The sequence below is a fragment of the Nicotiana tomentosiformis genome, chromosome 8 (genome assembly GCF_000390325.3).
Source record: "Nicotiana tomentosiformis chromosome 8, ASM39032v3, whole genome shotgun sequence".
In the NCBI taxonomy this organism is placed as follows: domain Eukaryota; kingdom Viridiplantae; phylum Streptophyta; class Magnoliopsida; order Solanales; family Solanaceae; genus Nicotiana; species Nicotiana tomentosiformis.
The window spans coordinates 128,361,347-128,433,435 of record NC_090819.1 but is presented as its reverse complement, the minus strand read 5'-3'; the positions used below and the strand labels follow the sequence as shown (position 1 = coordinate 128,433,435).

The 72,089-nt window shown below is 36.2% G+C and overlaps 5 protein-coding genes, 1 long non-coding RNA gene and 1 other non-coding gene across 9 annotated transcripts; 5 read left to right on the top strand and 2 right to left on the bottom strand.

Moving 5' to 3' along the window:
- Nucleotides 1–17,321: 17,321 nt before the first annotated feature.
- Nucleotides 17,322–20,767, top strand: LOC138896965 (uncharacterized). Its single transcript, XR_011410624.1, has 2 exons — nucleotides 17,322–17,644; nucleotides 20,183–20,767. It is a non-coding gene; the product is annotated as an uncharacterized lncRNA (long non-coding RNA).
- A 4,292-nt stretch (nucleotides 20,768–25,059) lies between these two features.
- On the top strand, nucleotides 25,060–28,286 carry LOC104117720 (remorin-like). The gene is made up of 5 exons (XM_009628806.4): nucleotides 25,060–25,353; nucleotides 25,745–25,795; nucleotides 26,172–26,259; nucleotides 26,867–26,948; nucleotides 27,832–28,286. The coding sequence occupies exons 1-5, from the start codon at nucleotides 25,176–25,178 to the stop codon at nucleotides 28,027–28,029; spliced, it is 597 nt and encodes a 198-aa protein (XP_009627101.1). The 5' UTR covers nucleotides 25,060–25,175; the 3' UTR covers nucleotides 28,030–28,286.
- A 412-nt stretch (nucleotides 28,287–28,698) lies between these two features.
- Nucleotides 28,699–49,388, top strand: LOC104117719 (LIM domain-containing protein WLIM2b-like). Its single transcript, XM_070182783.1, has 5 exons — nucleotides 28,699–28,962; nucleotides 29,461–29,563; nucleotides 29,660–29,679; nucleotides 29,928–30,017; nucleotides 48,996–49,388. Exons 1-5 carry the CDS (start codon nucleotides 28,828–28,830, stop codon nucleotides 49,263–49,265), a joined length of 618 nt encoding a protein of 205 aa, XP_070038884.1. The 5' UTR covers nucleotides 28,699–28,827; the 3' UTR covers nucleotides 49,266–49,388.
- A 2,579-nt stretch (nucleotides 49,389–51,967) lies between these two features.
- Nucleotides 51,968–58,147, top strand: LOC104085204 (tetraspanin-10). The gene is made up of 12 exons (XM_009589192.4): nucleotides 51,968–52,069; nucleotides 52,164–52,253; nucleotides 52,887–52,999; nucleotides 53,106–53,160; nucleotides 53,258–53,313; nucleotides 56,542–56,589; nucleotides 56,697–56,745; nucleotides 56,881–56,964; nucleotides 57,042–57,109; nucleotides 57,470–57,595; nucleotides 57,687–57,762; nucleotides 57,907–58,147. Exons 2-12 carry the CDS (start codon nucleotides 52,200–52,202, stop codon nucleotides 57,970–57,972), a joined length of 795 nt encoding a protein of 264 aa, XP_009587487.1. The 5' UTR covers nucleotides 51,968–52,069; nucleotides 52,164–52,199; the 3' UTR covers nucleotides 57,973–58,147.
- On the bottom strand, nucleotides 54,218–54,289 carry TRNAC-GCA (transfer RNA cysteine (anticodon GCA)). Its single transcript has one exon. It is a non-coding gene; the product is annotated as a tRNA-Cys (tRNA).
- A 614-nt stretch (nucleotides 58,148–58,761) lies between the features above and the next one.
- On the top strand, nucleotides 58,762–59,190 carry LOC104085205 (uncharacterized). The gene has a single exon (XM_009589193.4). It carries the CDS (start codon nucleotides 58,762–58,764, stop codon nucleotides 59,188–59,190), a length of 429 nt encoding a protein of 142 aa, XP_009587488.2.
- A 2,517-nt stretch (nucleotides 59,191–61,707) lies between these two features.
- LOC104085206 (DNA N(6)-methyladenine demethylase ALKBH1A) lies at nucleotides 61,708–64,608 on the bottom strand. Of its 3 annotated transcripts, none has more exons than XM_018767025.3 (4): nucleotides 64,484–64,608; nucleotides 64,342–64,405; nucleotides 63,139–63,317; nucleotides 61,708–63,014 (listed from the first exon to the last, which is right to left on the bottom strand). In XM_018767025.3, exons 3-4 carry the CDS (start codon nucleotides 63,231–63,233, stop codon nucleotides 62,036–62,038), a joined length of 1,074 nt encoding a protein of 357 aa, XP_018622541.1. In that variant the 5' UTR covers nucleotides 63,234–63,317; nucleotides 64,342–64,405; nucleotides 64,484–64,608; the 3' UTR covers nucleotides 61,708–62,035. The 3 variants fall into 3 exon arrangements, with proteins under 3 accessions (XP_018622541.1, XP_009587489.1, XP_070038883.1); XM_009589194.4 differs by having other exon boundaries at nucleotides 63,139–63,285; XM_070182782.1 differs by having other exon boundaries at nucleotides 63,139–63,257.
- Nucleotides 64,609–72,089: the final 7,481 nt, after the last annotated feature.

The window sequence follows — 72,089 nt, the reverse complement described above, 5'->3', positions numbered from 1 at the left end:
ACTCAATCATTCAAAGAGTTATATTTCAAGCTGAATTAATTCTGCACGATAAGGAAAGAAAGATGGGAAATTACCCTAAATGCCATGTAGCCTTTAAAGATAAGTATGGACGTCATCATACCGATCTGCAAGACTCTACAAGAAACTTGTTTATGACTTGTAGAACCTATGAACCTAGAGCTCTGATACCGCCTTGTCACGACCCAAAATCTAACTAGTCGTGATGTCACCTAACCCAACCCGCTAGGTAAGCCAACTTTTACTTATCCAATTCCAATAATAATTATTAAAGCAATTTAAGTAAATAAAGATCTTAATCTTATACATTCCCCAAGAACTGGTAGTACAAATCATGAGTTTATAAGAATAGAGTATACAACGCTGGTATGAAGTAAATACATCATCTGTTTGAAAATTACATAAACAGAGTTTTATGAATCTAAGGCTACCATGAACAAGAGGCATCTACAACCGGAACGCAGGTACATCTTTAGATCCAGCTCCCACGAATACAACAATATCAACAGCCAACATCTGCACGCAAGGTACAAAAATGTAGTATGAGTATAACCGACCCCATGTACTCAATAAGTAACAAACCTAACCTCAGGTTGAAAGTAGTGACGATCTTTTACCAAGGTCGAGTCCAAAACCAATAGTCCACAACAGTCCATAACAACGTAAAGCAATAATATAAGAGGTAACTCAGAGATAAAATGCTCAGCTAAATCATGATTTCAAAAAATAGTTTTTCCTTTCAAGTACATCCGTAAAAATCCAAATAGTTTATCGAAGTTGCCAAAAATATGAATAAGTTTAATAACAATAATTTTTCCAAAATCCTTTCAATAATGAATAAGGTGTTTCATTTTCTTTCCAGATAACCTATGTAAAAAAAATGCATCACTATGCCCATCTGTCAACATGTGTGAGAAATCATTAATGATGTGATACTATACAGCATGAGAAAAATACATATATATGCATGTATGTCATGTGTGCATGTTATTGCGATGCAACTCAATGATAAAATCATATGCATACTCTCATAGTATCATTTCACTCAGTCCTCCGAGTCACTCAGTCCTACGAGTCACTCAGTCCTCACAGTCACTCAATCCTCCCAATCGCTCGGCACTCGGCACTCGCACTCAGTAGGTACATGCGCTCACTGGGGGTGTGTACAGACTCCGAAGGTGATCCCTATGCCTGTATGTCATGTGTGCATGTCAATGCGATGCAACTCAATGATAAAATCATATGCATATTCTTAGAGTATCATTTCACTCAGTCCTCCCAGTCACTCAGTCCTCATAGTTACTCAGTCCTCACAGTCACTCAGTCCTCCCAATCGCTCGGCACTCAGCACTCGCACTCAGTAGGTACATGCGCTCACTGGGGGTGTGTACAGACTCCGGAGGGTCTCCTTCAGCCCAAGAGCTATAATCTGCATGGACAACTACGTGTTGCACAGACAACTCACGTGTTATAGTATCAATATTTGTATCTTCATGAACAACTCACATGCTATAATAAAGCCTATAAGGCCTGCTGCAGGCGGGCAACCCCGATCCACATAATAATAAAGTATATAAAGCCAATATGGCATGTTGTGTCATGTAGCCCAATCCCATAATTATCCTCACAATCAGGCCATCGGCCTCACTCGATCATCAATCTCTCTAGTCTATTGGGCTCAGAATGTCATGAAACTATCCCAAAATGATGATTTGATGAGTCAATAAATAGCAACAGAGATTGAGATATGATATGTAATGAAATAAATATGACTGAGTATAAATCTTCAATTTAAACAAATAATTCACAGCAATATGACCTATGTGGGTCCCAATAACAATGGCACATAGCCTCAACATGATTTTTAATATGATTCCCAGCTCAATTTCTTTTTCACATTAAATTGCATGGAAAATGCCAAGATTATTTGACTACAAAATTTTATGGAACAATTACGTCACAATTTCTATGGTGCACGCACACACGCCCGTCAACTAGCATGTGCGTCACCTCCCAATAATTCACATAATACATATATTCAGGTTCATACCCTCAGCTCCAAGATTAGAAGAGTTACTTACCTCGAACACGACGAATCCAAAGTCGAGCAAGCTAAACAATGCTCCAAAAATCCCATTTTGCGCGTATCAACTTCCGAACGGATCAAATCTAGCCATAATTAATTTGGTTCAGTCAACACAAATTATAGATATTAATTCCATATCAAAATACTAATTTTTCCACAAAATCCGAAATTAAATTCAAAAATCGCCTGTGGGGCCCACGTCTCGAAACCCGACAAAAGTTACAATATGAACGCACATTCAACCACGAGTCCAACCATACCAATTTTATCAAATTCCGACATCAACTCGACCCTCAAATCTTCAAATAAAACCAAGAGGGTTTTCACAATTATTTCAACTTCATTCACCAATTAAATGTTTAAAACAATTATGGATTCACGTAATTTAACCAATATTGAGTTAAGAATACTTACCCCATTGTTTTCCTTGGAAAACTCCCAAAAATCGCCTATTCCTGAGCTCCAATCCGTCAAAAATAGAAAATGGGACAAAGTCCCATTTTCAAAACTTAAACTCACTGCCCAGGCTTATCTTCTTTGCGAACGCGATCATTGCCTCGCGTTCGCGAAGCACAAAATTGTTCCCGTCCAAATTCCTCCTTCGCAAATGCGACATACCCCTCGCGTTTGCGAAGCACAAAGTACCTCTGCCTCAATTCCTTCTACGCGAACATGTTCAACCAATCGCGAATGTGATGTTTCGTTTCTCCCTCACTACGCGAATGTGACACCCCCTACGCGAATGTATAGACCAATTGCCTGGGGTCCTCAGTTGCTTCCTCTCTTCTTCGCGAACGCGTAACACCTCTCGCATTCTCGATGCACACCTTGTCCACCCTTCGCGAACGCGTCCTTCTCTTTGCGAACGCGAAGAGCAAATATTCCCAGCCTCTCGGTTCCTCTTCGCGAACGCGAGGCTCCACTCGTTAACCATACGAAACTTACTCGAGGCCCCTAGGACCTCAACCAAATACACCAACAGGTCCTAAAATATCATACGAACTTAGTCGAAGCCACAAATCACCTCAAACAACACTAAAATCATAAATCATACCCCAATTCAGGTCTAATGAAATTTGAACTTTCAAATTCCATATCTTGTGCAAAAACACAGCAAATCAAACCGGAATGACTTCAAATTTTGCACACAAGTCATAAATGACATAATGAAGCTATTCCCATTTCCAGAATGGTATTTCGACCCCGATATCAAAATGTCAACCCCCCGGTCAAACTTTCCAAAAATTCAACTTTCACCATTTCAAGCCTAATTCCACTACGGACCTCCGAATAATTCTTCGGACATGCTCCTAAGTCCAAAATTACTATACGGAGCTATTGGAATCATCAGAATTCAATTCCGGGGTTGTTTACACATAAGTGAATATCCGGTCAATTTTTTCAACTTAAGATTTTAATTATGAGACTAAGTGTCTCATTTCACTCTGAAATCCTTCCGGACCCAAACCAACTAATACGATAAGTCATAAATCAACTGTAAGGCATAAATTAAGTTGTAAATGGGAAAACGGAGATCTAATACTCAAAACGACCGCCCGGGTCGTTATAGGACGTGTGTCAAAGACAGGTGGAAGAGGAAGAGATAAATCTCCTTCCAAAATATCTAGCAAAAGAATTAAGACATCTTAGGAGGATGAGCTACAAAAATCAATTGTAGCTGAAGTGGAAGCCAAACCTCTTAAGATAGTAGAAGGAGGGAATGATGGAGAAGAAGAAAAAGAGAACAAAAATGATAAGGAAATTGAGAAAGAGAATAAAGAGGAAACATAGAATGTATTAGGAGGGAATGCTAGAGAAGAGGAAATAGAGAAAGAAAAAGAAGAGGAAACAAAAAAGGAAGAAGAAGAGGAAACAAGGAAAGTAAGAGAAGTAAAGACAAATGTTGATGAAGAAGAATCAAAAGAGGAGACAACAATTGATGATGGAGAAGAGGAGACATATATTGATGATGAAGAATCAGTAGCAAATACTGAAGAAGAAGCTTCAAGAGAAGAAGAATACGAAGAATAAAAAGAGGCAGTGGCAGAAAGAAGAAAAAAGAGAAAGAATGATAATGCACCTTCTCAATCATTTTAGGAAAGCTTAATATGTTTCAAACATACATCTCTCTGGATGTTTAAAGCTTATGTCTGGATGTTTGAAATATTTTCTAGGATGTTTCACTAAATATGACTGTAAAGAGATCTTTTTATTTATTAAATTAATTATTCTTGTGCCTTTGATTAATCAACACTTTTAAATCATGTACAAGATGGGATTCTTGAGGATGAGTTTGACAGTTGCGAGGTTGAAATTTTAAAGCTTCGATCGGAAATTCCACCCTTAAAGTACAAGACATTTTTAGATGATAATGAGACCTTCAACAAGAAGATCAATGTGAGAGCCTCATTAGGATTAGCAGGTATGGGTGAGTTTCGAAAGTTGTTGCAGGATGAGGGCCTCGAAAATAAGTTTAGGAGTAGTCCTTTCGGACACTTTTTGGATTTGCCTAAGAGGCCACTATTTCAAGCATCTATAGTGCACTGCCTTCTACTTTGTAGAGTATTGTGTGAGAAGACCCAAGAGTTATGGTTTGATTACAAAATATTACTAGTTCGCTTCGGCCTTTATGAGTTCGCCATAATGATTGGACTCAACTGTGGACATTCTTACATGAATTCGAAGCTTCAAAAGTACTTTCTTGATGGTGAAGAGTTGTGAAAACTTGTTTCTAAAGGAAAGAGGCATGTGGATGGTAAAATAGTATTTGAGTTGATCAAATCTGAATCCAAAAAAATAAAAAAATACAAGTATGAATTATGCTTGATTTGGTTTGTCCACTATATTTTATTGACAAAGGATTTGAACTGTGGTGTGTCCGAAACTACAGTCAGATTGGCCTCTACACAAGAGACTTTCTACAATTATCCATGGGGCCGAAATAGTTTCCGGTTGACTGGCTATTATCTTATGAAAGATATGAAAGAGCGTCAACAATCTAAGGGTGACTCGTATAACCTCTACGGATTTCTTTGGGCTTTTATGATAACTAAATAAATCTTGTTCATTCCTTCTATTTTAGTGTTATTTATATAATTTTCTATTTACTTTTTTATCACACAATGTAGGCTTGGGAATTTGAAGCCATACCTCAATTGCGTCCAAAAGACTATCCAAAAGAGAGGACATTGCAGAGGATGAAGAGGTGGCTATTTGAAAAAGTAGAAAAAGACAAGCTTGATCCATTTCAAAGCAAAGATCGTCCGGTAAGGCTCATTCTGATAGATGTTTAATGTAGATGTTTGAAACATCTCCACCGGATGTTTGAAACATCTTTCAAAAATCATTCACATGATAGTTGAAACATCCACATGATGGCTGAAACATCTTTCAAACAACATGTGGATGTTTTTTAAATATTCTACAGAAAGTATTTTAAACATCAAGCATGCCTTTAATATTTTTTGCTTATATTTTTTTTTTTGTTATCTTCCCAGGTGGTATACCCTTTTCTTTACCCTACAAAGGCTGAAAAGATGGAGCCTTACATCCACAATCTTGTTATCTTATCTGACAAAGAGGACATGATGAGAGATAACCTAAGTAAAGAGTTGGATGGAGTGACAATCTTAAGGCATTTGGGTGGTGCACTTAAGATAGAGAAGGGTAGTTTGCAAATCCCACAAGTTGGATATAGTCATGTGGTTGGAGGATATAATGATAGAAAAGAAAAATCTATTGGTGGAGATGGTAAAATAGGAGGAGAAGTTGTTGATGACGATGATGGTGATGGTGGAATGCACTTTAATGATGATAATGGCAAGGTGGAGGGTTCTAATTATGATGATGGCAGAAGAGCTATTTCTATGGAAAAAAGGGTGATGAAATAAAAGATCGTATTGTTACGGGTACATCTAGTATCCATTGTTCTTGCATATGCCCTGATTGTCAGGAAAAGGAGCAAAATAGTGGAGGGATGACATGCATCGTCAGTTTAACCTTATGAATGATCAGTTGAACTTTATGTAGAAGACAATGGATGACTTAGTTCAAAATCTATCAAAGAGACATGGGGTTCTTCCCCGAGCTATTCAGGATCCTTACAGTGAAGGAAAAAAGGAACAAAAAGAAGAAGAAAACTGGAAAGGAAGAAACCTCCATAGCAGTTAGTGAGGAGAGGCTGAAAGTTGATATTTATAACTGATTGACTGGGAGAAGAGAAATGCCATCATGACATTTATCAAAAATAGGGGGCCTCAGATACAATTCACATGGGGGATGTTCAATTATGAAGACTTTAAGAACATTCAAGATTCTCAATTTTGGTTGGAGGAAAAGGTACATATTCATAACCCTTTCATCTTGATTTGATTTTTACTTACCAGTTTGAAATATCCTTTAGGATTAATTGTGTATGGTTTGCTGAATTGATTGATCCACAATAAGATTAGTTTTTGCAAGTTCAATGTTCAAATTTTTTTGTATCTCTATTAGAAAGTTTTAGGCAGAAGTATTTCCTGTCTGTAGTATCATGAAACAAGAACCAGATATATTTCCCTTGAATTAAACTAATGTTTTATTATTTCACTTGCTCTAGTGCAAGATGTTCTATAAGATGTTTGAAACATCATGTAAGATGTTTGAAATATCCTAATGGATCTATGACTGATGTTTATGGATGTTTGATGTTTAATACTAGTTTGTGGATTACTAATTTAGTTATTTTGATTCTGTGACACATGGAGGATTTTTTTGGCTCGTATGTGTATTAGACACAGAAGGTACCCCAAGCACTATGATCAAGCAGATATCATCATAGATTGTAATTTTCTTTATATCTTAAAAGAACATTATAGTACTCTGTGTGATGGGGTGGACAAGGTGAATGTTGCTTCATCTCTTCCCATGATCTTGAATGAGTACCAATTTCATAAGAATGATCTAAAGTATGCTCGATGAGAGATAATTTTTTGTGGTGGCCGGCCTTGGAATGGTTCGAAAAGGATCTTCTATGTATACAACATTAAGAGGAACCATTATTTCATAGTTGTATTTCTTGTTGAAGAGTCAAAGATGCTTATGTACGACTGCAATACCTCTATGTACACTGATAAAAAGTTGGGTGAATTTTTTTATCCCATTGGCATAATGTTCTCAAGATACCTTCGATCATGTGGCCTTTTTATGCACTTGCCTAAGGAATCCTTGAACGATGATTGGACAGCTGAAAGAGTCTTTAATCTTCCACAAGATGACACATATAATAGTTGTGGAGCATGGTCCTTAATGTTCATTTAGCACCTCATCACGAACACTCCGATGGACAAGATGAATGGCAACATTTTTAGCGAGTTCAGGGAGAAAATGGTTGTGGATATCTTTCACAAGAACATGGAACCATGATATGATTTGTAATTGATGCATATTTTTATATTTTTTTGGATGGTATAAATGGATGATTTACCAATTTTATTGCTTAAGTATATTTTTACGGATATTATCTGATTTTTTTGGATGGTTTTAATAGATATTTGGGACATATCTTTATGGAAGTTTGGCCCTAACATTGAACATATCTCAAAATATGTTTTAAACATCTATCACGATGTTTTCTACCGATTACTGTTAAATTAATAAGTTATGTTTAATCGAGTGATACTATGGATAAATAAGCATCATAATTAAACATCAACCTATTGATTAATGTCATGACCCAGTCTATAGGTTGTGATTGCGCCCAACGTCACCGCTAGGCAAGCCAACGGTGAACTAGTCATGTATTTATTCTTTTAACATTTTAGAAATAGTTGATATTTAAATTTTTAAATAAGTAAGAGGTGAGAAATTTAATAAAATATAGTGTGAACAATTTTAAGAATAGGTGTGGTGAAATAAATACCCAAAATCATCTAGTGTCTACTAGCAAAACTTTAGGACCTGGTGTCATAAGTGTATGAACTACTAGTAGAATATACAAAATACTAACTACTGTCTGAAATAAAGTAGACAGAAAGTAAATACAAAAGAGAGACTTTGGGTGCTGCAGAACAGACTCGGAAGGCAGCTCACTGCTAAGTCTCGGAGTATCAAGAGTGTGCGCCGGGATGACTACCAGATGCACCTGCCTCAGATTCTGCACGGTTAGTGCAGAAGTGTAGCGTGAGTACATAAACAACATGTACCCAATAAGTATCTAGTCTAACCTCGAAGAAGTAGTGATGAGGGGTTAACTTCGACATTACTATGGGCTAACAATAAATGTAGAAATTCTAAATAAGCATGGGTTATGTAAATAATAATGAAACTCAATAACAAGCAGTGAATAAATAATTCTTTCACTAATAGTAAATCCCGAGTCAATTTCCATCATTAAATAATTGTAACCTCAAGCCATATAGCAAGTATAATTAGGCTTCGAGTATTATTACGCACGATTTATGCCGAGGTCGTACGACCCGGTCCAATATACATATATATATATATATATATATATATATATATATAAAACCTCTCAAGCCATAAAATAATAGCAAGTATAATTAGGCTCCGAGTATTATTATGCACGACTTATGTTGAGGTCGTACGATCCGATCCAAATATATATATAATAGATGCATCTATGGTTTGTGTCGTTCGACCCTCGGCAGCGCACACAGTATATATATACTGTGTGCGTTGCCGAGAGTCGAACGACACGAACCATAGATGCGTCTATTAACTTGCCGAGGAAAACGGCCCGTTTCCATGAGAGTAGAGAAGTTTAACTCGCTCGCGGAAGTACTTGCGACACGAGTGGACATTTATTTCTTAGAGTTATTATATATATTCCTCAATTCTTCCCAACTATAAGAAATCTAAATTGGAGAGTTTCAACCTTACAATCCCTAATCTCAGCTTTATTTTAGACAATTAATATGTATAATAAACATAACAGTGCAATCAAGTCATGATGTAAATCTAAGGCTATCCGGACATCCCATGGAATTTCGCTACGTACGAACTCGCAACAAATTACACCTAAAGGGATTAGTTCCCTCTTACAAGGTTAGGCAGGAGACTTACTCGTTCTCAAGATCATTCCCGATCCACAAATATACTTTAAATCCTCAACTCGGTGCCAAACAACCCGAAACTAGTCAAGTGTTATATAAATTAATCAATATGTGTTCAAAAGTTTAAAGTTTAACTATTAGAATAATTACCTAACCCAAATTAGAAGGTTCCTAAAATTCATCCCCTCGCCCACGTGCCTGGATTTAGGAAATTTTGAAGATAATTATTACCCATAACCTCACGAACTCAAATATATAATTTTCACCCAATTATATAATCATTTTCGTGGTTAAATCCTATTTTTATCAAAACCTAGATTTTTCATCTAAACCCAAAATCTTCACAATTTTTCATGCTAAAATCTACCCATAATCTATGTATTTTGCTTACACTGGATAGAAATTACTTACCTCCAATAGCTAGGTGAAAACCCTTCTCTAAAAAGCTCCAAATTCGCCCAACAAGTAACAGAAATGAGTCAAAAATGGCCTAAGTCCCGTATTAAATGAGCCTATCTGCCTCCAGCACTTTCGCTTTTACGGCTCATTGGCCACTTTTGCGGCTCTGCATCTGCGAAAAGATCATCGCAGATGCGGATCTCCCCATATTAGCCTACTTCTGCGACACACGTGCCACACCTGCAGCTTTGACCGCTTCTGCGAGCTCGCAGCTGCGGCTGGTCCTCTACAAGTGCGATTGCACCAGAAACTCTCATGCTTCATCTATTCTTTCCAAATCCAAATGAGTTTCGTGCCTCGTCCGAATGGCATCCGGGGCCCCAGGCCCTATCCAAACATACCAACAAGTTTGTAATCATGAGACAGACTTGCTCAAACCTTCAGAATGCGAAAAACAACGCCAAAACTAATAATCACACCCTTAACCGAATCATATCAACTTATGAACTTCAAGTTCTTCCAACTTGCTCCGAACTCGCTGAATCATACCTAAACTACTCGGAAGGGTACCAAATTTTATGTGCAAGTCTTAAATCACCATACGAAACTATTTTCGGGCTCGGAATCCCAAATAGACCTCGATAACACCAAAATCTACTCCCGACCAAATTTAAAGAACTTTAAAACTTTCAATGTGCCAACTTTCAACTTTTTGTGCCGAAACGCTCCCGGGTCATCCAAAACCCGATCCGGACACACGTCCAAGTCCAAAATCATCATACAAACCTATTAGAATTGTAAAATCCTGATTCCGAGGTCGTTTGCAAGAAATATTGCCCCAACTCAAACTTAACCCCTTTAAAGCCAATATTGAGGAACTAAGTATTTCGATTTCAACCCGAACCCTTCAAATCCCGAACTAACCATTTCCGTAAGTCATAAAATAGTAAAAGCACATACGAGGAGTCTTATTTAGGAGAACAGAGATCTAAAAAGCAAAACAATTGGTCGGGTCTTTACAATTAACCTAAGAATACTTCAACATAATGATCTTGTAGATTTAACGACAATCGATATCAAACATCCTGATAGATGTTTGAAACATCTGCGTTAGATGTTTCAAACATCTATCAGGATGTTTGAAGAAATTAGATGGTAGCCGAAGGTGGAAAAAAATACAAGGACATAATAAAATCAACATCAACATCAAACTACCATTAAACATCAACCTACTTAATACTTTAAATAATTGATCGTCAACCTAATGATCTTATGAATAATTAAATACTCAAAGGATTGATTGTCACTAAATTGATCTTGTGGATAATTATACGTTAGCCTATTGAATACTTCAAATAATTTATCGTCAACCTATTGACCTTATGAATAATTAAACATAAAATAATTGAATACTTCAAATAATTGATCGTCAACATATTGACCTTACGAAATTATACATCAACCTATTTAATACTTCGAATAATTGATCGTCAACTTATTGATCTTGTGGATAATTAAACATGAATAATTGAATACGTCAAATAATTTATTGTGAACCTATTGACCTTGCGAACATCAACCTATTTAATACTTTAAATAATTGATCGTGCACTTATTGATCTTGTGGATAATTATACATCGACCTATTAAATTGATATAGTAAATAGGTCTAATAATTAATAACCAACATATTGACCTTATGAAAAAGTAAATATCAACCTATTGAATACTTCAAATGATTGATCGTCAACCTATTGATCTTGTAGATTTAACGATAATCAATATCAAAAATCCTGATAGATGTTTGAAACATCTAACGCATATGTTTCAAACATCTATCAGGATGTTTGAATAACATCAATATCAACATCAAACTACCATTAAACATCAACCTACTTAATACTTCAAATAATTTATTGTCGACCTAATGATCTTCTAAATAATTAAACGTGGAATAATTAAATCCTCAAAGGATTGATAGTCAATCTATTGATCTTGTGGATAATTATACGTCAACCTATTGGCCTTATGAATAATTAAACATAGAATAATTGAATAATTCAAATAATTGATCAACATATTGGCCTTACAAAATTATACATCAACCTATTTAATTCTTCGAATAATTGATCGTCAACTTATTTATCTTGTGAATAATTAAACATAGAATAATTGAATACGCCAAATAATTGATCGTGAACCTATTGACCTTGCGAACATCAATACTTTGAATCATTGATCGTGCAATTATTGATCTTGTGGATAATTATATATCGACCTATTAAATTGATATAGTAAATTAATAATTAATAATCAACTTATTGACCTTATGAAAAAGTAAATATCAACTTATTGAATACTTCAAATGATTGATCGTCAACTTATTAATCTTGTAGATTTAACGACAATCGATATCAAACATCCCAATGATGTTTGAAACATCTAACGCAGATGTTTCAAACATCTATCAGGATGTTTGAAGAAATTATATGGCAGTTGAAGGTGAAAAAAATACAAGGACATAATAATATCAATATCAACATCAAACTATCATCAAACGTCAACCTATTTAATACTTCAAATAATTGATCGTCAACCTATTGACCTTGTGAATAATTAAGTATAGAATAATTTAACACTCAAATCATTGATCGTCAATCTATTGATCTTGTCGATAATTATACATCAATCTATTTAATACTTTGAATAATTGACCTATTGAATACTTTAATAATTGATCATCAATAAATTAACCTACGGATAATTTTGTGTTAAATGTTTCAAACATCTTAACGAATATTTGAAATATCTAACTCAGATGTTTGAAACATCTATCAAGATGTTTGAAAAAATTAAGGTACTTTAAGGTGTAAAAGAACACAAGTACATAATAACATCTTGATAGAGCTAAATAATGTTTGAAAAATACAGTAGTTGTTAATAAAAATCTGAAGCTTCAGTGTCGTCTTGCTTCCTTCATTTGCCTTCTTAAGCGCGTAGCGGTACACATCTAAAATTGCATACCTGTGCTCTGGAGTCCCTCTTACCATAGCCTTTGCAATATGACCTCCATTCGTACACTTCTAATAACTAACATTACAACCCAAATCTAAATAAAATATTTCCATAATTTCTTTGTTAGATGGACCTCTGCCATCTTCAAACTTAGAATGGATGTATTCACCAATGACAACCGCTGAGGCATGTGGATGCTTTTCTGTAAGATGTTGTGACCCGTATTTGTGCTCATTCTTGTACCTCGTAATATAAAACATGTCAGTACTTATATATTTGATGGCTCGCAACCACCACTTGCAATTGTTGTCTACACATTTGACACAGTACACAAATTTAATACTCTTCATGATTTGAACGGAAAGGAGCCTTCAAGGAAGCAAGCTTCAATGACACAACTAGCTCGCGCTTGTTTTTGAAACTTAAACCCTTATAAAACTTCGTGTAGTCTTCATAATTGTGGCTGCTTTGTGTTGTTAGTTCTACCTCTTGTGAGTTGCCTTCAACTCCAAGAAAGTTTGCGTATTCTTCTTCTTCGGTTTCTGGAATATCCATATTTAAAGGATCTATTTTTGGAATATCGATATTCAAAAGATCTTCTTCAATATCATCCAATCCATGGCTATCATGTTGTTCCATCAGAGGTGAATTTGTAAATTCTACCGATATCTCAGCCACAAGTACCCTTAGAATGGGCCTATTTTCATATGTAACGACCCAGCCAGTCGTTCCGAGAGTTATAGTCATGTTTCCCCATTTTTGCTTCTTTATGTATTGTTCAGTTGTGTTGAGTTGCATCGAGTTGGTAGGTTTGGGTTCGGAGTAGTTTTGGAGTGAAATGAACACTTAGTCCCTTAGTTAGAATGCTAAGTTAGAAAAGTCAATCGGAAGTTGACTTATGAATAAACGAACTCATTGGGTGATTTTAGACTTAGGAGTGCGTCCGAAATGTAATTTGGAGTTCCATGGTAGAATTAGGCTTGAATTGGCGAAAGTTGGAAGTTTAAAAGTTCTTAGGCTTGAATCAGAGGTTGATTTAGTATTTTGGTGTTGTTTTGGGTGTTCCGAAGGTTCGACTAAGTTCAGGTAGTGATATGTGACATGTTGGAATTATTGGTTGAGGTTCCGAGGGTCTCGGGTGAGTTTCGGATAGGTTTGGGTTGTGTTGCGCTCGTTCTTCTTATGTTTCGGCGTCGTTTTTTCAAGCATAAATGATATTATATTGAACAAATGAGCTCCGATTTCTTTTTTGATTGACGCATTAGATCCGTATCATAATTACGGACCCGTAGAAAAAACAATTGTCGAATTTGAACATCGTATGAGGATTTTATGGTCATTTTACTAAGAATTAGGTTACTAGAATTTTCAGGTAAATTACGCAATTGCCACTGACGGCGTATTTAAAAATCTGCACTATTTGCAAATATTGAAACCAACATATCTCCTTCATTATAAGGTCAAATTGAGTGATTCAAAAGCCTAACTTGACTAGAATTTCACAAGAAATCCATTGGAGGCATAAAAAGCAGAGTTTAGGTATCATTTGGTATAATCAACGAGGCAGAATAACTGGTAGAAAATATATAAAACGATGGTTTGTTCATTCGGTCATATTTTGAGTTGGGGAGCTCGGATTTGGGCGATTTTGGGGAAAATTTTCACCATAAGAATTGGGGTAAGTGTTCTCTACTTAGTTTTGGTTATATTTCATGAATCCATCTTCATTTTTGGGATTTGATTGATGATTTCGAAGTGAAATTGAGGGAGTTAGGGTTTGAGTTTTGGAGAGTTTAAGTGAGGATTTGAGGGACCAACGGAGTCCGATTTTGATGAATTTTATATGGTTAGACTTGGGAGAGGACGAGGTTTATTATTCTGCCATTTTTGACTGATTTCGAGACGTGGGCCCGGGAGCCGGGTTTTGGCCGATTTCGAATTTTTGGCATATTTATGTAGTTTTTATTGTGGAATTCGATTCTTTAGACTATGTTGATTGTAGTATTCTGATTTTTGGTTAGATTCGGAGCTTTTGGAGACCGAGTCCAGAGACGAGGGCATCCCGGAGTAGGATTTTACGCTGTTAAGGTAAGTAACAGTTTGAACTCTGGCTTTGAGGGTATAAACCCGAAGAATTTGATATCGTGTGACTGTTTGGAGGTGATACCCACGCTAGGTGACGGGCGTGTGGGTGTATACCTCGCGGGATTGAGATTTGGTCCGTCCCGTGAGGCCTCATGGCCATCATTTGTGTTTACGTAGTTACTTGTTGTTGAACTTGTCTACCTTCATGTTAGAGATCATGCTTAGACTTTATTCATGCTCACATTATTTGTACTCAGTCATAGAAATTATTGTACATATTTACCTCAGTCTCTATTATTTACTAATATATTGTGATACTTGATGTGGGTTGTGTTCCCTTATTTGTTGATGATGGTGAGGCTAGTGAGGTACATGATTGAGTAAGGCTAAAGGCCTGGTTGTGAGGATATTAATACCATAGCGCGTGAGTTGTCCGCGTAGCACGTGATTTGACCGTGCGGGTCCAGGTATTGATACCATAGCGCGTGAGTTGTCCGCATAGCGCGTGAGTTGACCGTGCGGATCCAGGTATTGATATGATGGTACGTGAGTTATCCGTGCTTAGCGCTTGGGCTTTGGGAGCCCCTCCGGAGCCTGTACACACCCCTAGTGAGCATAGAGTGTTGAGTGTTGAGTGTTGAGTGCTGAGTGTGAGTGATGAGTGATGGAGTGACACTGTTGTGAGGTTGTATTTATTTGTGTTGTTGCTGCATTTATCTGTTAAACTTCTTTGTGGCATTTACTAAGTTATGAAATTTACCTGTTTATTTCTGTTTATTTTTAAATTGTGAAAATAATTAATTGGACTGTTTTACTTAGCTTGTCACTACTGCTCAGTTCCTTAGTTATTTCTGTTACTACTGAGTCGGTTGTACTTATACTACACCCTGCACTTTATGTGCAGATCCAGGTGAGATAGAGCGCGGCGATCATTGAGTTCAGGCCGGCTATCTTTGGAGACTGCAAGGTAGTTGTTAGCGTCCGCAGGACCTTGTTACTCCTCTTATCATTTCTTCTTTTGGACAGTTAGACAGTTTATATATCTTAGTTCATAGTTTTATATGCTCATGACTTAGTGATACTCCGATGTTTGGGGCTCGTTTCCGTATTTTCTATATTATATTTAGAGTTGATTTAGTTTATGAGAAATTCAAATCTTAGTATAGTTTTATTAAATTTTTATAATCGATTTAGTAGTAATATTTTGGGAAATAGGCTTGCCTTGTAACACGATAGGCGCCATCACGACCATTGTTAGATTTTGGGTCGTGACATCTTCCAAATAATAGCTCAAACAATCATAATTCTTTATTTTAAAGGGAGCTACTTTCTTGTGCTTTTCACCAATGCTATGCATGTGAGTTATGGACATATCACTCGGATAACAAGTTAATTCACAACCGGCAATAATCTTGTCAACAAACTCATCATACGTAACATCTTTATGCACCTTTATTAGAACCGTCTCTTTACTCTTCAAACGTCAGGTAAAACGGGTAGAGCACTCTACCCATTTACTATGACAATCAACTCCCAATACAATATAATCAACAATTTTGTAATGAAATACCTGAAAATATCACAAATATATAAATAATTGGTATAAAGAATCAACTTTTTTGCAAACATCCTAATGATGTTTCAAACTTTCTAAGAAGATGTTTAAAACAACTTGAGAATATACTAAGGATGTTTGAAATATCCTGAGAGGATGTTTGAAACATCCTAAATGGACTTTCAGGATGTTTGAAACAACTACCTACAATTATATCACGATATTTTAAACATCTCACAGAATGTCTTAAACATCTCATCGAATATTTTAAACATCTCACAGGGTGTTTAAAGAATCACAGAAAACTTGATATCTGCAGACGAAAAAAATAAGATTAAACATCAATCTTTACTTATCAACAGTGACGATCAATTATTTCTCAATGGTGCAAGGGTCAGTCTCCAATTGTTCTTGTTCTTTTTTCACCAATCTTTCTCAACAAAAAACAAGAACCTCAAAGAAGAAAATTTGTGAAAAAATAATGTCGGGATTAAAGAAAGAAGAAGAAGAGATTGAACACAGCAGAAGAAGAAGAAGAAGAAGAAGAAGAAGAAGAAGAAAAAAGAAGAGGAAAAATGTAGGTTTTGGTGAATTGGGAATGAGGAATGGGGGCTGGGAGCGGGAATGAGAGTTGGGGAGAGTTTTCGTTTTTTTAGAGGGTGGAGCCTATTTGGGGCTGTTGTGATAATTGTAAAAGTTTGGATTTTTTTAAAACCTAGTTATAAATATTAAACATTAACAATGAAAGTGTCATTTATACACTAACCTTAACACTTCTCTATATATATATATATATATATAATATAAATCTGGTCAATTGAAATCTGACGTAGCATGCTTATCAATCAAGGGATGCTATTTTTCTTTTTTCTCAAATTTTTGAATTTTCTTTCATTTTATAATTTGTTGTGTTCAATTAAAATTTCCAAAAGGCACTTTATTAACATCTTAATCACACACATTCCAAAAGACAATTTCTTCCTCTTAATTGTAATTTCTCTTCTTCCGTCCGTTATGCCTTTCACCCTTGATGCCCTTAAATTGATATCATTAAATTACTCTTCCTCGCACCTTTTTGTGTCCCCAAGTTTTACAATGCTTCAGCGTAAGTTAAGGCTTCAACATAATGTTATGACCTTTTAAATTCTTATACGTTAAGGCTTTTCCATCTTTTTGGAGCGGTTATGGATCCTTTTCAATGGGAAGAGATCTTTTAAAAAGTTTCTTCCGAAATAATTATGTATACTGTTATTCTGTATTTCTTATTCCATGTTCTTTTATATCCTAAATTATTATCTTAATTTTTTTTTCTTGCAGTTTTTCTATTGGTCATTGTAGTCGTGGCCTCATCTTAAACAAAAGGCTAAAGATGGTGATTTAGACATTACTAAGACTTACATCTTCTCAAATGGTCATGAAGCTTCTCCTCTAAAAGTAATGTCTTTCTCCTCCTTTTTTGTTTTCTCTCCTCTCATTTCTTCCTTTGATCTTCAAGTAGTATAGTTTCTGTCTGTAAAAAATATAATTTTGAATGATGCATAATTTAAAAGAAAAACCCATTGAATGTTTCCTTGATGTGAATTTGGTCAAATTTTTTTGTAATTTAGAAAGGTAAAAAAGTTCTCTTTCTCTTTTGTTATAAATGCAAGTGGAGAATAATGTATGAAGAATTTAACTATATTTGTCATGCACTTTTCGACCAATTATACTCCTTTAATAGTCCGTTGATAATATAATTTTGATTTTTGTGAAAAACGTGATCTATATTTTTGTAATGAAATAATAACTACGGGGTGAAAAAAGAAGTAATGAATAAAATTGAAAGAAGAGAGGAAAAGGAAAAGAAGAATTATGTGGGAAAGAAAAAGAGATTCATTCGTTGAAAGGGGAAGTGTATTGGTCTTCTCGGGTTCTTTACTTTTCTTGATGACAATAGTAGCCATTTGAAATTATTTGTAGAGTTTTCAAGAAATTATCATTGATACTCATGGAAACTTAGGATCTTTCTCCCATATTGAGTTTAGTTGTTGACTATGAAATTTTTGTATATGATATATGTATGGAATTTAATTAAAATTTGTGAATACTAATTTCATGTTGTATATTTAGTTCTTCAATTGATTTTTGAATAATGAGTTTTTTTCCATGAAAGACATATGTGTATGAACTAATGCTAATTCCTGGAGTTTTATTGGTTTCTTAATCCAAAAATTAAAGAAATTATCTTTTCTTTTTATCAATTCCTTTGTTGTCGACTCATTGTCATTTTATTTTCTTTTTTTAATTATTTTTTAGTAGCGAAAAAACATACTTAGTTCTAATTAAACAAAAATTTATCTCTATCACGACTTGATTTATAAAATCATTCTAAATTCCCTATTAAACCGTGCGAAGCAGGGACACATTCACTAGTTTGTCTTATATAAATTGCTCTAAGTGTTCAAAAAGTCCTATAAATTTAATTCCCCAGGGTAAGTGATTGGGAGTTGTTCCACAAGAGTTGATTTATGGTTCAAGAACTTGAAAGTAATACATATAATGACAAGTTTATTCTTGTAAAATAATAATTACTCCTATCCCACATACATGCATTATGTTGGAAACACATATATAGGTAGCAGCTAGAGTTAGTGTTCTGATTACAAAAATAGGAACTGATACATTGAAGTAATAGCTAGTCTTAACTCTATATTAACAGAAAAGTGAGTTATGATTAGTAGTAGTAATGAACACTTAATAATAACTAGCAAGAATAAAATTAATTAAGCAGAAAAGCATGTGAAAACTACATTGTCCCCAAAACCAACAGAGTTTGTTGTGTAAATGTAGTCATTATTCTGTACCAAGCAAGAAGATTGTGCTTGTTGCCCTGAAGCTACTTTTCGTTCTTTCTGATTGGACTGAAACACATTTCTTCCTTTTTCTGATGTTCTGTTGAGTTTATTAGCAGCAGCAGAAGCACTATTCCGTTTCTCCAGTCTTCGTTGAATAACGTACTCCTCAGGAATGTATACATCCATTTGAAGTAAATATGAATTAGTAATTGAACACTCAAAATTAAAGAAGAAGAGAGTGCAATTTATACAAGTGAAAAAGTGAAGAAAATATTATTCAATGGGCGTCAAAAGGGGACCAATGTTTTCCACTAAACCAGCAACTCCAAATTTTTGCATTTTTTTCTGTGTTTTTATTTTGGTCCGCTGGTATCAATGATTCCCAGGTGCGCAGTCCACAGCAGAGTACGTGTGTTGGTTCTCGAGGTTTTTCTGGCCCTTATCGTTTCTGTTTTCACGCTTGGATCTCTCTTTACACGAAAACATGCGGAGATAGTGCAAACTCTTTTTTTTATTTAATATTTGACAATTAAAAACGAGTTAAGATTTGAAGCTTATTAGTTCAAAATTATAATTCTTTTAAGATATTGATTACTGGATTAATAATTCGTATAAAATTTAATAATATTTTTAAGACAAATACATAATTTGAACCAAGGCTACTAAATTTAACAAAACTTCTAGCCAATTATTCAGCTCCACCCCTATTGGCAATGGTGAGGTGTATACTAGGTGTCAAATTTAAACTTTGTAATGTGACGCATAAAACATATATAAGATAGAATATCTTTGGGTGTGCAAGTAAAGTATGAAAATTGCATAAATTGCTTCTCAAATTCTGGTAATCGAAACCAAAGACAACCAACTATCCCAAATATGGGCCGATTTGAATCCAGTGCCAAACTGAAATATTTTAGGAAAATTTACCATTCAAATCTAAATCTAAGAGCTATTAACGGATTATAGCTATCTTTTAATTTAATTATTTTTCATAGTTACAATGAATTTTCAATTTACCTATCATAACTAATACCAAATACATAGAGTTATTCCACTGTATAATCTTTTCTCTTAAACCTCTTTCTCTCTTCTCCCTCATCTTTCTCTCATTTTCACCTCTCTTCTCCCTCGGCAACAGAGAAGTCATCGTCGACCGTATTCTCTGGCGGACCTCTATGAAGCCCAACTAAACAGCCGCCTCTTTCTCTCTTCCCCACATATCACCACCCTCCGCCGTATACCCCTTCACCGCGAATCACCCTTAAACACTGTCGTCACCCGCCGTCAAGTCCAGATATGAAATCACGAAGTTACGATCAATCCATTACTGGTAGCGAAAATAATGGAGGAGGAAGATTGGAAGCGTCACCGGATCTGGATCTAACGGAGATGTTTGAATCCATGGCTTCTTCTCCTTCTTTGTATCTCACATCTTAGTATATTCGTCTTACCTAAGACTTATTCCTTTACCACTACTTTTCACGTCGGAAAAAGAAGCTGCCTTTTTCTTCCCCACTACCTTTCACGTCGGAAAATCATTGTATAAATACAGTGTATTTTGTATTTTCGTCAGAGATCCAAAGTGTATTTTGGATTTTTACCGGAGATCCGACGGGTTTTGATTGTATTCTTCATTTTTAAATACGGTATATTTTGTATTCTTGCCGGAGATTTGACTGTGTTCTTTATTCTTTTAGTTAAATACAATTAATGTTTAAAAGGATTTGAATGTTTTCTTCATTTTTTTCAGAGTATTTACAGTGATATTTTGTATTTCACCAGAGATCCGACTGGTTTGATTGTATTCTTCCTTTTTAAATATAGTGTATTTTGCATTTTCGCCTGAGTTTGATCGAATTTGACTGTATTCTTCATTTCGTCATTTTTTTAGTGTAAATACCTTCAAATACAGTCGAATATGTTCAACCTTGCCACATCAAATAAGGTTGGATACAACTGAACAGCGTATTCGAATACACTCAAATACACAGGAAAAGAAAAATAAAAAATAAAAAAATACAGCTGAACAGTGTATTCAAATACAACGAATTGTTCAAAACTAGCTACGAAAAGTAAATACATAAAATGTAACTACGAATTGTTAAAAGCTCATTAAAAGATAGTCATTTCTGAAAGTTCCCCTAAAGTAGGTTCGCCTACAACCAGGGGCGGATTTACATAGAGCTTTGTGGGTGCTGGAGCACCCATTAACCCCGGCGCTGAGTATGTATAATGATATAGAAAATATGTAAAAGGGCCAACAATACCCCTAACGTATTGAAAATGGCTCAAAAATATCCTCTGTTAACCTTTTGGTCCGCAAATCCCCCTAACGTTTTGTTTTTGGGCTCAAACTTACCCCTATATCTAACCGAACTAACCTGGTTAGTTTTTTGATTTTAACTTCGCCATGTGGCATTTCTTTAACCTGCCACGTGTATTATTTGTATTAAATAAAACCCGCATGTATCTTTTAAAATACCCAATGACCCTGACCTGCTCCTATATATTTGAACGGTCGGCTAAAAATAATTATATTCGCTTGTTAAATATTAAAAAAATACATGAATTATATATAAAAATATGTATATTATACATTAATACTTTACTATATATTTTACATGAAATTATTTTTAGGAGAAATTGTACGGTGTGGTTTTTCCTATTAATTATGATCTATCTCGAATTTATTAAGCAAATCTGACAATGGAACGACAGATTTTGCTAATATTTTAGCTCTATCGTGATATATTAAAACACTATTAGTTCCTATTGAAAATATCAAGTGAAGTCCATTAATGTGCTAAGCAGTTGGATATGTATATAATTAATGGTTTTAAAGAATTTTCTTTCCATATGTTTCTTTGCTTCTCCTTTAGAAGGTCATATAAATAGAACATTATCATTTATATGTTTGCAAATTAAAATTTATATTTGTTAAACTTGTTAAGATTTGCAAAATTTGACGGAAAAACTACACCGCATAATTTTTCCTAAAAATAATATCATGTAAAATATATATTAAAATATTAATGTATAATATACATATTTTTATATATAATCAATGTATATTTATTTTTATATTTAACTAGCGAATATAATTATTTTTAGCTGACCGTCCAAATATATATGAGCGGGTCAGGGTCGTTGGGTATTTTAAAGATACGGGTGGGTTTTATTTACTACAAATAATACACGTAGCGGGTTAAGGAAATATCACATGACGAAGTTAAAGTCAAAAAATTGACCAGGTTAGTTCTGTTAGATATAGGGGTAAGTTTGAACCCAAAAACAAACTTGACATAAGGTGAATTAGTCAACATATATGCAACTTGACATATATTAGCATTACAATCGATGGTTTAACATCACGGGTTTGACATTGATTGTTAGTTGATAATTAGCATTAATAGAAGCAAGTTTAATAAAACACACTGCAACAATTGGATAACATGTTTCGTCTTTATTTAGTTATAGTCAGAAATCTTCTAATTGTAATCAGTTTTGTTAAACAACAAATGAATTTGGTCCGTTTGGCTCAGTTACGGTAACACTATCCAAATTCCAAATCAATCTGACTTTTGCCGCTAAATTAGTGCCGACAGTAAAATTAACAATTATAGAAAAGTGACTTTATATGGGAAGGGTCGGTATTAAATTCTGAAAAGCCTATAATTAGGGTGAGAGGTTTTTCTGAATGGTTTAAATTTTATGTGACTTTTTTACGCTTTGTAAGGTAAGAAATAGGCTTGTTAATTTGACTTTTTTACGTTTTGGAAGTAAAATTTTATGTTGATTGGTTTTAAATTTTATCTTGGTGCTGCAAACTCCACAAAAAAAAAAAAAATTGTCAAAAAAGCAGTTTCCAGAAACTGATCCCAAGAAAATAATCTCTCCGTCTCAAATTATTTGTCGTGACTTTTAAAAATAGATGTCTCAAATTATTTGTTATTTTAAAAATTCAAGATAAAATTAATTATTTTTTCTTTACCCTTAATAATAGTAATTATTCTTGAATACTACTCCTCAATTATAGAATAAATATTCAATGAAGATAGATTATACGGTAAAATTGTCAAAAGAAAACCTCCTATTTATAATTTTTTTAAATTTGCGAGTAAAAGAAAAATACAATCGTTAGAGACGGAGGGAGTACCTTTTTTCTTCTTTTTTTAAAAAGATCTTTTCAAAAAACTGTACCAAAATAAAATCTAAACACCACCTAAATATTTGCTAATGAGGTTATCACATTAAAAGAATCACTCGTCATCAATTAGGGTGTTGGCCTTATCTTAAGCATATTACGTTATAAAAAGTACTAACTTTCACAACTGTCAGTATTGTATAAATAGTACTACTCGTAACAGTTGAACTATAAAACCTTAAATATAATATTGTCCCAAAAGAATTAATAAAGATTAATTACTTGTCAACTTTAGATAATAAAGCACGATTGCCTTATGTGTCAGGAATCACGAACTCATAGACACTGATGCTTTACAATTGGCAAAACAAGGAAAGCAATATGAAGATAGAAATCCATCAGCATCACTAACTTTTACAATTAATTACTCCTACTTATTTCAATACCTGGAAAATTTAATTGATGACTAATACTCCCTCCATTCACTTTTACTTGACATGTTTTGATTTTTCACGTCTCTTAAAAAACAATGATTGACATGATAGTTTTACCACAATAACCCTATTAATTGATACTCAATAATTGAACCCAAATTCTCAAATAATTTCTGAAGAAAAAAAATACTCCAAAGAACAAGAGAATAAAAGATGATTTTAGTGGACTTTTGTGTTTAACGATTAGGGATAATGAAGAGTTCTCCGTAAATTCTAATATTGAGCATTGGAAAGTTACAATTGACCATTATTTATTCAAGAAATGTTGGTTAATCAATTAAGGGTAAAATAGGAAGAAATAAATTTGTCTTCTCTTGATATACGTAAAGTGATAAGTAAAAATAAAAATATATTTTTAGTATATATGTCAAGTAAAAGTAAACGGAGGGAGTATCAACTAAGATATGCATTATTGGAGAATAGATAATTCAATCATTCAACTTGATCTTGAGAAGAATGTTCATGTTCTTTTTAATTTACTTTTTTTTATTTATAATCGTGGTGTTCGGACCAGCTAATCTCGATTAATTTTATGAAGTATTTCTTACCTTCTGTCAGCATAAATATCAAATAATTCTATCCGCTAAAAATTGGACAGACGAAAAAAAAAATTTAGTATTTTAATTACTCATTAGTGTGACGTAAAATGGTTGTGACTTGTGCGTTGAGTACCGTGTACAAAATTTGGTGTAATTACTTGTAATTTAAAATTCATACGTAATTAAATCGGTTCTATTCATTTACAGTTGCTTTTGAATGTTATCGTTATATTTTTTACCTTGGACTACAAGATTTTGGTTGTTCAACATACCACAACCATTCCTTGATTATTTTAATTCAATCACAAGATTTCCAGCATTACATTTATTATATTGTTAAAATTATAAGTTCAAATCTAATATTTATTAAGATTTAATAAACTTTTATATATAATTTATACTTCGTGTCAAAAGTTATGAGTTCAGTTTAACGTACTCTGGTCATAGGTTTATCATATATATAACTGTATAAAATAATTAATAGGAACCATTATGATTCGTGTAAGAAATCAAATTAAGGTGCATATACATTCCCAAACTGTTCTTTTGAAAAAGAGTTTACTTATGTAAAAATATTTGTATATTTTAAATATTTGATAAGCATAAATACGTAAACTGATAAAGATGATAACTAACTTGTAATCACAGGTATGGTAAAAAAAATCTTACTGTATCTAATTTAAATTTTAAAAAAGAGTTTAACTTTCATAAGAATTCTTATTAACATCAGAGAAGGATAATCCTTCCCTATCTGTGATGTTCTCTATATAACTTTTTTTGGCAGCTTCCTTTATATATATCTATTTCTACCTACTCTCTTTCTACTTCCTTTATCTCTCTTTTGTTTTCTCTATTTTCATTTGACTCTTTGAGGTTCTTGAATATTCAAAAATTTGGGCTTAGTATATTTATATCAAAAACACAGCACAACATTTTCATATAAGTTTAACATCAATGGGAGAAGAAGCAACTCTTGTAGTTTCTCCAATAGCTTCTAAAGAAACTCAAGAAAATGACCACAAAAATGAGCTAAAAGAGGAAGTTGAAGAAAATGCTCTTGCTCTTGTTCCATTAATAGAGGATAATAAAGAGCAAATCTCTCCCTCTAAACCTCCTCCTCCTGCTCCAGAAAGTATATACTAGTATTCATTTTTAAAATACTTTTTCTTTGTTGTATTTTGTGTATATTTTTTGCTTACATATCAGAGATTTCTCTTTTGTATTTTATTGGTTTGTCACTGTATATTGTAGTTTTGAAGAGGTAAGGAGAGTCTTGAACCAATGTTAAAGTTGTCATCGTGTGACTTATAAGTCACTCGTTCGAACCGTAGAAGCAGTCACTAATATTTGCATTAGAGTAGGCTATTTACGTCACACTCTTAGGGGTGCGATACCTCCTCGAACACTACATGAATGCGGGATATTTTGTGAATCGAACTGTCTTTTATTGTAGTTTTTAGGACTATTTTTTGCCATTTTAATTTAAGGAGTGTTGATTGGTTAAAATCTTGGGTTTCTGACAGAGGCTGCAGATTCTGGGATTCAGAGAAGTACAGGGGGTTCCAAGGACAGAGGTAATTTTTTTTTTTAATTTAGTTTTGTCTAATTAATTTGCCTTTATTATTATTATTATTATTATTCATTTATAATTTATGGGGTACTTTTGAGAACCATTTCCAAAATGAGAACATTTTGGAAACTGTCTTGATTAAGGGAATTATTAAGAATAAGCTTTTAGAAAAAAGAAAAATAAGGCGGTGAAGTGAAACCTTGAAAGGTACCACTAATTGAAAAACTATAGTGTAAAGGACTTAATTTTGTAAAATTTTTAAAGGCTGTTCTCAAAATCTTTTAGTTTAATATTCCTATTCCCCATTGAGTAACTTTCTTTATTTCACTTTTGAAAGGAATGTTGGTTTTTATAATTATATGGTATTTTTGGTTGTTTAGATGCTGCCCTTATGAAAGTTGAATCAGAGAAAAGATTGGCTTTGATCAAGGCATGGGAAGACAATGAAAAAACAAAGGCTGATAACAAGTATATGATTTTCCCTCCTGATTTTTCCAACTCTATTCCTTTTTATTCATGTATTTTATTTATTCATTTTGGCAATCAATATCAACAGGAAAAAAAAAATGATAAGAGAAAATAAGCGTACTTTTTTATTTGTTAGGTGAACACAAAATGAACTGAATGTGCCTTCAATGCTGTTAAATCCAACTTTCTTGGAATTATTTGCATTCTGTACTAGTCTATGGTCCTGCAATTTTATTTCAGCTAGGACATGGGAAAATTGTTTTAGGAAATAAAAATTGACACAGAAATATCACAATGTTCAATGAAATGCTTATTTAGAATAAAGGATGACAATCCACAGGAATTAGCAACACCTATATATGTATGTATAACACTTTATCCCACGATATTGTCCGTTTTGGGCATAGGTCACATGACTTTAAAATACGTCACTAAAATCTAAGGTTTGTTTACTTATATTCCCAGCATCTCTTATGTGTTTGTCGATGCGGAATTCGCCTAGACTCTCCCATTATGTATTTTCACTGTTTATCTGTTGATATCAATTTTCATGTAAGGTTTTTATTTTGGATTGTTGATAATAGTCATCATTTTCAACAAATATCAGGGCATTTAAAAAGTTGTCTGCTGTTGGAGCTTGGGAGAGCTCTAAGAAGGCAACTATAGAATTTGAGCTGAAACAAATTGAGGTGAAATTTTGATTTACTTAGTACATATCATTTAACTGCTGTCACTTTTTGAGTTTTTTTTTTTTTTTACCCTGGTGTCATTTTCTGATCAAGCATGCAACTTCCTATTGTTTCCACTTTTAATAGCTAAATGAGTTAGGGATAAGAATTACTTTTGCTAGTTTACTAATATATGAAAGAAATTACTCTTGCTAGTTTAGTTCAAGATCACATTTTTATGATTTCCTAGACTACTTTTCATGATAGGGGATGTATCTGGAAAAGTAAAATTCAAAAGGGTAGCCCGGTACACGAAGCATTTTGCGTTCACGCAGGGCTTGGGGAAGGGCCGCACCACAATGAGGTGTGATGTAGACAACCTAAAAATTCAATTCTTTTAAATTCTTGTTAGGGCTGTCAAATTTGGCTCATGGCCAAATGACCCGCCAAACCCGCCCAAGGTTGAGTTGATTATTAATCCGTCCATTTATTAAACTCAGTTCATCTTGACTCAACTCATCTCTAACCCATTTAAAGTTGGGCTGATTTTTAAACCAAATTGAACTTTGCCAAAATATTTTAGAAATAATTCTTTTTCGTTTGATATGTTATATATAATCATAACAAAAGAAGAAAAGTCTTATTTAGTAATTATATAATTAATAAGAAAATAATACATATTAACTAAAGTTTGGTAAGAGTTTGGCGGGTTGGGTTATGATCCGAATTTTAGTTCATCTTAACCCAGCCTATTTCAACCCAAGTAATTTTTGGGCGAGAAAATTGGCACGCTAATTTATTGACTCAACTCATTTTGACCCGTCCAAAATCGACTCAACCCGCCCATTTGACACCCCTGAATTCTGGTCATATATATGCTTCTCATGTACCTCTAACTGAGCAGGAAGAATTTGAGAGGAAGAAGGCAGAATATGAAGAGAAGATGAAGAACAAGATGGCTGTAATTCACAGGGAAGCAGAAGAAAAGAGGGCACTAATTGAAGCAAATCGAGGCCAAGATTTTCTAAAAGTAGAGGAAACTGCTGCAAAATTTCATGTTACTGGAATTCCCAAAAAGTTCTTGGGTTGCTTTGGCCGCTAAATTTTTTTTATCAAATATCTCAAAAACAATCATATGCAGACTCTGCATTCTGTTTTTCTTTTTCTCCTTATTTGTTACCATGATATTTCTAGTTTTATTTCTTTGAGTTGGTTGGGTATAATTGCTTAATGATTGATCCTTTTGTGTATAGAGCAAGTACTTGATTATATTTTTGATAGAACAATCATGTGTTATGAACAAAAACTCAGAATTTCTGTTAAGTTGGTTCAATTTTTCATGTTACTTTTTGTTTCTCACTTCGGTGTCCGATATCCGCTCTGAGGCCGTGACTAATCTGCATTCGTGCCACATAAAGCACATTAAAGGGGGAAAAGCTCTCAACCAATGATTTTTTTATTCTCAAGTCTCAATATGAGACCTCTAGTTAAGGATAAAAAAATCATATCCCTATAACATTTACTCTAATTTCCGGTCTATATTAGTAATAAGTTTCCTTTTCCCTACCCTTTTTCATTCCCTTTTATTATCTTTTTAAATTTTCTTTAAAATGATCTATTTATTTATTTCAATTTCATTTTTTAGCTGCCAACTGAATTAACTACTTTTTCATTACGTGGCTTTAGCGTTAGCAAAAAATTTGCTTCTCCACTCGTTCTATGGAGTTTGTTCTAGTTAGTAGAAAGAAATAGCAAACCATGTTACTCATATTTTTTGTTTGTTTTCTATTGTTATAACTTTGGGAATTTAGAGATTGAAATCCTTGCTATTGATTTTCGAATGAAAAGGATTTCAAATCTCAATTCCCAGTTAGACTTGAAATAATAATCAAAAAGCAAAATGGCTTTTTCAGGAAGCCAACAGAAATGTAAAGCTTGTGAAAAAACTGTTTATATTGCAGAGATGATATCTACAAATGGTGTTGTTTATCATAATACATGTTTTAGGTGCAATCATTGCAACGGAAAGCTTGCAGTAAGATATTGTTTTTTTTTTTTTATGTCTTATGTATTTTCATTTACAATAATGACACTACTATATACTTGTACCAAATTGAAATAATTTAAACCGGTAACGTATATAGATCAATAAAGAACGAGAAATGAAAACAATTCTAGTCTCCTCCGTCTTTCGGGACTAACAAGGGGTAGTAGAGAAATATTCACTTGTTGTGACTACGCCTTTGGGATGATCTTAGGCCCTGACTCACTTTCTGTGGACGAACATTAGGGAGGAACTATTATGTTTTCGAGGTCAACATGGTGCTTTCGCTTCGTCCACCACTGCTCGTTTAGAAACTTCTCCCTAAGGCGGGGGACGCTCCCTTACTTACGTAATTTTTTTTGAAAATACAACGTGTATCTTTTATTTTTTTAATGGAGTCTTTCGTCTTATATGTAGTTCCTAATGATTTTATTATGTCAAATTTAAGCTTCTTATAATACATTTATGTTTAATTTTTTGGGATTACAGTTGAGCAATTATTCCACCCTAGATGGAGTTTTATATTGCAAGCCTCATTTTGAACAAATCCTCAAGGAGAAAGGAGGCGCCTCCTTGAAGCATTCTACATCTTGTTAGTCTTTTTAATTAAATCATTTCAAAAAGGCCAAAAAAAATATTCATTAATTTCCTAACCTAATTCTGTTTATTTTCCTTATTTCTTGAGCAGTGGGGAAGCAAAATGAACTGGTATGTATCATATATATTTACACGCGCTAATGTTTTTTATACGGGTAGCATTAGCAAATTCATCTCAAATATATACAAGATTATTAATCATATGTCATGTTTCATGTACCACGCCCTTTAATGTTTGTACATTATTAGGGCAAAATGAAATTTATTTGACAAATTCTACTCATTTTTCTCACTATTATTTTTATGTGACTAATCTTGTTCATTAATTAAATTAATCTTGTATACCTTTGTTATTGCAGAACAGAAGCCCTAGCAAAGTTTCGGCTCTCTTTTCTGGTACTCAAGATAAATGTGCCGCATGTAAAAAGACTGTTTACCCGTTAGAAAAGGTTAGTAATTTTTTATCCCAATTTCGAACTAACTAGTGTCAATAAATATGCAGTTCTTTTAATTCAAGAATCAGAGTTTGATATATACATAAGTGGGTTGCTAATAGGATTCAGGATCAAAATCTTAAGTATCACTTATGATATATATACACCTACGTTATTCGTTACTTCAAGTTCTATATTAAGGGTGTGTTTGGTACGAAGCAAAATGTTTTCTTGAAAAATGAGTGATTTTATCATTTATTTTTCCTTGTTTGGTTGGTGAGTGAAAAATATTTTTCGAAAAATATTTTCTAGTTGTCACACCCCGAATCATGGCCTGGGCGTAACACGGCACACGGTGCCTAACTGCATGTGGTGACCGAGCGAACCAACTGGATGGCTGGATCAACATGTGGTATAATTGTAAGCTGGATATAAACATGCAACATGCTGATATGCTAAAGAGTTTAACTAAAATATCATAAATATGGAAAATACTGAAAAGACTGCGAGTATAAACGAGTAGCCGACAAGGCTAACACATAAAAGCCTCCTAATATCTGACTGACTGGGCTATAGTCTACGAAACCTCTAAAGAATACTGAAATGCTAACTATTTACCGGGACAAGGTTCCCGATATACTTTATTAACTGAAATACTATAAAGACTGGAAAAAAGGGATAATGCCCCGAAAAACTAGGGCTCACAAATAGCTGATACGAAATACCCTAGCAAGCAGAGTCGTCAACCTGTAAATCGTTACATGCATCGCGAGATATAGGCCCCGGGCAAAAAGGGACGTCGGTACATTTGAATTGTACTAGTATGTAAAATAACTGAAACTGAACTGAAACTGAACTGTAACTGATAACTGAGAATTGATAAGGAAGTAAGGATATGAATACTCCCTCTTCTGAATGATGAACCACATTTTTATCTGAATATTAAACTGCGGCCTCTGGCCCAATACATATATGTGCACAAATTGCGGCCTCGGACCCAAGTATACGTATACATAATTGTGGCCTCGGGCCTAAAAATGCATAAAGCATAAACTGCGGCCTCAGGCCCAAAGATGCATAAAGTATAAACTGCGGCCTAAGACCCAAATACAGGTGTTCAACCTTCAGGGATTTAAAATCAGGAAATGAGAATCATACTGCAATACATGATACTGAAATATTGAATCATATTGAGTTACATGATTCTGCAATGTTGAATAGAACTAGACTTGAATGTGTATTCAAAATAAACTGATTTGTCATAACTGAGGCTTATAAGATATTGAATGAATTATGAACTATGCCATCTAGAGAATAAAAGTTCTACAACCATTCATATAACTGATGCATAATTACTTTATGAAGAATTCATAATAGTCATAAATAAAGTGACGTAGGGAGAATCATAAACATTCCCAAACGTAGAGAGTTAGCTTCACATACCTTAATTTCCTGCTCTTGAGCGTAATACAATGTTTGTCAACCCTTTTAACTTTAATCTATAGTAATACAAGTCAAAGGGATTCAATATTAGCAATAATACTCATATTTTGGTCACTTGGGCATTTTATCAAACACTTGGTAGGTATAAAGCTTCATAACCCTTATTAATGGTGTTTTTATACCCAATAACTTATTCTCTTGCTCCTAGATAAATTATAAAATTTCAAATGGTTATAATCAACATCATTCTACATCACTCATAAGATAAACAACACCCTTAATCAATAATCAACAATCAACAACCCAAACCTATAATTGTTCATGCTTTTCTGTCAAACCCATCAACTCATTTCTCATGAACTAGAGTCTATAATCATTAATCCAATATTATAATCAAGTAGAGGGTGAATATATTACTTTTTGACGTTCAATTCTCTTGAATTCGAGTCCTAGAGTTTCTTTTCTCAACAATGATGTCCCAATTGAATATCTAATGATTTGAAGGGTTTATCCATGTTAATAAGATGTTGAAGAATTGAAACTAACTTATAATCACCATTAGAACTCACCCTGGATGGTGGAGGGACCTTGGGAGAGGTTAGGTTCTCGAGAGCTTCACTTTCTAGAGCAAGTTTTTATTTTTTGGGGTGTGGGGGAAGAAGTTGGGCTTTTAAAATGACCCCTGGGTGCGCTCCCGCGCACCTAAACCCGCAGCAGGGCAGTAGCACTGCCACAAGTGTGAGGCCGCGCACGGGAGCATCCGGGCGCGCACTTAGGCGTGTATACTGTGCATTATCCAGTAAAATACATATAACAGTTTGCGCAGAGATTCGTTTGGGCTCCACAATATATCGTTGGAAAGCTATTTCAAATGGCTACAACTTCCATATTTTGAGTATTCCCAAATTCCTTACATATTTTCACGAAATTATGCTGGAATACAGACATTTCATAAACTTAGTTGATTTTATCGAATCTTATACACCTCACTCTCCATCTTGATTTTAAAACAAATTTTTCCACCCATACTCATCCCGATAGAACTTCACATGTCTAAAATATAATATTACTACTCATTTAACATGCCCACACCTAAGCCGAATTTACAGAGTGTTACATTATCTATTCATTGGGATCATTCGTCCTCGAATGATTGTCCTAACTGTAACCACGACTAACTCTGGACCTTAAACGGGTTTGATGGAAATATATGAACACTGAACTATCATGAACATATACATACTAAACTGAATAAATACAAGATTAGTGAATTGAATTGCTGAGACACTAAATTGAATGACTACTGAACTGATTGAATACTGAGTTGACTGAATACTGAAAGACATGGAGATTATAATATATGGTCTAAATGGAAAGGTTAATTACCTTCTACATTTTTCGTTTGCTCTTCAAAGAGATGGGGATATCTGGACTTCATGTCCTCTTCAGCTTCCGACGTAGCCTATTCAACCTTTTGATTCCTCCAACGCACTTTCACTGAAGCAATTTCCTTAGTTCTGAGCTTGCGGATTTGACGATCAAGAATAGCCACTTAAATTTCTTCATAAGTCATGCTATCTTTAACCCCTATAATCTCCGTAAGAACCACAAGAGACGAGTCTCCCATGAATTTCTTTAACATAAACACATGAAACACTGGGTGTACAGTAGCTAATTCTTGTGGCAATTCTAACTCATAAGACACCTGCCCGATCCTTCGCAAGATTCTATATGGACCAATATAGCGGGGACTAAGCTTCCCCTTCTTCCCAAATCTCATAACGCCTTTCATATGCGAAACTTTAAGAAACACCCAATCATCAACTTGGAACTCTAAGTCTCTACGCCGCACGTACGAATAGAACTTTTGGAGACTTTGAGCCGTCTTCAAATGCTCCTGAACCAAGTTTACTTTCTCCATAGATTGATAGACCAAATCGGGTCCTAACAACTCTGATTCGCCAAATTCTAACCAACCAATTGGTGATCTACACCTTCGCCCACACAGACCTTCGTACGGTGCCATCTTGATACTAGAATGGTAGCTGTTATTATAAGCAAACTTAATGAGGGGTAGATGATCTTTCCAATTACCTTTAAAATTGATAACACATGCCTTCAATATATCCGCAAGAGTCTGAATGGTGCGTTCTACCTAGCCATCTGTATGAGGATGAAATGATGTGTCGGGGTTCATTCTTGTGCCCAATCCTTTTTAAAAGGATTTCCAAAAGTTCGTTGTGAACTGAGAACCATGATCTGAGATGATGGACAAATGAGTCCCATGCAATCGGACAATTTCCTGGATATAAAACTTAGCATAATCCTCTGTTGAATCTGTAGTCTTCATGGGCAAGAAGTGAGCTGACTTAGTAAGTCGGTCTACAATCACTCAAATTGAATCATGCTTCAGAAACGAGCGAGGTAGACCTGTTATAAAGTCCATATTTATTATCTCCCATTTCCAAATGGGAATTTTTATACTCTGAGCCAAACCACAAGGTCTCTGGTGTTCGGCTTTCACCTGCTGACAATTTGGACACTTAGCCACAAAATGTGCTACGTTTATTTTCATATCGTTCCACTAATAAATCTCCTTAAGATCATGATACAACTTTGTGGAACCTGAGTGAATAGAATACTTGGAATTGTGGGCTTCTGACATAATCCACTCTCTGATCCCATCTACGTTTGGAATGCATAGTCTGTTTTGTACCTAAAAGTACCATCATCTCCCCCTTGTTAAAAAGTCGTAGTCTTGTGTTTTTGAATCCCCTCATTCAGCTGCAATAAGTAGGGATCACTAAACTACTTCTCCTTCACTTCGGCTACTAAGAAGGATTCAACCCTATTTTGAAGAACACTACCACCATCTTTGAAGTCCAAAAGTCAAACTCCTAGACTTGTTAAGCGGTGGACATCCTCCGTCATAGTTCGCTTCTCTGCTTCAACATGAGCTAAGCTTCCCATAGAACGCCGACTGAGAGCATCGACTACAACATTTGCTTTCCCCAGATGATAGAGGATATCAACATCATAATCTTTGAGCAATTCTAGCCACCTTCTCTGACGTAGATTCAATTATCTTTGGTTGAAGATGTACTAGAGACTCTAGTGATCTGTGAAAATGTCAACATGCACCCCATACAAATAATGGCGCCATATCTTAAGAGCAAATACCACAACTACTAACTTAAGATCATGATTCGAATAATTCTTCTCATGAGCCTTGAGTTGTATCGATGCGTAGGCTATGACTTTACCATGCTGCATTAACACACACCCATGAACAACCCCTGGAGTGTCATAATAAACAACAAACCATTCAGTTCCTTCTGGTTGTGTCAAAACTGGCGCTAAAGTCAACCTCTTCTTTAACTCCTCAAAACTTTTCTCGCAAGTGTACGACCACTAAAACTTGACCTTTTTCTGAGTCAATCTAGTCAAAGGGGACGAGATAGAGGAAACTCCTTCTACGAAACGCCTGTAATAGCCTGCTAGACCTAAGAAACTTCTTATATCGGATACTGAAGTGGGTCTAGGCCAATTCTTCACTGCCTCTATTTTCTGAATGTCCACCTTCACGCCTTCGCCTGAGATGACATGGCCCAAAAACGCTACTGATTTCAACCAAAATTCACACTTAGAAAATTTTGTATATAGCTTGTGATCATGTAGTGTCTGAAACACAATTTTGAGATATTTTGCATGGTCAGTCTTGCTATGGGAATAAATCAAGATATCATCAATAAACACAATAGCGAACAAATCAAGATAAGGTTTGAAGACCGTATTCATAAGGTCCATGAAAGTTACTGGTGCATTCGTTAAACCAAACGACATTACCAAAAATTCGAAATGCCTATAACGAGTCTTGAAAGTTTTTTTTGGAACATCAACTTCCTTAACCTTCAACTAATGGTACCCCTATATGAGGTAAATCTTGGACTAACACTGGGCACCCTGAAGTTGATCGAATAAATCATCTATTCTAGGAAGAGGGTACTTGTTCTTGATGGTGACTTTATTCAACTGATGATAGTCAATGCACATACGCAAAGACGCATCCTCCTTTCGAACAAACAAGACCGGTACGCCCCAATGTGAGACACTTGGCCTTATAAATCCCTTATCTAGAAGATCTTTCAACTGGACTTTTAGCTCTTTCAACTATGCTAGAGCCATTCTATAAGGCGGAATAGATATCGGCTCAGTGCCGGGGAGTAGATCAATTACAAAGTCAATCTCTCTATCGGGAGGGACTATAGGAAGATCTTCGGGAAATACTTCTGGGAACTCAATTACAATTGGTACTGACTGGAGAGTGGGAATTTGAGCATTTGCATCCCTAAATCGAACCAGGTGATAGATATACCGTGTAAAAATCATCTTTTTGGCTTTAAGGTAGGAAATAAACCTATCCCAAGGTGCTTGCATCACCCTTCCATTCTAAGACTGGTTTACCGGGAAATTTCGAAACTTACTATTTTGGTTCTACAACCCACTGTGGCGTAACATGACTCTAAACAATACATGCCCATGATTACATCGAAGTCTACCATCTCTAATTCTACTAAGTCTGCTACAGTAAGGCGATGATACACTTTGACTGGACATCCATTATAGATACGTCTAGCTATAACTGATTCTCCAATTGGAGTGGACACTTCAAAGGGTTCACATAATTTTTCTGGTTATATCCCAAATTTCTTAGCAATATATGGGGTTACATAAGATATCGGATCCATAAGAGCGTAAACATCAAAGGTGAAGACTGTTAGCATACCTGTGACAACATCTCCATGAGCCTCTGTATCCTAACGACCTGCCAGCGCATACAAGAGGTTCCGACCACCGCCCGTATTATCGGACTTTCCTACACCACGCCCTTGTTGGGCCTGAGAGTTCTGAGGGGTTGCTGAATTAGTGGACTGAGCTACTTTGCCTCCATTATTCTGCCTTGCTGATGGACAATCCCTCAAGAAGTGGGCTTGCTGACCACACCCAAAGCAACCATCTGTACCTGATCGACACACCATGGGTGCCTCTTACCATACGTGTTGCAAACAGGTAAACCAGGGACTCTATAGTCCACACCAGCCTCTGATTGTGAGCATGCTGCTCTGAAATTATGGTTTTTCTTGTTAAACATGGACCTCTGAATTGGTGCACTAGCTGAAGATGGAGCGGGTCCTGATTTTGATTTCGTGAAGAACTGGTGATTGCCACCTGCTTGAGATCCCCCATGGCTAAAATTTCCTACAAACATAGCTCTCTTATTGAATTCCCTGTCCTTCTCTCTTTGTAGCCGCTCTTCTTCCTTCAACCTGTCTTCGTTCCCTTGAACAAAGGCAATTATCTTAGTAATGGTCATGGAATTGTTCTGAGCAGCTATATTAATATCAGCAAACAAATCATCTGAAAGCCCCAACACAAACCGCCTAACTCTGGACCTCATATCACATACCATTTCCGGAGCATACTTGTCACGACCCAAACCGATGAGCCGCGACGGGCACCCGGTACCTTACTCAATCGAGTACCAACATAACATATCTTTTCGTATCATACTATCATAGATAACTGAGCCAGAGAGGCTGCTGTGAGATAAGTTGAATACAACATGAAATACCAACTTATACATAAGACATACGAGCCTATAAGACCAATGTGATCCATTATATACTTAAAACATAGGCAGACAAGGCCGTACAAGTATCCATATACGTGACATCTGTCTACAAGCCTCTAAGAGTACATAAATATCATAAATATCGGGACAGAGCCCCGCCATACCAATCAACATATGTCCTAATCATACTGACCAAATAGCAACTCCGGAGCAAATGGAGCATACCAACATCTTCCGCTGAGCTGATAGCCTATATGGAGGACTCTCGACCTGTTTATCGGGACCTGCGGGCATGAAACGTAGTGTCCGAGACAAAAGAGATGTCAGTACAAATAATGTACCGAGTATGTAATGAATGAAAATCAGTAAATAATAGACATGAGAGAAACATGGAGTAAAAGACTCGACATGTACGACTGCATAGCTCTGTGGATCATTTCATTTTTATAATATCATGCATATGCATATAAAAGTCATACCATGCATAGGTATATGCGTTCATAACATCATCAAGCCTCTGAGGGCATTCCATCATATCATTTCGGCCACTGTGGGCAAATCATCAACGTATATCAGCTGATCAGGTGGTGGTGCGTATATAACACCGTAACCTTTTCCCATATCTCATATATATATATATATATATACGCGTATATAATGCCGTGTGGTCATGGGTCAATGTACATGTATAAATGAATGCAATGCATGAGAAGTACGTCAATAAAATCTATCGGAACGTCATAACATCATTATACCTCTGATTAATATCATGAAACAAACTTTATCAACTTACGTATTTTCTGAGACCCATGAATAGACGATAAAATAATAAGACATATGGGAATTCAAGAACATAAGCATCTCTAATACTTCTATGAATAGAGTCATTTATGGAATTTGTGCATTTGCTCGTTTCGTTCGTGTGTATAGATCATACCAAAAAGAAAGAAGGGATAGCCTTAACATACCTGGAGTAGGGAAAAATTTGTATGATATTCTTGAGAAAGGTTGCACTGTACTCCCTTAGAATCGCTAAATCTCATGTTGCTTAAGATGCTAAGAAATCTCGTTGGAATTTTTGTTTCAACAAATCTTGTGGAAGTCTCATTGGATTGAGGTTGCTAATGTTGGAATCTTTGTAGGAATTGTTGAAGACGTTATGAATTCCCTTCATATATTCTCACATCTGTTTTGCAATCTTTGTAATAGGAAAAACACTATAAGATCACTTACTTGCATATCTCAAAGCCAAATGAAGCCAAAAATGCCAAACTTCTATGTATGACTTTACACATAAGTGTATTGTGTATAACACCTTAGTTGGCCACTTTTCAATCTAGGTGTATTAGTCACTTAATTTGAAGGAGGGGGGCTGCCACGTAGTGGAAATAAATCCTTATCCAACAATTCCCTAATTAATTAGGTAATATCCCACTATCCAATAATTAATTAATTATCTCAAATTACTTAAAATACTACCCGCTTTTAACATACCTTATATACTATATTATCATGGTCATGTGGTATCTTGTATGAAATTAGTCCATAAATATCGGGTATTATAGCCCGGATCATATTTTATCCCAAATTATCAAATTTCGACGAAATTCATTTTCTTTGATTCGTTTACCCTTTCACCTTCACGAATTTACTCATCATTTGTTTGAAATTACATAATACTTATAATCTCCAAATAATCTTGTCCTTGAACTGATGTCAATTATCTTACGACAAATTTAACGTACAATACTACAGGGTGTAACATCGTCGTAACAAATTACTGCGGAGCGTAACATCGTCGTAAGATATTACTGCGGAGCGTAACATCGTCATAATAAATTACTGCAGATCGTAATATCATTCCCCCTTTAGAACATTCATCCTCGAATGTTGACTGATGCACTTATCATTTTGATATCCTGTGTCTTCCGAATACTTTAGTATTCTCTCCTTTCCATCTAGGCAATTGTTCTGTGAATAAATCCAAAGGCCAAGGCATTCCCCCTCTAGGCCTCTTTCTCATACCACGACATGTGGTCGGAATCCTTCCAATCTCGTAACTATTGCTACCTTATATCATGTATGACTTTATCCTTGTACTGCGCCTATGCGACTCTTCTATCCTTTTTCCTCCAGCTTTTAGCCAATCTATAGGCCTCATTTTGTGAAAATATATAAAATTATGACAAGCTGTCCTTCTGGGCGTCTATGGCTTTACTACATCTAAGTAGGTCCCCCATTGTTACTGAGGTCTGCTACCAAACTCCAGGTTACTCTCATTGTTTATCCCATATATATAAATCTAAGTCTTTTAATGCTTCCTCATTACTATTCATCTTAAGTATGACGGCCTGATCTCATCTTATACTGTTGAACTTTTATCCATCTATTGTTGATTCACCTTAATGTTGACCCATCATCTACCACTGATAACTTGACCTCTTATGTAACACTGCCGCTAGGGCTCACGTCTCATCGGGGACATCTAGAGTAATTAGATTGATCCACCTAGGGGTGATACTATACTTCAATAACCGTACTTTATAGTATCCCAATGCGATTCACCTTACCTGGCTACCCATACAATTCATGAAATCCTCTTCAAGTCATTACTCAATCGAAGGCCCAAACGTCATCCTTTATCTATCGCAATCACACCCTCATTCTACTATCAGGGCAACATTCCATATTTTCTAAATGCTACTAGTCTTAGACTACTTTGAGTTCATTCACGCTATACTGAGCTTTCTATAACTTAGAGAAACCATCATCTCTCTTTTTTTCACTAGGCTTAATCCAGAGGACTTATCCATTCTCGTCACCTTCTCACTCGCCCTTTCTCATCCTTACTCTTGTCATAAAACTTTGTCACTTTACTATACTTTAGCTTGCAACCTATACGTATCTATTTATACTATTCGCAACCTTCCTTCAACTTTCTTGCACCATAGATTTCCTTATGGTATTCTGGAACATCAAGCGAGATATCACATCGTCTCTAACTCTTCTTTACTCTCTTGGCTAGATCTCTCGGTACCTAGAAACCATAGGCTAGAAGATATGCTACTGACGATGCCACTATTATTCTTGGATACTGAATCTCCGTGCTTTTAGCCTTTTATCCGAAGTATGGACTATTCATAACCTTCTGCATTTGAGTATTTCGTATGTTGTTCACCTTTACCTTACTACCTTAAAATCTTGCATCGTATCTTCTATCTCTTTCATGACCTTGCTTTCACACATGTATAATTCACATCCACAATTTGAAGCTTTATTATAATACTTGCACCTCTGGTGCATACACAATCCGGTGGGAGCTTCATACTGACTTCTTATGAGGCTGGTACTTTTCTAATTGGATTTATCGTAGAGCCGCTATAGAATATGGTTGTTGTACTATCTCTCTTGTACCTCTGATATTAAGAGTGATTCTGCAGTGTCCTCAATCATGATTTCTATAATTTTCTGGGTCCAATAATCAGACTCGTGATTTACTTGGTTGACGTATCTCTTTAGTTTCCTATTCTTTATGATCAGCCTTTATGTAGGCTTAAGCTATCTTTCGATCTGCGACTCCTGGTATTAGTGATTACTTTAGCCTTTTATGGGCGCTGTGGAATATCCATGATACAATCTTCTAATAATTCAATCCTTTGTCTATGATCTGGGCTCAATTCTTTCTTTTAACTTATACCAGAGTTTTCCACGGCTGTATGATTGTCAACATATATGCTGCATGAATAATAATTTGAAATCTTGAGTGCAATCATAATGTAACTAACTCTGGATTATCGATCGAATAATTCCTTTTGTTCCTTCTCAGCTTTCTTTAAATGTAAGCAATTTCTTTTCCTGGTCTTTTCTGCCGCCTTGTTGCATGCATACTTAGCTTATCTTAGTTCCCATGTATGCCGAAGTTTTTGTGCAACTCATATGATCTCGAATCCTACTTTTGGTTTTTACTTCCCAGTTCATTAGCCACGGTAGGTGCCATTTTCTTATTTTCTCATTCATTGTAGTACTTAGGGAGGACCCTCTCACTCTTATAAAGCTGCGAGCTTATCACATCGTATACTTGGACGGAATTTTTGATGCTCTACCCCGCTTATAATTATCCGTAGTTACTTATTTTTACGCCCTTGTGCTTGTAGGGTTGCTTCTGAACTAATATTTTGACTGTCTTCCCAGTGGGACTCTATTTTATTTACCTTTAACTACTCCAACTCCTATCTGAATATATCTCAAGGATCACGATGTCGTATCTGCGAGACTGAATTACTATGTTGGGGTTCACTATATTTATCTTGCACGATCTGTTAATTTGTCTATAACCTCTTGTCTAGCCATAACTAGACTCTTCCTGAATCAACTACTAACTGCTCGTTGGTCCATTCCCATATTAATATTCTGCGTAATCTTTCTTGGGTTATTTTCTTTGACTTAACTTACGTCTCGCACTGGCTCCTTATCTATTAATAACATCTCGGGCATGAATCCTTACTTCCTCTCCTTGACGTCATGTTTGCATAATGTCCTGGAATCGTTGCATATCTGTAGGATTTTAATGAGTGCAATCTCATCCCTTTCTCATTTTTTATAGCATTCTCCCTTTACCATTCTGTAGTTACTAAAATGACTTAATTCTGACTTAATGCCACATTACACCATATTCCCCCTTTAGGGTAGCACTAAGATTTAGTGCTACGATGATCTATGTATAGATATTTTACCTTCTCATCTTTGGCATCTTTTCACATCATCGATGATCCTTACTAGTCTCGCGATAATCCTTCTATACCAAGGATAACGAAATTCCTCACTCGCGAGGGTAGCACTTAGTGTAACTGGCACATACAGTCCCTTAAGCTTAACTTTACTCACATTGCTTGCTTTAGAGAAGCGTCTTCCTGAATAACCATTCTCTGAATTTTTCATGAATCTCCTCCTATTGTCCATTCTATTATCGCCGGAACGAAATCTGAAATTCTCACGATACGAATTATTATCAAATCACTCAGTCTCTAATTCATGTTTAGTTTATCTTGTTCACCAGTCTATACTGATTTCTGTTACTCTGGGGTCTAACTTTTTCTTCTGGTAGTCGCGTTAGAGTCACAAACTTATTTTTCAAAATGAGGATATGACTTTATGGCCTATATTCTTTTGTTGTCTCAAGGCTTGTCATCTCTCGTCTTTTTCTTCACTTGACTATAGACTCTATAATACTGTCATCGTTTTGATCTAATGTTGTCATCCATGTATCATATCTTATTCATAATGCTTCATTATCTCTCTTCTTATTTCCCTGCTAATATTTATGTCTATCACTTTATTCTGAAAACTCGAACAAGACATTATTTTGCTTTTAGCTCCCCTTGCTCCATCCATTGGCTCTTCAGGTTGCCTAACATTCTCTCTTTACTAGGGACGGGAGCCATACTAAGGTAATATTTATCCCTTCAGGATTCCAATGCCTATCTATCTTTGAACATTCTAGTATTCATATCTAGATGTACTATTCTAGAGGGCATCATCTGAGTGTCTCAAGAGATCTATTAGCACGTTTGCAATATCCTTCGGAAATGTCAATTAACGCAAATAATCCATTCACCATTTTGGGTTACCCTAACCCCAGCTAGATCCTGATATCTTGCCTTCTCTTATACTACTTCTGCTAGCTCCAACAGGGCATAACTGAGATCGGTGCGGCCAATTGTACATACCTCTGTTATTGTTGAAGGTAACTCAAAAGGCTTATATTCCTCAGTCTGAATTATACATATTGATAATATTCATTAGTTGGGTAACTCATACCCTTTTTCACCTTGCTTCTTTTACTTGTTGAAACTTATATCTACCTCCTGAATCTCTCATTTCTTTTCACCATTTGGGTAGACATTTTTACCTTAAGGCTCCTTATCATGAAGCTTACACACATGTTCTGCTGAAAACATCACATTTACTCATCATAAGCATCATGAAAAATCGAGTTCCTCTGACTCAACTCTTCCACAACTATATCTCTTAACAACCGTCTTTTTGGATGTAGGCATTGTCGTATTATGAATAAGATAGAGTTTAGAAAATTGAGTTATTCAACTGATCTCTACCACACGATCTAGAGTAAGAAGAAAGAGTGACAGTCTTAAATGCCCTGTAGCCTCCTACTTATAAGTGTGGTGCATAACATACCCATAAACAAGACTCTACTAGACACAACTTGTAGACTCCCTAGGACAGAACTGCTCTGATACCACTTTTGTGATGACCCAAATCGATGGGATGCGACGGGCACCCGATACCTTACCCAACCGAGTACCAACATAACGTATCTCTTTGTATCATACTATCATAGATAACTGAGCCGGAGAGGCTGCCGTGAGATAAGTTGAATACAACATGAAATGCCAACTTATACATAAGACATACGAGCCTATAAGACCAATGTGATCCATTATATACTTAAAACATAGGCCGATAAGGCCGTACAAGTATCCATATACGTGACATCTGTCTACAAGCCTCTAAGAGTACATAAATATCATAAAGATCGGGACAGATCCCCGCCATACCAATCAATATATGTCCTAATCATACTGACCAAATAGCAACTCCGGAGCAAATGGAGCATACCAACATCTTTCGCTGAGCTGATAGCCTATTTGGAGGACTCTTGACCTGTCTATCGGGACCTGTGGGCATAAAACGTAGCGTCCCAAACAAAAGGGACATCAGTACAAATAATGTACCGAGTATGTAATGAATGAAAATTAGTAAATAATAGACATGAGAGAAACATGGAGTAAAAGACTCGACATGTACGCCTGCATAGCTTTGTGAATCATTTCATTTTTATAATGTCATGCATATGCATATAAATGCCATACCATGCATAGGTATATGCGTTCATAACATCATCAAGCCTCTGAGGGCATCCCATCATATCATTTCGGCCACTGTGGGCAAATCATCAACGTATACCAGTTGATCAGGTGGTGGTGCGTATATAACGTCGTAACCTTTTCCCATATCCCATATATATATATATATATATATATATATATATATATATATATATATATATATATATATATATATATATATACGCGTATATAACGCCGTCTGGTCATGGGTCAATGTACATGTATAAATGAATGCAATGCATGAGAAGTACGTCAATAAAATCTCTCAGAATGTCTTAACACCATTATACCTCTGATTAATATCATGAAACAAACTTTATCAATTTACGTATTTTCTGAGACCCATGAACAGACGATATAATAATAAAACATATGGGAATTCAAGAACATAGGCATCTCTAATACTTCTATGAATAGAGTCAATTATGGAATTTGTGCATTTGCTCGTTTCATTCGTGTCACATAGATCATACCAAAAAGAAAAAAAAGGATAACCTTAACATACCTGGAGTAGGAAAAAATTCGTACAATATTCTTGAGAAAGGTTGCACCGTATTCCCTTAGAATCGTAAAATCTCACGTTGCTTAAGATGCTAAGAAATCTCGTTGGAATTTTTGTTTCAAGAAATCTTGTGGAAGTCTCATTGGATTGAGGTTGCTAACGTTGGAATCTTTGTAGGAATTGTTGAAGACGTTATGAATTCCCTTCATATATTCTCACATCTGTTTTGCAATCTTTGTAATAGGAAGAACACTATAAGATCACTTACTTGCATATCTTAAGGCCAAATGAAGCCAAAAATGCCAAACTTCTATGTATGACTTTAGACGTAAGTGTCTTGTGTATAACACCTTAGTTGGCCACTTTTCAATCTAGGTGTATGAGTCACTTAATTTGAAGGAGGGGAGCTGCCACGTAGTGGAAATAAATCCTTATCTAATAATTCCCTAATTAATTAGGTAATATCCCACTATCCAATAATTAACAAAATTATCTCAAATTATTTAAAATACTACCCGCTTTTAATATACCTTATACACCATACTATCATGGTCATGTGGTACCTTGTATGGCACTAGTCTATAAATACCGGGTATTATAGCTCAGATCATATTTTATCCTAAATTATCAAATTTTGACGAAATTCGTTTTCTTTGATTCGTTTACCCTTTCACCTTCACGAATTTACTCATCATTTGTTTGAAATTGCATAATACTTATAATCTCCAAATAATCTTGTCCTTGAACTGATGTCAATTATCTTACGGCAAATTCAACGTACAATATTACATGGTGTAATATCGTCGTAACAAATTACTGCATATCGTAACATCGTCGTAAAAAATTACTGTGGAGCGTAACATCGTCGTAATAAATTACTGCAGAGCATAACATCATCGTAATAATGCTAGGCGTAACAATACTTGGCCAGAGAGACTAAGTTGAGGTAGTACTCATTCTGTTTGAGTCTCTCAAACTCTAAATCCTTAGCTTCCAAGACCTTAATGGGTAGAAAATGCTCAAGAAACGTATATACAAACTCATTCCAAGTCGCAGGAGCCGCATCTTCCCCTTGGGACTCTTCCCATGTTTCGTACCAAGTGTTAGCAACATCCTTCAGCTGGTACGCAACAAGCTCTTCTGCCTCAGTGTCTGTAGCATGCATCACTCGAAATATCCTCTGAACATCATCAATGAAGTTTTGCGGATCCTCATCCTTTTTGGACCCTGTGAAAACTGGAGGTTTCATGTTGAGGAATTCTCTAGACCTGGAACTACCCGTTTCATCAACAACAATTGCTCCCTGCCTTTGAGCATGAGTAGCAATGATCTGGGTGAACAACTGGATAGCTCCCATGACATTCATGTCTGAAGCACTGGGGACTGAGCCCGATGCAACTCCCTCGCTCGGAGTGTCCTCCTCTTGAGTAGCATTAGTCGTAGCCCCCTGGTTAGTAGTTGAGGACCTCTTGGTGTACTTTCTTTTTGCAGGCATTTTTCTGAAATATGCAATTCGCACGAGTTAGAAGGATTCCTGAGAGCATAGCTCTAACTGCACGATCTAGAGTATGAAAGAAATGAAATAATCCTAGATGTCTTGGTGGTCGACTGTTTACACGTGTGGTGCACACACACACACATAAAACTGACCCCACTGGATACGACTTCATAGACTCCCTAAGACTCTGAACCTAGGCACTGATACCAAGCTTTGTCATGCCCCGAACCATGGCATGGGCGTAACACGACATTCGGTGCCTAACTGCATGTGGTGACTGAGCGAACCAACTAGATGGCTGGATCAATGTGTGGTATAACTGTAAGCTGAACATAAACATGCAACATGCTGATCTGCTAAAGAGTCTGACTAAAATATCATAAATGCAGAAGATACTGAATAGTCTTAAAGTATAAACGAGTAGCCGACAAGGCTAACACATAAAAGCCTACTAATATCTGACTGACTGGGCTATAGTCTACGAAACCTCTAAAGAACACTGAAATGCTAATTATTTATCGGGACAAGTTCCCCGATATACCTTATTAACTGAAATAGTATAAAAACTGGAAAAAGAGAGGGATAATTCCATGAAAGACTGGGCTCACCAATAACTGATATGATATGTCCTAGCAAGCAGAGTCGTCAACTTGTAAATTATTACCTGCATCGCGAGATGCAGGCCCCAGGCGAAAAGGGACGTCAGTACATTTGAATTGTACTGGTATGTAAAACAACTGAAAGAAAGATCTGTAAATACTGAAACTAAAACTAAAACTGAACTGATAACTGATAATTGAGAATTGATAAGGAAGTAAGGATATGAATACTCCCTCTTCTGAATGATGAACCACATATTTATCTGAATATTAAAGTGCGGCCTCGGGCCTAATATATATATGTGCACAAACTCTGGCCTCGAGTCCAAGTATACATATACATAACTGCGGCCTCATGCCTAAAAATGCATAAAGCATAAACTGCGGCCTCAAGCCCAAAGATGCATAAGGCATAAACTGTGGCCTTAAGCCCAAATACATGTGTTCAACATTCTAGGATTTCAAATCAAGAAATGAGAATCATACTGCAATACATGATACTGAAATACCGAATCATATTGAGTTACATGATATTGGAATGTTGAATAGAATTAAATTGGGACATGTATTCATAATAAACTGATCTGTCATAACTGAGGCTTATAAGATATTGAATGAATTATGAACTATGCCATCTAGAGAATAGAAGTTCTACAACCATTCATGGAACTGAGGTATAATTACTTTATGAGGAATTCGTAATAGTCATAAAGAATGAGATGTAGGGAGAATCATAAATATTCCCAAATGTAGAGAGTTAGCCTCACATATAACATTACTACTCATTTAACACATCCACGGACGAATTTACGGGGTGTTACACTAGTATTTAGTTAAAGAATATAAAATACGTATAGGAAAATATTTTTTTATGCTAGTCTCCCCGACCCACATTCCCCAAAATCCTCATATTTCTTGTACTCCTTCCTCTCCCCCTCCCCCAACTCTATTTTCTTTAAGAATTTAATTATTCTTTTTAAAATTCACACAAACTCAAAGGAACTAATGTGCTACTTTACTTTTTCACACAAGAATAACATTGAAATTTGAGTTCGATAATTAAAACAAAAATACTTCATTTTGTTGAATAAAAGAAAATACTTTTTCTACATCATGAAAAAAAAAGTACTCGTTTTGTTAAAATGAAAGAAAATACTTTTTATACATCATGGAAAAAAAGTACGCGTTTCACTGAAATGAAAGAAAATACTTTTACTAAATCACGAAAAGAATATATTCATTTTATTAAAAAAAAAATAAGTACTCTATCTACAACATTAATAATAATAGTTTTATTTAGGGTGAGTGGTGGGTGAGGTTGGGGTGGGGGAGTGTGGTTGGGGTTAGGGTGGTTTGGGGGTGGTGTGGGTTGGTGGGAATGTAGAATAGTGGAGAAGGTTAAAAATGAGTTTTGAAAAATGAGTTCACAAGGAAAATGTGTTCCGAAACATTTAAGCTAACCAAACATTAAAAAATTAAAAAATATTTTTCGAAAAATATTTTCGGTCATTTCAAACACACCCTAAGTCTTATTTTTTATTTATAAACTATTGCAGACATTTAAACTCACGTAGGTTTATGCTAAATTAACAACACAATCCAAAAATAGCATGCAATATTTCTTAATTTACTATGTATGTAATTGAAAATATTTATTTCAATTAGTTGATTAATTCTTTTACAAGGATATTAACCTTATATTATTATTTTTCTCAAATACTTTTTGTTTCCTCAAAAATGAGTTTTATTACTGTTGCGCTTGTGCTTTCCTTGAGCCGAGGGTTTACTGAAAATTGCATTTCTACTTCCACAAGGTAAGGGCAATGTATGCATATACACATACTAGGGGTGGCAAACGGGCGGGTCAGGTCAGATATGGGACGAGTCGAAAACGGATAATGAAAAAACGGATAAATTATTCGACCCGACACATATTTAATATGGATAAAAAACGGATAAACTTACCCATATTATCCATGGCTTCATGAATATGATCACTTTTAGAAGAATTTCTAGTCTCTCAAACTTGAGGAACCCCCAATTTGAGTTTTTACAAATGTAAAGTTAAATTAATTAGTTATCCATTTTCTAAATGGATAATATGCATGGTTCTTATCCATATTTGACCCGTTTTTAAAAAGTTCATTATCCAACCTCTTTTTAGTGAATAATATGAGTGATTAACTGTTTTATTTTAACCATTTGCCCCCCTATACACTACCTTCCCCAGAACCAGTATATGTGATTACACTGGATATGTTATTGTTGTTGTTGTTTTTCATACCTTCGACCATAGTAGTAATGGATGAAGTAGTGGCTCTCCAATTGCTTACTTAAAATTTTGAATCCGCCTCCGAGTAAATTCTTTTTATTCAAAAAATTAACACATGCAGGTGACAGTGGATGGTGAAATGTACCACAAGTTATGTTTCAAATGTGCACATGGAGGTTGCAAACTTACAACATCATCTTATGCTGCATTTGATGGAAGACTTTACTGCAAACCTCATTTCTCTCAATTATTCAAAGAAAAAGGTTCCTACAACCATCTCAGTAAAACTGCTTCAATTAAGAAAAATGAAGGTCAAACCAATGAACAAGAAGGCTCTAGTACTACTGCTGAAGAACCAATTAAACCAGAGGAGACACAAGATCAGTCATAAGAATGATATACCTAGTTTGCAACATTTTTTATCCATCGTTCGACAAAAATTGTTTTTCCTTTTTTTTAAGCTCCATAATATCTTCGTATGTTTTTATTTAATTTTCAAATTATCCTTCACTCTTTCTGTGTGTTTTGGGAGTTTTAGAGCAACAGTAAAACTATCTACGTGTGACATACAAGTACGAGTTCGAACCGTGAAAGCAACCACTAGTGCTTACATTAGGATATGTTGTCTATATCATACCCCTTGAGATGTGGTCCTTCTCCAAATACTGCATGAATACGAAATACTTTGTGCACTATGCTGCCATATTTACTCCTTGCGTTTTCTTACAATTTCACTTGAACAACATGCATCTATATATGCATCACTCAAATTGTAGCTATGTTGGAATGACGGAATAAATATGATGAGAGAGAATTATTGGTAGGTCACTTGTTGACATTGATGATTAAGAGGCAGACAGGGGCGCGACTCGACATAATTGAGGGACTAAAACATAACTAAAATTAGACGCCCAAATTTTTATAATCAATTTCTCGAGTAATTATTTTTTAATTGATGGTGTATCTAATTAATTTAATCACTCTTGAGACAATGTTGATAGTATGTATGTTTATTTAGAAAAATTTCTTCCATTGAGGTAATTGTTAGGCATTCGAAAACGAATCAAGCTTTTTTTTATGTAGTTAGCTTGATAGAGTTGTTCTTTATATTCTAAAAGTGCAATTGTTGGGTTTTCATTGAACTTTTCCATTTCCTTTTTACCATTTAGGCTCCCCCACCCCAAAATAGTAAGCTAGTGTTTGGACATAGATTTGGTTGAAACTTAAAAAAATGAATTTTTGAAGATGAGATAAAAATGATATTTAAAAGTTGAAATTGTGTTTGGACATGCATTTTACTTTAAAAGAATTTGAAGTTCTGTGAGTAGAAAACTACTCTAGAAGAGTTGTTTTTGTGATTTTAAAAAAATGGTTAAAATCTATAAACAAACTGATATTTAAGAACAATTTTTTTTATAAAAAAAACTTCCAAATTTTATGATCAAACGGGAGCTAAGAGTGTTGAAACAATTAATGATTGCCACAGTGAGGTGGGAGGTTGAAGAAATTCCTAATGTGGGAGGTCGAAGAAATTCCTAATGCATATTGATTTTCATAAGTAGGATTGACCAAAGCCAATATTTCTTGATAATATTGCGAATTTAATTATAAGTTCGTAACAATATATTATGAATGAGTTAGTTGATTAGTGAATGCATGCGCCAAATAGAGTAAAAACTAATTTAGTCTCGATAATGAGGTGTAAATTTTAATGAAACATTTAGGCTAGTGTATAAATTATAATATACTTGAATGCAAAATGTAGAAAAATTATGAAAGAAGGAAAAACACATGACATCATATGCATTCTAAATCTAACAATCTAGACTAACTTGTCAAGACACTCCATTTTACAAGTTCCTTATTACAAATATTCCCTAACAATCGATTACCTAATCAAATTGCTTGTTTTGTAAAGACAATGACAAGTATGAATTAAAGATATATTTTCTTGTTTTTCGTAACCAATATGGGTTGCGGTGGGATAAATAAGACCTTTCACCCTTAATTAGAAGAATCGTGTTCGAGCCATGTGTATGAAAAAATTATGTTATGGAGCACTTTATCCTTAAATGGGCCTTATGTGATGTGATCAGGATATAGTCAAGCTTCAATGCAGATACGAGACATCGGGTAGATAAACACAACAAAACAAAAAAAACTTTTCTTGCAAATTTCGTACTAAACACTACATGAGGAACCCACCATCTTTTAGGTCATAGTAGTAAACATATTTGTTACAAATATAAGGACCATTACTCTTCAAACTTAGGAAAAAGTAACTCTTCAAACTTAGCAACTCAAACTTTTTTGTAGCTACAGGAGGAGAAATCAACCTTATCAATTTAAAGTTTTTCTTTTACGGAAGTTTTTAAACTTGTGATGACAACAATCACATGATATCAATCACAACTGACAATCATAATTATTTCCAACGCTTCGATTTGATAATAATATTTTTTTGCAAAAATTTCTTCTTAACCTCTCTAATTTTCAATTATCCATCCTTACATTATACTCTTGGGGTGTGATCCTTCCCGGGGCCGAATGTGGGATGCTTTGTGCATCTTTAAAAAAAAAAAAAAACTTTTTTATACCAAATATCGTGTGATGTTTTTACTGTTTAATTTCACTTGCACATGTGAATACTAAGTCCTATATATATATATATATATATATATATATATATATATATATATATAACGAAATCAATCTTTCGAATCTATTGTATCTAATTTGTAGACATAATTGTGACAAAGATCCCATACATAATTAAAACACAATTACCTTTTGGCTGTCTATCACAGTCGTCAAACTTAGTTTTGACGTTTTGACCACTTGACCAATAAATTGAAATTCACAGCTAAGCAAAATATTATTAGTAGGCTGCAATTTTAAAAAATTCTCAGTTAGCAAAAATCCAAACTTGTGAACTACTTCTTTCTTCTTCTTTATTTTCAGTTAGTTATCCATTGTTTCGTGTCGTGTAGTATTTTGTAGGAAGAACCAAAAGAAGTCATGTGAGCTTGTTTTTTTCTTTCCCATTTTACCCTCATCTTCTTTGCCTTAACCCCCCTCTTTTTTTCAAAAACCAAACCCCTTTTCTTGTTTTTTTCCTGCTTTCTTGCAGTGCAAGTGCCACTTCTTTGGCATAAAGTTTCAATCTTTTTGTCTTTTCATTTCCAAGAATTTCTGGTACCCCAGTTTCTTAAGCTCTGTTTGTGTTTACCCTTTGTTTTTATTTACACATATATTGTATCTATGTATTGATTTTTTGGGTTCTTGAAAGAGCAAACAAGCTCAAAGAGACAAGAAAAGGGGAAAGATGAGTACATCAACTAGCATTTTTGTGATAAGATGGATTAATTTTATCACTATGGTATGAACCCCATTTCCATATTTTCTCTTTCTTTTCAGTTCCACCTGATTTTTCCTGTTCTGCTACCTTTATCTATTTATTTTCTCTCTGTGTAAATTGAGTTAATTTTCTCACAATGGCTTGAGTTGAGCTTAAATGGAGAAGTGATTGATTCATATAGAACCGACCCCACCTTGTTTGGAACTGAGTTATAGTTGTAGTAATTGTTGTTATGTGTAACTGGGGTTGGTTTTTTTCCTTTTCTCTTTTATCATTCATTGACAAGAAAGGATGAACCCCTAAAAATGGTTTTGGGTTTGTTTTTCTTCCTGTGGTTGGCAATTTTACTTAGGTGCTTGTCAGTTTAGTGTTTCAATTTAGTCTAAATGCTGTTGCTTTTTGGTCAATGTGGTTGTATTAGCTTTTTGGTGTTAAGTTGAGCTTGATTATTTGCTGTTTGAGAAGAAAAAACCTATCTTTTACCCCCTTTTACACTAGTTTTGCAATTCTGAGGTAGAATTTTGTTTTCATTTTTTTATTATAATTGAGGTTGTTCTAGTTCTTAATTTAGAGCAGGAAAGTTTATTTTTTTTTAGTTTTATTTTGATGGTGTTTAAGGGTTCCTATTGCCCCATTTGGATCTTGAAAATGTAGCTATTAGCTGTGGGCGTCGTAGGTTTTGGAATTTGGATGAGCGCTCATCATGATGGCTGTCGGAAGTCTCTCACTCTGCCGGTTCTAGGTCTTGGAGGAGTTATATTTGTCGTGTAGGTTCCCCCGTTTCGTTCATTTGGTTTCCCCTTACCTTCTACCACTCGAGGCCGCTCTTATGTATATATTTGTGATATTCATTCTTCTTTTCATGTTTGTCAGATCAATTGTTGGTTTTCTTGGAGCATGGAAGAACAACTCCATCTTGTTGTGGATTGTATCCTTACCTTATCAAATATTCACATGAAGTGAAATTGTGGTTTCTTGTGATTGGCATAAAATTTTGGTTGCTTCTCCTTAACATTATATTTCAGTATCTAATCATGTTGTGCTTGATTTTGGTGGCAATATTGGTCTTCACCGTCTTGGCGTAAGTAATGCTATTTTTTTTTATCTTTCACTTACTACTGGTAGACTAGCCATTGGGTTTTCTCGTCTCACCTCTGTATTGCAATACCCAAGAACAAGTAAAATATCATGATGCTGTGATACAATAAATGTAAATTGACAAGTTTATGCTTTAAATATCAATGCATACTGCAGCTACATTTATACTTTTTATGGAAATTATTTCAGTTGAAATTAAAAGGTATTGCGGAATATGTTATTCTAGTCATGGTCCTACGAGATATTTTTGTCATTGCTATGTATAGTCCATCTTCATCGCGTATGAAAGTAACCACTGTGTTTAGACATCCTGCTCGTTTTCTTTGCTGTATACTTTGCAAGTGACAGGCTTCTTACCAAACTTTGAATATTGCTACTGAATCTGTAACACATACTAATCAGTTCTGTATTAAATTTTGTGTTTTTGGCTTTACAGAATTGGTTTGTGACAGTCTCATACTTTCTTATTGATCTCAAATTACATAGGATAGAAAGAGACTTTTATTCTAATGTCTTTACTAAAATTATAAATTTTGGGATGTAATGTTTTTACCTTTTTGTGTTTACCTTTCCTAGAACTAGCTAGTTTTGCTCCTTATCTCCTTATTAGGTAACATTATCTAATAAGGGCCATGATTGTATATTGTTGACAGCTCTTTAGGCAGTCTATCAATAGCTATAGCAATGTAAGACATCGCCTCTGGGTTGGTCCCTTGACTGGAACCTGGGAAGAAAGCAAACCTTAATGATGAATATCCTTAACTAGTTGTTTATAGGTTCGGTCAGTATGCGTGTCTCTTCCTGATCCATTGTCCCCACTTGCCGTATGCTTAGATGTTGAGTACAACTTCTAATGTAGTTTTAAAAAGGAAAATAAAATTACTAAAAGGGCCCAACCGGGTTCGAACCGGTGCCCTCTTGATCTGCAGTCAAATGCTCTACCACTGAGCTATGGACCCATTTTGTGGAGTACTACTTTGGATATACTAAAATGAGCTTTAAAATGAGTCAAGTGGTGCATAGATTTTCTCAGATTTGGAAAGCTCTAGTACCACCGGTCAAAGCCTTTTTCTTTTTGAGTTAAATGGACCAAGTAGCTATTAAGATCCATAAAGGAAAATACATATAGGAAGGAACATATTGCCTTACCTCCTCATAGTCTATACAAGGAATGAACATACTTACTCCTTTACATCTGAATCTGAACCTATTATCTTTGCCGGAAGCAGTTTAATCCTAATGCATAATCCTAAAATGGAGGATGCATCCTTCATACAATGTGAGGAAATAATTATATCTATACTAAGGACCAAGTAAACCTTTACTTACCAAAAAAAGAAAAAAGAAAAACAATTAAGTTGCCTTACTCATATTATTTTTTTGGTCTTATCCTGAAGTACGGACATTGCATCTTTTAGAACCTTGAGTGTCCTTTTGTATCATGGGGATGTCTCTGAAACGCGAGTAGTTCTTATTGACTTTCTGATAAATATGATTAGTTTCCAATTTGGCAACCTTCTTAGCTTCTTTGTAGACATGTTCAGTTCTCCATGACATTGACCTCCACCAATAGATTTCTGGCTTCTACTGTAGCATCATGCACTTGCCATGATAGCTTATCAGTTCCTACAATCTCTTTGACTTATTGTAAAGAATCCATTTCTATATTAAAATATCCACAACTGAGTTTTCTTCGCACTATTTTGGCCCAAAAAGCATTGCCTACACTTCTTCTTTTGTGCCTACCTCTGCCGATGGACAGAATAACCCATGATCAGAATCCGTGCTGTGTCTCTTATCACACCATCCTTTGTATATTCTTCCCCGTTTCTCGGCAGCTTCCATAAACTTTGTAGCTTTAATCTCAGGGGTTTCTCCCATCTGACCAATTCTACTGAAACTTTTGGTTAATTCTTCTGATCATTTGAATAGGTTATTTTGTCCAATACTTGGGTACATGTTGAGTAGGGAGCCTAAAGAATTATCTATTTTTGGAAACTTACCTTAGGTTTGATCCATTCTTTTCGTCGAGTTTTCTTATCATACTTGATTTTTCACCTAGCTTTCCAAATCTCCAATAAACCATAGATGGAATGACCTGTAACATTCATCTAAAGAATTTTTGTTCTTTGGCCTTGTTAACTGGCAATTGGATAGAACATATCCAAAGGCCTTTTGGCAATGTTCACACCTGCAGTGTTACAGAAGTAACTCCATATTTTGCAAATTAGGCCACTATCTGAAAATAAGCGTAACTTTTCTTGTTTGATACCTCCACAGCAACACATCGAAACAATGATAGTCTCTTTCGGACCTAATAGGAGCCTGGTGGCTGACAGAGTGGTACAGGATGATGTTTGTGCAAAGCCCCACCCCCACCCCCACCCCACCCCACCCGGGTTAGGTCTTGATTTAGATGACTTTTATGTGCCAAAATTTACCTTAGGAGTAATCTTCATAGGACTGCTCAGATATGAAAATGTACCTTAGATAACTATTATAGCTCAGGTTTCAGCAGGTGACGTAGACGTAGTAACATTAGGAGTAATGTTCATAGGACTGCTCATTTTTTTTTTTTTCTAATAACCAAGAAATCTTTGTTTCTAGCTTTAAAACTCAGTGGATAATGAACCCTCCCCTTTACCCTTCTCCAATTAAACACCAGGCTTGTTTCTTAGTAAGACTCAAGCTCGTGACGTGCGCCTACCACATATTCCCCATTGCACTACCTTTGCTGTTGAACCAAAGCCCTCAGGGCTAGGTCTCCTGAGATTATACCGTCACCTTTCTGAGGTTCTGCGTTAAAACTGAGCAAGAAAAAGGAGGAACAAAAACACCCAGTAAATGATCTAGATTTTGATGCCTTAGTCTTATTCACTCAGTGACCAAAGCTAAACTAGCTAGTTAGCAAATATTTTAACTTCACAATTATTTCTTTCAGTCACTCCTTTCCTTTCAAGTAAAATCTCTATATGCAAGAGTTTTGGCTTCGTTTTCAATAAACTTCATTTCTAATTTTCTCTTATTCTGTCGTGAACATGGAACTCTAAACTTGATTTCTCATATTTAATCTTTCATTAAGTGGCAACTACCATTGTGTTACGGTTAACTGGCTTAAGGTGGCAACCACAGTATCTATTTGCATGCTGATGTCAGAAATGCCTGATACCTACATATTTGAGGTGACACTTATTGGTTTGCTTTGTCTCAGGTTCATTGTGACGAATAACGGCTCAGGTCATAGTGTTAATGGATTAAGGTATATTTCATGGAGACGCTCGCAAGAAATTCCAGTTCTTTATCTTTTTTATTTACGTCCTCTGCTATTATGGAAGTGTGTATCATTAATGGTATTCGTCTGGCCAGGTACAAGGAGTATCAGCTTCAAGATTACAGTTCATGGTTTCTAAAACAAGTAAGCACCTGTTTATATGCAAAATTTGAAGCTGCAGGTTATAGAAAGGCGTCATTTCTAATCATTATAGTGGTTATTTCCCATGCTTAAGATGAAGATTCATGCTAGGCTTAACCATTTGCTCATATGTTTCAGCTCAATAACACCCATAACTGGAAGCACCTGAAAAGTTGTCTTGTCAAGACTGACGACTGCAGTAACCTATCAAGAAGATACAAGGTCATTTTCCGACTTGAGAACCTGATCATGATCTATAATTTTGAAATCATATTAATGCCACCGCTACATTGCTGCAGACTCTCAAGCAATATAAGTTAGCAAAACTAACACCTATTGAAGCTGGTTGCTGCAGACCACCCTCTGAGTAAGTTGCCCTTTTTTTCCTTTTCTTTCTTTTGTGAGCTATTTTGTTTTAGACTACTTTAAATATACTTGTGCGGAAAACATTCATATCTGGAAGTCATTTTACACAAGCTCACATTGTGAATCAATAGCTACAAAAAGAGGAAAATGTGTTGTCAGACAAGTGTTAAAGTGATTCTGATATTTTTCCAGTGGATGAAGATTCTTGAATAATATGCTAAAAATATGCAACTTTTGTACTTTAGATATATTCTTTATGTCTGTTGTTTCACAAACCTCTATCTCTCTTATGATTGATATCCAAGTACTTCCCGGCATCATCCCATGCCAAGGACTCAGATATACTATGTTCCACTTGTAGGTGTGGTTACCCTGCTGTTAATGCATCACACTATGACTTGAGCTTTCATCCGACGAGTTCCAACAAGGACTGCAAGCTTTACAAAAACTCAAAGAATGTCAAGTGCTATAACTGTGATTCCTGCAAGTAAGGATCGTCTTCTGGTCTTGTCATTCTTCTGTTCATGTAAGGTTATTATGCAGCTCATGGCTTTTCTCCTACAATACATTATTCTCAGGGCTGGAGTCGCACAATACATGAAAACTGAATGGAGAGTGGTTGCTATCTTCAATGTGATTCTCTTTGTCGTCTTGGTAAGTTACTCCTTCAATTAAGATGTCAAAAAATGATCATATTGACTCCTTTTTCTTGTTGGAGAATTACGGCTATATACATGATATGGCATTTGTGGTTTCTTACTTGTACTCATTTTCGTCATCTGCTGATTCTTGTATCAGTCGATAATCTACTTCGTGGGATGCTGTGCAAGACGAAATGCTGCTAAGAGCCGCTCTAAAATTTGAATCCTACAACTGTAAAATCCAGATGAGTTGGTTGCTCTCGCGCTTAATGCATGAATGTACAAGTGTTATTCAGCTAATGATGTGCCGGGACAATATTTCATCTTCTTCAACTATTTGTTGACAAACTCTGTATAGCTTTAAAGCGATTCGTGTAATATAAAACGCTTTTGATGTTTATGCTGATCATTCTTCTATAGTTCTATTACATCTAAAACATGCATTCAAATGCTATCCAATACCACAATTTTTTTTTTTTATAGAAAAAAGCGACATACTTAAAGTGGATTAGTTTATGGTCAAAGCAAATGATTCATAAAGGCGATATCAACTTAAAGCTCAGTAATTATTACTTGTACATTAGACTTTGTGGTAAAATCATTGGAGAATATTCAATTTTAGAGTATCCTTAATTTGTCTTAATAACAAATGTAAGTTACAAATGTTGAAATAAAATGTATCCAAATAGAAGAAAAATGAATATAAAATATTTGCATAAAGTTGTCAAATAGTTTGAAATTGAGATAGTACTAAAATTTTACTATCCTGATGTTGATCCCCAAAAGTTGGAATATAGGCATTTTGGTTTCCAAAAAGTTCTCAATTAATCCTAGCCGTCAAAAAGAGCGGGAAACTAAAATCCAAAGACCAAAAAGCTGGCGTCCACAAGAAGCTGAACAAGTCATAAATAAGTCAATTCCAATCCACAAAATTCCCAATACAACAAACCCTAAAACACACAGAGAAGAAAAAACACTCTGATTTTCCATGGCACCTAAGAAAAGGCCAAATATGGAGCAGCCCACGACCCGTGTAACTCGAAGCTCAACTCGCAGTGTCAACTCAAAGCCCAACTACACTGACCCTGACCCACCCAAACCCAAACGGGCCAAAAAAACCACCCCAAAATCCGAGCCCAAACCTGTAGTCAATGCTGCTGTTGACTCTGGTTCAAAGTGTGTTGTGATTGAGCACTGCACTCAGTGCAACCAGTTCAAGATTAGGGCTGTGAAGGTGAAAGAAGGGTTGGAAAATGGAGTACCCGGTTTGGAAGTTCGGGTCAACCCGAAAAAGCCGAGAAGGGGTTGCTTTGAAATAAGGGAGGTTGGTGAAAATGGGGAGAAATTTGTTAGCCTTTTGGATATGAAGAGGCCATTTGGGCCGATGAAGGCATTGGACATGGACAAGGTCATTTCTGATATTATTGAGAAAATCAAATGATTATTTTATTTTTGGGTATTTAGGGTTGTTATGATCATTTTAAGTAGATTTTTGGGGATTTAGGGTTTGTTTGGATTAGGGGTATGGTTTTGTGTTTTGTTTGCGCCAAGTGCTTGATATTTTTCTTTAATCTATTATAAACCCTTAGATTTTGTAGAAAAGGGAAAACGAATTTATTGTGATCCCCCCCCCCAAACGAAATGTTTTAAGATTATCTGGTTGGTGTTGCGTTTTATGCGTTCAGTTATGATATTTGTGTGATTATAAAAATGTTTTATTAAGGATAAAGTGAATGTATTTAAAATCAAATTATTTTTACATATAAAAAATGTCATTTTTTTTCGAACGGATTAATAAAGGTAAGTGTGTTATTTAAATTGAAATGGAATGAATAGTTGAAACCAACAGATTGTGAAAGTTTAGTCACATTGTGCTCTAATATTTTTCAAAATATATTAAATGCAGATTTGAATCTTAAATATCATATTTTGTGTTAATTTGCTGGTTATTGATGATATATTTGCTTGAAATTAAGGGTGTGTTTGGTATGATGAAAATCATTTTTCGGAAAATGTTTTTTCTATTTTTTTGTTTGGTTGCACAAAATAGTTTGAAAAATATTTTCCTAAATATCACATTTTTCTAAAATTGAAATAAAATGACTTCCTAAAAAAAGTTAAAAGTTACGAAAATATTTTTCAAAAACTTAATCTACCCTTACATTTTATCCCAACTCCTTCCAACTTCAATTTTTTGTTTTTCCGTTATTTCTGCGCCACCCACCCCAACCCCGTCACACACGCCCCTGCGCCTCCACGCCCCAATTTTTTTTAATCTGCGTTATAGTGAATTGCAAAGTGAAACAACAATTTGTCAAATCGCATTCTTGGAGATTTTATTCAGGTTGGTTCTAACTTTTGAGCATTCTGATATGAAGTCATTATTCCAAATATTCAGCTGATATTTTCTACAAACTTAACATAAATGCAGACATCAAGACAAGGATTTAGCTAAACTTTATCCATTTCAAAATAAATTAGTTAAACTTTACCCACTAAAAATAAAGTTACTAAACTTTACTCACTATAATGCAGAGTCACCAAACTACTTTTCTCTGATTAAAGTAACTGAACTTAGTCATAACTCTAAGTAAACTCAGACCTTTCTATAATCCCTATGTAACAACATCTCACTATAAAAGCCAAACTTTTTCGGAATCAATTTTCATGTTATGTTATAATATATGTTCTTTATAACAGTACTTCACTGTAACATCTAAAAATATTCAGAACAAACGAGATTGTTATACAAAGATTTGACGGTATCAAACATTAATTAGTAAAGCAACTAATAGAATCAGAAATAAGTATTACAGAATACGTAATATTTTTTTTTTGGGGGGAGGGGGGCGGGGCGGAATTGGTAAGTAACGATATCACCAAACAATATCAATAATTGCTTCCAAATTGTCCACTCATACATGCTTCAAAACACAAGATCCATATAGAGATGTTTGTCGGTCAGTACGGTATTTAAATATTTTGGTTCAATTTCAGTTTCTTAAAATGTTATACCAATACCGTACCTAATTATATTTAGGTATGATTCAATTTTTTCTCCTTTCAATTTTGATTTATTCGGTACGATAACTTCAGTTTTTTTCAGTTTCAATATTAACTAATGCATAAAGCCATATACTGTAATATTCTTAACTAAAGTAGTCACGAATATAAATATAAAAACATTCTAAGCTCACATAACTATTGACAAAAAATTTGTCCAAAACTACATGTATCAACCCATAGAGAGAAAAAAGGTACATAAAGGAATAAATTTAATCATTGAAAATATTTTGTTATTTGCTTATAGTTAATTGCTGGAGTTAGAGAATACAACAAGGAATAATCCAACGGATGCAACTCAATACACGAGAAAAAACACTCTAAAATCGTAAAAGTATCATGTTAAGATGCTTGGCATTCTAGAGAAAAAGAGTCAAAATCTACAACCTACCTTGTTCCTCCATTTCCCTAAAGAAGTACAAAGGCTTTACTGCCAACCTCAACATGCATACCAAAGAAAAGTATTATGTAACTTAGTATGTTATAATCAATAATGTGTATTGTGCAACTTATTATATATTTCGGTACGGTATCGATATTTCAGTATTATTTTTACAAATACCAAATACCATACCTAATACAGTCAGACATCTCTATTACATCTCTATATAATAACCATTTACTATAAAAGCCAAATTTTTTCGGAACCGATTTTTATGTTATGTTATAATATGTCCTATATAACATCACTTCACTATAGCAGCAAAAAATATCGGAACAAACGAGGTTGTTATAGAGAGGTTTGACTGTACCAAATTTTTTTTAGAACTTAAACCAAATACCATACCAAGTATCAAAATATCGAATACCAAATACCAAAATTTTCGGATTCGATACAATAATTCGATATTTACCAAATTATGCACAGCCAAAGATCCATGTGGAGTATCCCGTATAATACCAAAATTATATGAGAACTTTAAGCAAAATAATGTTACTCATTCTGTGCAAAATAATCTTACTTCGTATTACATCTCTACAGAAGCAATCATTTGATTGGTTTTGTACTCTCCAATCTTTTCCATACCTACCATATGGGTATTTTCAAAATTGTCAAGAACATCATCTTTCTTTGAGCCGAGGGTCTACCGAAAATATCTCTACCTTCTCAAGATAGGAGTAAAGTCTGCGTACACCCTACTCTCCCCAGATCCCACTAGTGAAATTCCTCTAAATTTGTTGTTGTATTACATCTCTACAGAACTTTCAAGAGAAAAATAAGTCTAGAATACTTGTCTAATGTTGATATTGATTCGAGAAGTCCTAATGTACTCTAAGAAAGCAGAGTCATCTTCATCAGAAAACTGCAATTCAAGGGAGGATATCTCGGCGTGTTCTTTATCAGTGAAGATCCTAGGGACGCCATGGAAGCATTCCCTTGCTTGTCCTGCCATAAGAATAACATCCCCACTTCGAACGAACATTGCAACAGGAGGAATGTCCCTAGACTTTCCGCCGATAAGGAAAATACCTTTACAGCCCAAACTCATACTAACAATAGGTTTACTCCAATCCTTCTCCATATCATCAACATGGCCACCGAGCGTGTCGCCTAGCCCAAAGTAATTAACAATTGCTGCTTCTGCTTGGAATACTTCACCCGAAGGCAGGGCAGCTGCTGCCATTCTTTCAGCCAGCAGGCAAAGTGCATCAGGTATCTTGTTGTGAGGCAGAGAAATATTATAGTTCCGTTTCGACCAATCAAACTGCAAGCCAAGGGTGCTCCACCTTAACTTACGAAGCAAAACAGAGGCTGGCACTGATTTGCATGTAACTTCTCGAGATAATGCACCTGATTGATCAAAAAAATTCCATTTCGGAAAATTTATGTCGTTTTGGATGATTTCCACCTCAGAATTATTGGTACCACAGTGCTTATCTTCTTGAATCAAAGCTTTATTATCCTTGGCAGCAGCAAATAAGTCCTGTAGAGGACCATAAATTGCATTATGGTTGGTCCTGTTTGGGGGTTGAGGAAAACTTGTTAAACTCTCCTTTATCCATCGGCACTGCTCCTCAACAGTTAATGCTCCAGGAATGAAATAAAACCCTGGATGACTCTCCAAGCAGAAGACAAGACTATCAAAATCACATTGAATTGCGAAAATGCCTGAAGGAAGTTCACCATTTCGATGGTAAGACTCTGAAATTGACTTAAAATCAATTACCTCCGACAAATCCACTGGTCTTGGTTGCTTTTTCCTGAGTTCAACAACATAATAATGCCCCATTAACGTAAATCAACTGTTGTATCGGTTAAAGGGAAAAAAAGTACAAAAGAATGAAAAACATTCTTGTTAAGAATTATAGAACTCCAAAAGCTTACTTTCGGGTATTGTCGTAATACAGCTTGTATTTCTTTTCAGCCTTCCTGAAAGCGGTTCGCTCTTCATCGTCGGTGCTAGGGTTGGAACCGTACATCTTCCACAGCTCCAAAGATTTGAACTTTTGATAAATCTTTGAGTTAGGATTTCTGGAGAGTTGGGGTAAAAAAACCTCTTGAGTCTTGAATGAAGGAGACAGTGCAACAAATTATTTATGCATCTATGACCCAAAATATTACATATTCTCCAGATTGCAAATTATAATTTTCTCATGTTAGAAGCGTTCTGTATGCGCGTAGTGCGTGAAGCCGTGAACCCATCTCAATGAGTATATATTTTTAAAAATGAATCACAAAAATATTATATTACAAATTGTATTTGCACTACCAGAAGATCACCATTTTTCGACTACTGAAACAGTCAATTTTCCGACTACATTCCGACAGTTTCAGAGTTGTGGGAAATATGAATGTCGTCGGACAATTTAAATTGCCAAACGACCAGGAAAACAGTCGAATTTTCATACTACAGTAGTCGGAAAGAAATCTGATTGAAGAACGCTAGATTTTCGGGACCGTTGCTCCTAAAGTAAGTTGATATCGACAACATTAATTCAAATATAAACAAATTTAATTGATAAGGACTTCTCTAGTTTAGAATTCATAGATTATTTAATCGGATTTTGTTAGCTCTTTTATTTTTAAATTAAGTTGATACAATTAATCGCAGCCCATATAAGAATCAGATCTTGGAAACCTGAATAGGGAGAAATCAAGGGGTTGGAAGCTAAATTGAAGGTAGGGGTCATTTTTCCTTATTTGACAAAGTAAAAGATGAAAGATGGAAAAGGGAAGGAAAATAATCCTCCGACAGAACAAGGAAAGCAAATTCTTAACTGTTGAAAAATAAATCTTTATGCTTGTTTCAATTTAATGGTTTAGGATATTGCATATCAGGAATTAATACCTCGAAAATTAAATACACAACAATCCTACAGTTTTTTTTATATACATGGCTGAGTTTACAATTATCTGTGGACGTTTGACGGAACCAATTTCGTTAAATGCAATTCAGATACAAAATGATCCTTCTAATCAACAATAAATCTGTAGTTTATGCAACAAATTGGACATCAAACTCAAGAGTCAAGGCTTGTGCAGCAGCAGCATTCAAAAACGGAGCAGCAGCCGAATTCGGAGACTTACCACTATGCCCGCCGCCGCCGTGTGCTGCCGCCGTCAGCGCTGCCGAGCCCAATGCCGCCTGAAACTGGCAGAGGAAGAAAGTGGTTAGAGTGAGGAAAGGGAGTTGGGCGAAATAAAGATGGAAAGGTAGAGAGAGTCTTACTACTGTGCCGCCGTGTGCCGCCGTTAGAGAGAGAAGAGAGTGGGGGCTGGATTAGAGTGAGGTTTGAGAATAGAGAGAGAAGGGTGAGAGAATGAGCAGGGTTTTAATTTGATGGAAGTTTGATCACTTTTTTTAAAATTACTTTTCATCAGAAATAAGTTTTAATTTTTAAAGCTTAATTGTTTCTCAAAATTACTTTTTAAATGCATTAGTCAATTTTTAAATCGCAACTGTAATAGTTTTTTCCAGTTCTATATCAAATAGCGAAAAAGTTAGCTTGTTACTATGTCAATATTTCCATCACTATAAATTAGGGATACTTATCGGGCGGATCGGACGGATCGGACGGATCGGGCAGATAATTATGCTTAACGGTTATCGGATTATAAATGTAGTAATCTGCTAGCCATTCAATAAGACAACAGACGGATTGGTATCAAATTAACAATTATCGGACGGTTATCGGCTAAACCAAATAAAAAAAAATTGCACAATCATTCAATCAATACCAAACAGTTTTAAATTAATACCAAATTTTTAATACCATCTAAGATCTAACCAAACGGTATTTTTTATTTGAAAAGTCTTCAAGACTACTCGTAATGTCATACACGTATTAACCAAATTTCTAATACCATCAAGACTACTCATACAGACATACATGTATTAATCATTGAGATTTCGATTGTTCGACTTCTCAGTTATCAGTTCAAGAGAGAAACGAGACTGACGACTTCTCTGCCTCTCGTGGCAGCAAACAATTGAGAATTTGAAAATATAAATTAGGGATTTAGCCATTTAGGATTTCAAAAGTACTTTATATACATAGGGGTAAAAATATAAATATAAAAATTCCTAACGAGTTAACGGTTTACCCGATAAGAAAATTGAGTAATCCGCCCCAAACCGTTAAGCCGTTAATTATAAAATCTAAATATGTTCACCATCCATTACCCCGAAAATCCAATACCAATAAGCCATCAGTGCGGTTCGATTAACGGTTTCGGTTCGGTTTTGATCAGACAAGTAATAACTATTATCATAACTAATCTCTTTTAGAAGATATTTCACCAAATATAAAAATATAGTTGCGAAAAATATCATATTCAGTACCGGCCAGTACTATATTCAGCACTGATAAAACATGCAAGAACTTAACACTTGCTCGCAATCTCTTATCACTAGACAAAAAGAAGGCACTATGTCCATAGATCAGACATAACAAAAATTTAATCGGCACGAAATAAATCAAACAGGAAAACTAAATTATTTATTTGATTATCCTCCAAAATACACCACAAAGTAGATAACATTAACTACAAAATAAATTAGCAAAGTCGTGATTACGAAATGGCACAAAGAAATGTCCTAATACATAAATAAAATAAAGATGACTCTCATCTTAAGTTTTTGAGTTCTATAATCTAGAGAGACTCTGAATGCTGACTTTGAAGGAAGATGAGAAAAGCATAGAAATGAAAAAATTACCCTTAAAAAAATGAGGCTTAAAACTTCCACGACTTTGATTGCTTTTTACAATTTCTAATCTTGAATTTACAAGTAAATTATCATTGAGATTGGAGGCTTATATTCTTTCATGAATTATAAGGCTTGTCCCTTTGTTGGATACTCTTGAAGAGAATGAGCAAGTCTCAAGAATAGGTCTCCAACTCATGTCTCACTGGTAAAGTTTACATGCCGACCACCCTAGCCAACTAAATTTTTCGACCACCTAAGGATATCTCTGCATATAAAATGTTGTGCATTTGAATCAAATTAACATGAAGCATTATATATAGCAGCCATAAACATTAGAAAGTAAAAAAATAGATGTTCGGGGATTGTATATTTCGTACGTGCATAAGATAAATTCTTTAGGGATCTCACCAATAAATTAACAAATTGCTAGGCAACATAAAATGTGCTAAAGCTTGCACGATGTAAATGGACCCTCCATGTTGCATCAGAACAAAGATGTATCAAGATCTTTTCATTTATCAAGTATTATGATCAACCACAGAAGAAACCTGCAATGGATTATCAAATTAACTCATAAATCAGATCAGACAATTCAAGAACCATAAGAAATATTCGGAGAAGAACATATTAAACAGATCAAACTTAGAAACGTTAAACATAACTGCTCTCACAATATATATATATATATATATATATATATATATATATATATATATATATGAGTGTAGGCAACATGTAGTCGCACAAAACAACACAAAGGCCCAATTGTGATAAAATGATAAGAACATCGATGTAATTTAAAAGTCAAATATGATATTAAGTAATGAGTACACCGCACTTCACCTTAGTACTGTCATGTGCGGCTTTCCAACCATGCCCCATGACCCCTTGGACGTGCCCTGTGGCGTCCTGGCCAGCCTCCCAACGCCCGTCGCCACGGTCGGTCCCGTGGTCTCGGCATATCCAAGTGACAAGCGCGCAGGTGCCTCTGTCGCCCCACCGATAGCCATCGCCAGCGCCCAGCCACAGGCAAAAGCCAACAGCGCCGCGCGCGCAGACAATGTCGCGCGCGCAGACCCTGATGCTAAAGACAAAGTTGCTGCCAATGGACTTGCTGCTGCTTTGTAGAAGACCTTTTCAATGTAAATATAGAGTAGTTTTGCTGCATTTTCTTTAAGTGTGATTTTACAGCTTTCATAGGTCTAGTCATGTAACTTTGGTTTATTTTTTTTAAGCATTATTAAGGGGACCAAGCAATCAAAACTTTCAAGCAAGCAAATAATTCTCTGTACTGGTGTCTCTCCCCCCCGACACCGTCTTTTTTTCTGTAATAGCTTTCATTCAATGCAATCAAGCTTTCTTTCATTCTCAATTCTCTTTTTTGCTCTCTTTCAATTGCTCATGACATTGGTTTTCCCGTACGGCACTGACAATCTAGTCTAGCGTACGGAGGGGACCTCAGTTGGCGGACAACAACCGTACTGACATCGGTTGCTTAGCCTTACGTCGCCCTTCCAAGAAACTTCAGGAAGGCGCCGCGTAACAGTTGGTATCAGAGCCTAGGCTCGACATCGGACGAGGGATTACATTGCAATTACCACCATTTCTGACCATGGTGAATTATGGGGATCGCATCGCGACCCTTGAGGGAACGGTTGACGTATTACGGCCCATCGTGAAAATGGTGCCCGATCTAAAGACCATCCTAGTGCAAAGGTTGGACGACCTGGACTGCAGATTCATCCAGGCCGAAGTTGACATAGAAAACATCAGCCGCGACTCTGAAGGAGACCGGCAAACAGCAGCCACAGCGGCAACTGAAATTTTTGGTAAATTTGAGGTCCTCCAGCAGGAGCGTGCCGAGGATTTAGCCAACAGGGAACAAGAGGCAGACAGGGTGACTGCCATGCAACAAACCATAGACAACTTGACAGGCCAGCTCAATGTTGTCAATGCTGCTTACAAGGCCTACTTCGAGGAGGCGGAAACCAATTTGGGGGTGGTGTGAACCTCGCCCCCATGGCACAAAAGCTGAAAATTCCTGAGCCAAAGCCATACAGTGGAGCTCGGAATGCCAAAGAAGTGGAAAATTTCATTTTCGACATCGAGCAATACTTCGATGCCGTGGGAAGCCTGGAAGAAGCTAAGAAGGTAGCAACTGCTGCCATGTATCTTCAGGGTGATGCCAAACTCTGGTGGCGGGTGAAGTACGAAGCCATCAAGGCAGGTGAAGATGCCCTCGACACATGGGCGGAACTGAAGGCAGCCATACGCCTACAGTTCTTCCCCGAAAATGTTGAGTACAATGCCAGGAGAAAGTTGCGGGAGCTCCGCCAGACCAAATCAGTGCGAGATTACGTGCGGGAATTCTCCGCGCTCATGCTGAACATCCGTGACATGGGGGACAAAGACAAACTCTTCACCTTCCTGGAAGGGTTGAAACCTTATGCCCGGATGGAGTTGCAGAGACAAAGGGTAGACACGTTGCCTAAGGCAATCCAAGCAGCACAGTGCCTTGGGGATTACCAAGTGGAAGCCCGGAAGGATAGGCCTCAACAGCCTGTCCGAGGAGGATACAAAGGGGGCCAACCAAACACTAGTGGCCCTAGCAGAAGCGGAGGAGACCGGAGTGCACCCAAATCCAAGGCTCCCTCTTCCAGCAGTACTAGTGCTGCATCTAACAACAATGATCGGGGGAGGAAGCCCCCTCAGGATGTCGCCATTGCGGCGGACCACATTGGAATAATGAATGTCCACATGCACAGATGAACGCCCATCAAGCTTTTGAGGATGGGACGGATGACGACGCCGATGATGCGGACCAGACCGAGCCAGTAGGTGCATTCAATGCAATTGTTGGCTCCATTTCTGTGCCCTTAGCGGGAACTAGTGCCGGTATCCCCAAGAAGAAGGACCCTTGTCAAATTGCCAGGAAAGGAAATAAGAAGGCGAATTTGAGGACTCCTCCTCATCAAGAGAGGACCCTAATGTTCGTTGACATGAAGGTAAATGGCAAGCCCATTCGGGCAATGATAGACACGGGTGCCACCTACAACTACTTAGCCTCGACTCAGGTGGAGCGTCTTGGACTAGTTGTAGGAAAAGGCAAAGGTCGTGTGAAGGCTATCAACTCACCACCTCAACCAGTGGGTGGAATAGCCAAAGAAGTACCAGTGAAGCTTGGACCTTATGAAGGAAAGTTCAACCTGCGCGTAGTGATCATAGATGACTTTGAGTTAATCGTGGGGTTGGAATTCCTGAGACAGACCAATACCATGCCCGCACCGTATGCAGACATGCTGCTGATGATGGGGGCAAATGGGGCCAAGCCCTGCATTATTCCGTGCATTCCCATGAAGATGGCAGCCGAGAACATCTCGGCCTTGCAGTTGAAGAAGGGGGTAAAAAGACATGAACCCACGTTCCTGGCTACCCTCTGCATGGAAGATATAGAACGCTCCTCGGGTCCCATTCCTGCACCCGTGAAGGAGTTACTTCTGGAATTTGAAGACATCATGCCACAAGACATGCCAAAGCGTCTTCCGCCTAGGCGAACTGTGGACCATGAGATTGAGTTGGTGCCGGGTGCGAAGCCACCTGCCCGGGCGCCATACAGAATGTCACAACCCGAACTCGCCGAGCTTCGGAGACAATTGACGGAAATGCTAGACACAGGGATCATTGTGCCCTCTAAGTCCCCATACGGGTCCCCTGTGCTATTCCAAAAGAAACATGATGGTAGTTTGCGACTCTGCGTGGATTACCGGGCTCTAAACAAAATCACCGTGAAAAACAAGTACCCTATTCCGCTAATGGCAGACTTGTTTGATAGACTGGGTGGTGCGACGGTATTCACCAAAATAGACCTGAGGACAGGTTATTGGCAAGTTCGGATTGCCGATGGTGATGAGCACAAGACGACCTGTGTGACAAGATATGGGTCGTACGACTTCCTGGTTATGCCCTTTGGCCTGACTAACGCGCCAGCCACATTTTGCACCTTGATGAACCAAGTCTTCCGAGAATACATTGACGAATTCGTCGTGGTTTATTTGGATGACATTGTGGTATATAGCCAGACACTAGAAGAACACCTGGAGCATTTGCGGAAGGTCCTAGCCCGATTGCGGGAGCACGAACTATATGCGAAGCTATCCAAGTGCTCCTTTGCTCAGAAACAAATTGACTTCCTCGGACATGTCATCGAGGAAGGGAGGATCAAGATGGACCAGCAGAAGATTCAGGCCATTACAGAATGGCCGCCTCCTAAGGATATACATGCCTTGAGGTCGTTCCTTGGCCTATGCAACTTCTATCGGCGGTTTGTGAAAAGTTACTCCCTCATTGCAGTGCCGCTGACAGAACTTCTCAAGAAGGCCACCCCGTGGGATTGGGGCCCCAAGCGGGCAGAGGCCTTCGACGCATTGAAGATGGCTATGTCTAGTAGCCCAGTCTTGGCCCTCCCTGACTTGGCCAAGCCATTCGAAGTGCAAACGGATGCCTCCGACTATGCACTTGGTGGAGTATTGCTACAAGAAGGGCATCCCGTAGCGTACGAGAGCCGGAAACTGAAGGATGCAGAGCGGCGCTATGCCGCCCATGAGAAAGAATTATTGGATGTCGTTCATTGCTTACGCCTTTGGAGGCATTATCTACTGGGAGCCCCGTTCGTGGTCAAGACAGACAATACAGCCGTTAGCCATTTCATGACCCAGCCAAAGCTGAATGGACGACAGACTAGGTGGCAGGAACTCCTAGCGAATTTCACTTCAACCTGGAGTACCGAAGTGGAAAGACCAATCATGTTGCTGATGCACTCAGTCGGAGAGCTGATCTAGCATCGATGTGTGTACTCGCTGCCCTAAAGGAGAGCGAAGTAACCACCACCATAAAAGACCAGATACAGGATCTACTCATCAAGGATCCTGCAGCACAATATTTGGTTGATTTGGTAGGACAGGGCAAGACTCGCCAGTTCTACACCGAAGATGGGTTCCTGAAGGTGAAAGGGAACCGACTTTATGTTCCTAAAGGAGGAGATCTGCGACGGACTCTTCTTGCACAATGCCATGATACTTTGTGGGCCGGTCATCCCGGCGAGGAACGCACCATGGCATTACTTCGCCGTGCATATTATTGGCCTCAAATGGTCGATGACGTCGCTCAGTATGTGAAGACTTGTCTAGTATGCCAGAAAGATAAGTCAGACCGCTTGACGCAGGCAGGGCTCTTGGAACCACTAGCTGTACCAAAAAGACCTTGGGAAAGCGTTTCCCTGGACTTCATCACCGGATTGCCCAAGGTCGGAGATCTCACAACTATCTTGGTTGTGGTGGATCGGTTTTCCAAGTATGCTACCTTTATAGCAGCCCCACAATATATATCAGCAGAAGATACAGCTCGACTATTCTTCTCTCATGTCGTCAAATATTGGGGCTTACCTAAAGACATTGTTAGTGATCGCGACTCACGCTTCACTAGCAATTTTTGGACCCAACTCTTTAAGTGCCTCGGGTCAAAATTGAGTCATAGCTCAAGTTTTCATCCGCAATCTGATGGCCAGACGGAGCGATTCAATGGCATGCTAGAGGAATATCTCCGGCACTTTGTGACCGGATCGCAGAAGAATTGGGTGAAGCTTCTGGATGCTGCTCAACTGTGTTTCAATTCACAAAAGAGCTCAAGTACCAACAAAAGCGCTTTTGAAATTGTTACCGGACAGCAACCGCTACTCCCACACACAGTGAACGCACCAAACATGTCAAAATCTCCTCGGGCTGCCAGCTTCTCAAAAGAATGGAAGCAAAATTTGGAGATAGTGCGGAGCTATCTTGTCAAAGCCCAAAAGCGGATGAAGAGGCATGCTGATCAGAATCGCCGCTTTGTGGAATACCAGGTGGGAGACAAAGTGATGGTCAAAATCCCAAAGCGGTACTTGTTTGCAGGGGTCCATGACCCTCGCCTATTGCAAAAATATATTGGACCCTTGTCCATTGAAAGGCGCATTGGGAAAGTTGCATACCGGGTGGATACCCCAGCTTGGTGGAAAATCCATCCTGTTTTCCATGTCAGTCTCCTGAAACCTTTTCGGGAAGATATGGAGGATCCTTCACGAAGCCAACTCACA

What these genes read in the sequence shown, in the direction of transcription:
- LOC104085205 (XM_009589193.4), top strand. Translation starts at nt 58,762, where the DNA reads ATGGAGCAGCCCACGACCCGTGTAACTCGAAGCTCAACTCGCAGTGTC.
- LOC104117719 (XM_070182783.1), top strand. Translation starts at nt 28,828, where the DNA reads ATGGCTTTTTCAGGAAGCCAACAGAAATGTAAAGCTTGTGAAAAAACT. An exon ending in ATTGCAACGGAAAGCTTGCA is followed by an intron (nt 28,963 to 29,460) that starts GTAAGATATTGT and finishes TTGGGATTACAG; the next exon opens with TTGAGCAATTATTCCACCCT. An exon ending in CTTGAAGCATTCTACATCTT is followed by an intron (nt 29,564 to 29,659) that starts GTTAGTCTTTTT and finishes TTTCTTGAGCAG; the next exon opens with TGGGGAAGCAAAATGAACTG.
- LOC104085204 (XM_009589192.4), top strand. Translation starts at nt 52,200, where the DNA reads ATGAGTACATCAACTAGCATTTTTGTGATAAGATGGATTAATTTTATC. An exon ending in ACCTATCAAGAAGATACAAG is followed by an intron (nt 56,965 to 57,041) that starts GTCATTTTCCGA and finishes ACATTGCTGCAG; the next exon opens with ACTCTCAAGCAATATAAGTT. An exon ending in TGCTGCAGACCACCCTCTGA is followed by an intron (nt 57,110 to 57,469) that starts GTAAGTTGCCCT and finishes TTCCACTTGTAG; the next exon opens with GTGTGGTTACCCTGCTGTTA.
- LOC104085206 (XM_018767025.3), bottom strand. Translation starts at nt 63,233, where the DNA reads ATGTACGGTTCCAACCCTAGCACCGACGATGAAGAGCGAACCGCTTTC. An exon ending in TATTACGACAATACCCGAAA is followed by an intron (nt 63,015 to 63,138) that starts GTAAGCTTTTGG and finishes TGTTGAACTCAG; the next exon opens with GAAAAAGCAACCAAGACCAG.
- LOC104117720 (XM_009628806.4), top strand. Translation starts at nt 25,176, where the DNA reads ATGGGAGAAGAAGCAACTCTTGTAGTTTCTCCAATAGCTTCTAAAGAA. An exon ending in AGGGGGTTCCAAGGACAGAG is followed by an intron (nt 25,796 to 26,171) that starts GTAATTTTTTTT and finishes TTGGTTGTTTAG; the next exon opens with ATGCTGCCCTTATGAAAGTT. An exon ending in AAAACAAAGGCTGATAACAA is followed by an intron (nt 26,260 to 26,866) that starts GTATATGATTTT and finishes AACAAATATCAG; the next exon opens with GGCATTTAAAAAGTTGTCTG.